The sequence below is a fragment of the Abrus precatorius genome, unplaced genomic scaffold (assembly GCF_003935025.1).
Source record: "Abrus precatorius isolate BTA unplaced genomic scaffold, Abrus_2018 Scaffold8, whole genome shotgun sequence".
NCBI classification, from domain to species: domain Eukaryota; kingdom Viridiplantae; phylum Streptophyta; class Magnoliopsida; order Fabales; family Fabaceae; genus Abrus; species Abrus precatorius.
The window spans coordinates 14,888,066-14,960,154 of record NW_020874428.1 but is presented as its reverse complement, the minus strand read 5'-3'; the positions used below and the strand labels follow the sequence as shown (position 1 = coordinate 14,960,154).

At 36.9% G+C, this 72,089-nt stretch overlaps 2 protein-coding genes across 2 annotated transcripts; both read left to right on the top strand.

Moving 5' to 3' along the window:
* The first annotated feature begins 34,699 nt into the window (after nt 1–34,699).
* On the top strand, nt 34,700–37,670 carry LOC113874287. Its single transcript, XM_027512524.1, has 2 exons — nt 34,700–34,907; nt 37,219–37,670. The coding sequence occupies exons 1-2, from the start codon at nt 34,700–34,702 to the stop codon at nt 37,668–37,670; spliced, it is 660 nt and encodes a 219-aa protein (XP_027368325.1).
* A 16,283-nt stretch (nt 37,671–53,953) lies between these two features.
* LOC113846600 (probable mediator of RNA polymerase II transcription subunit 26b) lies at nt 53,954–57,890 on the top strand. The gene is made up of 9 exons (XM_027475054.1): nt 53,954–55,072; nt 55,342–55,410; nt 55,511–55,593; nt 56,013–56,065; nt 56,175–56,299; nt 56,415–56,442; nt 56,557–56,870; nt 56,945–57,035; nt 57,385–57,890. Exons 1-9 carry the CDS (start codon nt 54,575–54,577, stop codon nt 57,513–57,515), a joined length of 1,392 nt encoding a protein of 463 aa, XP_027330855.1. The 5' UTR covers nt 53,954–54,574; the 3' UTR covers nt 57,516–57,890.
* Nucleotides 57,891–72,089: the final 14,199 nt, after the last annotated feature.

The window sequence follows — 72,089 nt, the reverse complement described above, 5'->3', positions numbered from 1 at the left end:
ATAGCTCTTGAATCGTAATTACTTTCTAGTTCCGACTTGCTAGTATCGGAATAATTAGATAGATGCTGATTTTTATTTTTAAAGGATATTGATTTATTTCTGAGTTTGGCATTTTAGGGTAACTGCATGCAATATATTTGGTTTCAATATCGTCCAAGAATTTCTCTAATTATGTTCAGCTGTACTGTCTAAAATACCCCTAAGAGTTTTATCCGAAAAGTTAATTTTTGTCTTACTTAAATAATTGTCAAATCATAAGTATCTGTTTCGAAAAACGTGAGATTTAGTAATCATTGCACTAGATTCTTAATCATTTCTTAGCCGTCAAAATTATTGCACGGAATCTCACGAAATCTAGTAATCATTACTTCTAAGATTTCCAAATCTAGCATCGGCCACTAGATTTTCATGCAACGAAACCTTGTCCCCCAATTTGCAAACATCGTGATTATCCGAATCTTCCGAAATCTAGTATCGGCCACTAAAATTTCATGCAAGAAGATTTTTTCTCCCGATTTGCAAACATAATCATTTTAGAACATTCTTTTCTTGTCTTCCAAAATGTCGACACCATGATTACTTTAATCAATTACTTTTCTTGAATTTCGCACCACATCAAATGTCTCGTCCACATGTCAACCTAGTTATGTCGCATTCTTTTCCGGCCAATCAAATTTCATGCAAATGCTGCCCAAAATCTTGTCTTTGGAACTTTGTGCCAAATTTTGGGAATTTGGGATATCCAAACCGTGTGCATGCAGCCCTAAACTATTCCATGCATTTTGCTTGCCAAAATGTACTAACTTTGCTTGCAAGCTTCCCTAAAAATTCACTATTCCTACACAAAAAACCGTAACACCCTTTTCTTGCACCAGTTGTACCAATTTCACTTCAATTTTGCACCAATTAAGCCATGTGCAGTTTTTAAAATTTTGGAACCTTGCCAAGTAAGCCAAACCGTAAGTGTTTGGTGGCAATTGGCCAATCTAAACTTAAACCCTCCATATAAATTGGCAAACTAAACCATTTACTCACTTTACTACCCAAAATCCGAAAACTCTCTCTCATTCTCTCCACTTGCTTTCTCATTTCTCATTCTCCACTCTCTCAAAACCCCTCACACACTCTCTAACTCTCTCAAGAAAACCGAGAGGCTCCAACCCACAAACCACACAAATTCCTCATCCAAACCATCAAAACACACCACCTTTACCTCACTACCATCTTCCTCCATCTTTCCTCCAATTTTCGTGTGGAATAAGCTCTTTTGGAGGAGAAATTTGAAGATCCTTGTTGTTGTTTTTCAGTCCAGCAAGCTCCCTTTGGAGATCCACCATTTTCGGCCCTTTCTTCTACCATTTCACGCCCAAAACTCAGGCAAGGGGGAGTTCTCACCTTTATGCCTTTCATTTATTTTCCCTTGGTTGAAATTGTGTAAAATCTTGGAAAGATCTCATTTTTATCTTCAATAATTTTGAACAAGTTCATTGTACCATTTGCATGTTGAGTTCCACTTGATTTCTTCACTTTTATTGCCTCTAAGTTTGTGATTTTATGTGTGAATGAGGTAATCCCCTTGAAAGCTTGCATTTTTTACAATTGCATGTTGTTTCCTCCTTATGCATGTCTCGATTTTACACTTATTTTTCTGGATTTCTTGTTCAAATGATGATCTACCCTTGTAACCATGGAACCATGAGCTTGGATGACAATTCCCTTTAGTTGCATGTTGAATTTTGACCTTGTAAATCATGTAACACGTTAAATTTAATTTCAATTAAATAATGACTTCACAAATCGGATAACCAAATTTTTATAAAAGATTTCGAAATAAGTGAAGGGTTACAACTTAATATCAAATAACTGCTACAAGACTAGTTCAATTACAATGTTTTCAAAATAAATTCTAAGTCCTATAGCAATCCATCCGTCCCTTCACTGAGCCGGTGCTGATCGTCTTGGTTACCTGAAAAATGAATGTAAGGGTGAGTACTCTACACTACCCAAAACACACAATAAACATAGAGTCTCATCTACAGAACATTCCAATACATTAAACAAACACAATCACAAGCAGCATTTCACATCCATAAGTACAAAACACAAATCCATGCATACGCATACCAGCCACACTCACTATAGTACTATGATCACAGATTTACACCATGAATGGTCGCTGGTTACCCTCGCCTCACGGATACCGCGTGGGCATTCACAGGTCGCTCAGCAAAGATAGCGGTCAGAGGTCTAGTCAGGAAGAGAGTGTGTGGCCCGCGGTGCACCCGTTCCATAGTCGGTGTCACCACCACTCCCTCTTCCCCCAAGGTATTTCTACCGTCCTCATCTCCGACATCCCCAGTGTATCGCTGAACTATTCATAGCACATTACAGCGGCGCTACTACGTCCCAGTCACACACATTTCAATATATGGCACATAGCCCACATTTAACAGTACACGGCACTAGGCCCATATTTGTTCAACTATACGGCACTAGGCCCATATTTCATTTTCACAGCACACACAGCACATAGTCCCACAATTCATTCATGCCACATGGCCCCTAGCCTATTTCCATTCATATTACACAGCCCTCAGGCCCACATTTTTACAATGTTCATTCAGATATACACACATGTATAAATGGCACAAGTGCCCACATCACATATCTTAGTAATTTCCTACCCTCTACTCAGCCACATCACAATATCACACAAAATATCAGCAAATCACACATAAAGGAGTGGGGGAGAGTCCCCCCTTACCTTGGATTGAAGACCCACATCCGAACTCAACTACGAAAATGCTCCCCACACGACTTTCGGCCTAAACACATGGAAGAATTTCATGAGAACCCCAAAAATCACCAAGAACAGAGAAAGGGAAGGAAAACAAAAACCCTAACCATTTAAAACTCACCTCTAAGTGTTCCCCATACAAATTCGAGTTCCAATCTCGCTCCCGAACGACTTTGGAGGCAATTAATTGGTGGAATAGATCTTTGGGAACGAGAGGATCAAAGGAATTTCGAAGGGAGAGGGAGAAATAACTCTCCCCGAACCCTAACCCCCTTTAAATCCTTTTCTGGTCATGACACTCTCGCTACAGCAAAATATTCTCGCAGCAACACGCCCTCTCGCTACAGCGAAAAAACCAGAGAAAATTGCACTCTAGTTTCTGCAGAATCTCGCTACAGCGAGACTACACCCAGAAATGCACCCCAAACTATCGCTCTGGCGCTACAGCGAGACGTCTTTCACTATAGTGAGAAGGCGACAGTTCTGGTCCTTCCTCCCAGGGCCCTCTTGCTACAGTGAGAATCCTCTCGCTGCAGTGAGAACAGCCTAGTATCTCGCCCTGTAATGAGGCACTTAGCCCATTTCAGCCCAACCAGTCATGCATACATACACATACATATTCACAACATATATCTAAAAATACACACATGAATATACATTTAAATTTATATAATTATCAATAATTAATATTACAAAATTTGGGGCGTTACAACTTCCCTCACTCACTACAAGAAAAAACAAATTTAGCTATGAAAATTAGCTATAGAATTATTCCATAGCAAATCCCTAGCTAATTGCAAAAATAAGTGGCGCCTTATGGCGGGAAAATAATTGCTTCGATTTAGCTACAGATTAGCTATAGGCTTTTGTGTAGCTAAGAAATTTTTAATTTAGCTACAGATTAGCTAGAAAAAATTTTCGTACCAAAATTAATTTATGGTGGAAATAAGTGGCGCCTTATGGTGGGAAAAATTTGCCTGGGATTCGCTACGGATTAGCTACAAACTTTTGCGTAGCTAAATTCTTTTAATTTAGCTACGAATTAGCTACAAAAATTGTTCGTACCAAAATAAACTTATGGTGGAAATAAGTGGCCTCATATAGTGGAAAAAATTTGCTTGGGATTAGCTACAAACTTTTGCGTAGCTAAATTTTTTTTAATTTAGCTACGAATTAGCTACAAAAACTTTTCATAGCAAAATTAACTTATGGTGGGAATAAGTAGCGCCTTATGGCGGGAAAGATTTGCTTCGAATTAGCTACAGACTTTTGCGTAGCTAATTTTTTTTTTAATTTAGCTACGAATTAGCTACAAAAATTTTTCATAGCAAAATAAACTGATGGTGAAAATAAGTGGCGCCTTATGACGAGAAAAATTTACTTGGGATTAGCTACAGATTAGGTACATACTTTTGTGTAGCTAAAATTTTTTTAATGTAGCTACGGATTAGCTACAGAATTTTTTTGTAGCAAAATAAACTTATAGTGGGAATAAATGGCGCCATATGGCAGAAAAAATTGGTTTCAATTAGCTACAGATTAACAACAAATGTTTGTGTAGCTAAAAATTTCTTAATTTAGCTACAGAATAGCTACACAAAATTTTCATAACAAAAGTTATCTACAAAATATTCTTAGTGTAGCTACGGAATAGCTATAGAATGATTTGGTAGCAAAATTTACATTTAAAAAATCTTAAGTTAGCTACAAATTAGTTTTAAAGCTTGTTTGATTTATGGTTTTAAAAATAATATTTTAAAACAATTTTATAAAATTATTTAAAGAAAATAAAGTAAAATTTATTTGATATTTTAATTTTCAAAACTGATTTTAAGATGAGAAAATAAAAAAATTGTTTGATATATTTGTTTTAAAAAATAAGTTTTAAAAACTAAAAAAATATATTTGTTTTTTAAGTTAATATTTTAAATTAGATGAATATATATTTGATATTTAATTTTAATATTTTTTTATTTAAATATATTTTTGTATGAAAAATAAAATATTTGATTAAAATATTTTAAACCATTAAAGTTTAAAATAATATATGAAAATAATTAATATTAAATTAGACAATAATTTTTAATTTTAATATTAGAATAATTTTTAATAAAAATATAAATGGTAAAAATTTAACGAAATATAAAATAATCTGAATTATTAACCCATATATATAAAACACTCTAAAATCTATATAAATTAGATAACCTGCATTCATTATTAAAAAAATCAAATAAATAAATAAAATTAAAACTCATTAAAAGTTATTTTTGTTTTTATTGATATCATTTATTAACCAAATCATTTTAAACCATAAACAGGACTAATTAGAGTTAAATAACAATATAAAATTATTATAATAAGATAATATTTTAATAAATTATGAGGTTAAATTTAATTTTTTTTGTCTTGAAATTAAATGGAACACGTTTTTTTTTTTTTGAATTTTTTAGCATGCTAGTTACGTGCTTCGGTGAATTTATTTTCTTATGACTGAGAAAGATAGATACAACAGAGTAAAAGATAAACCACGCTTAGCTAGTTAAATAATTTATTAACTTACGTTAAATTCAATTAAATTTTTTTCTCTTAACATTAACTAAAATTTTTAATATATTTAAGCATAATTTGTTAATATATTTAAATAAAAATATTATTCTTAATTTTTTCTTAAAAATTAATTATTACTATTTTTAATTTTTAATTTATTTAAATTTTAAAGTATTTGCAAAATATATAATATATTTTATGACAAATACATTATTTCATTAAGTACAATACGGGTACACAAAAAAATCAAATTATAAAAGTCCATACATTATATTATTTCTACTCCAAGTATAAACATTACTACTTATAAACTATATATTCAATTTAAAACTAATTTAACTTGTTGAAATTTGTTGAAATTATAGATTTTCAATTAACTTGTTGTTAAAAGTAATTATGATGAATTTGTGGAAAATATGGACTCTTGAGTTAGTAGTTTTAAACAAATATTGAAAATATATTTCTGTAGTCATGTTCACTAGATAAATTTTTAAATATTATCTTTATTTTTTTAAATAAAATAACAACAATAATAATAATTTCACACTTAAAACTATCCTAAAGAAGTTGTATTTATTTTTTGAAAAAAAAGTTCTTAAAAAAACATACAAGAATGACCATTGTCTTTAAAAAGATAACAATAAAAATATTGTTATTAACTAATATTTAATTTGATTATTTTTTTTTACAAACAGCAAATATTAATATCAATAAAAACTAATATTAATTTTCCACATTTACCGATGTAGACCTAAACCATTTTTTATATATTTCTAATAAAAAAACTTAACAAACAACAAAGAGAAACATAAAGTAATAAATTCATATAGAAATTAATTAAAAGTGTAATTAAGTATTTTTTTTAACTAATTGATTGGGATTAAGAATGTTAAGTTGCTCTATTTTGTGATAGGTTGGTAGGTGATCCGCTTAAATAATGAAAATAAAAATTCATAAAAAATAAAAGTAATAAAAATATAGTTTTTTAATAAATTAAAAAAAGAATCAGAATTAAAATTCAATTAGAAAAGAAAATTTAAGTTAGACTTTAGAGTATGTAAAGCTTGAAAATAGGAAATAAATATGAGATAAATTAAAAAAATTATAATCTAATAAGTTAATCTGTTATGTCAAACTTAAGTAATTTTTAATTAGTTTGAAATATGTAATTCCAACCACTTACATTACTTTATAAATTAATTTTTTCTATAAATTATAAAATTTATACATATGATCAAATATTATTGATGAAAACCCTACATGTCTTACAAGTTGATGGGTTCAATTCAAATATGTACTCTAATAAATAAAAATTGGTGGTGTTAGTTGCTATTTGTGTATTCATATCTTCCTTATTTTATGATACATATTTTACGAGTTTTTATATTAAATTAAACTACAAATTATTTCTTTTTAATTAGTTATTCACTTTGAGAAAATTTTAATTTCCTTAATCATCCTAATTAATATTAAAATTTTATTAATCAATTGTTAATATACTAAAATATTATTGTTTCATTATTAAAACAATATTTTATTGATTAAATTATCTTATTTTAAAAAACAAAATTTTTAAATGCCTACATTTTTATTTTTAACCTATATTTTTTTCATCACCAATAAAATAATTTAAAAAATTTATTTACTTTTTAAAAGGACCATCTTTATCACTTAACAATTTCTTTTCCCGCTACATAGACTTCTTTCTCTTTTCTTCTCATTCTGCGCAACCAAATGTTTGAACTTCCCTTGTCCTTCCCAAGTTTTTCTCTTATCTGCATGATCTACACACGACATTTTCTTTTTCCACTTTCTCTATCACGTGAGTTACTGAGGTAAGTCCAATCCCTAATTTAGTCCCAAATTTTCTACTTTATAAAATCTAAAATTGCTTATTTTGCTTACGAATTTTTATTCTTCAGAATTCAAAAACCATAGCTGTTCTGACACATTTGTTGTCGAGGTTCCATTCTTGGCCCTCACCATCTTAGGGGGTTTTCAATTTCATCCTAAGTATTCGTAGTTACGTACCCGATTCGTCATGTTATGGACAATAAGTGATTTTCCCAGTTATAGAATACTGAGTGGGTGGAGCACGCATGATAAACTTGCTTGTCCTTATTGCATGGAGCATAGCAAGTCATTTGTATTGAAGAATGGAAGGAAATGTTGTTGGTTTGATTGTCACCGTCAATACTTGCCATTAGAACATACATTTGGCCGCGACCGATACTCTTTTAGGAAGTCAACAATTGAAAAGGCATTGCCACCAAGCCGATTGAGTGGGGAGGATATCTTAAATAAAGTGACATGACTTGAGAATGTAAGATTTGGCTTGAAGTCTGGCAAACAAAAACAACCTGGCTTTGGTCAATATCACAATTAGGTGAAGAAGAGCATATTATGGGATTTGCCTTATTGGTCAACTAATTTGATACGACATGATTTGGATGTCATGCATGTTGAGAAGAATGCGTTTGATAATATTTTTAACACAGTCATGGATATAAAGGGCAAGACCAAAGATAATGCAGTTGCAAGAGAAGATTTGAAATTGATATGTAAACGCCCTACATTAGAGTTGATACATGACAATGGTAAAATGAGGAAACCAAAGGCAACATATGTTTTGAATATGAATCAAAAGAGAATGGTCTGTGAGTGGATAAAACAGTTGAAATTTTCTGATGGTTATTGTTGTTCGCAATCTAACACTAGCAAGTGCACTAGGATTGCAGCAAGTAATGAGTAAATTTAAGATCCAAATATCGTCTCCACAGGGAATTTAGGTTTCAAATACCACTTTATAGAATTATAACCATTTAAGATTTTTCAAAATTTGAAGGAGAGTAGTAACATGTAATAACAGCAAACCAAAACAATTAAAGTAAAATGAACTTGCAGAAAACAGAACAATGAACAAACAATTATGTGATAACAGAGAAAGAAACCATAGCTAGGGAATTGCTTCACCAAAACTTCAATGTTTAATCAATAAAGTTCTGAATTAACAAGCATTTGGAAAGAAAGACAATCAATTTCACGTTCTATTGTTCAGAGGTTAATTCCTTAACTTAGTGAACCTAACATTCAATTAAAACATTCTAATTCCTTAGATCTGATTTAATTCAACATTGCTTTAAGTATAAGAAACCAAAAGATTGCAAGATCAAAGTTCCTTATCCCTAAGAAAACTATAATCTTGGTGATTGGTTCAGATCTGAAGAACAAATTCAATTTCCATTGACAAGAGTTCCTCTAAAATTAGTTAATCAAATTTCCATTCAATTCCTACGTAAAGTGCAGAATCAATCACTCAATCTATTCCAAAGCTTGAAATCTAGATCCAAAATCAATTCAACATATTCGTTTCAGATCTACAATCCCTAGCTATGAACAAATTACACAGCCACGGCAGCAGAGAAAAGAAAAGAAAGAGAAGAAGAGAAGGAGAAAATCAGAATCGCCATGGAAGCTTGCTCCACTCCAATTCCTCTTCGTGAAGTTCCGAGATTCGAATCCCCACTCCTCTCTCTCACTTCCTCTAACAAGAATCTAATTAAAAAAACTGAAAATGAACAGAATCCTTTCTTTTCGGATCGTTTCATGATATTTATAGAATTTCCCAGATTTTTACGTCATCACTTTTATGAGAAATAGTAGTTACGCAGAGGGTTTATGGTTGCGTGTTAACACTTTTCCCAGTAATAGTGGCCACGCGCAACTTCCTGATATTGAGAGCTCTCTGGAACTATCACTCTTGCTAATAAAAGTGACAACGCAGAGCCAAAGTAGTTGCGTGTTATCACTCTTACAGATAAAAGTGACTACACGCAACTCGCCAAGTTGAAGACTCTCTGAAACGATCACTTTTGATGACAATAGTGGTTACGCAGAGCTTTCCTGATATTTTGCCTCTCTAAAACTATCACTTTTAATGATAAAAGTGGTAACGCCCAGGCTTCAGTTCTTCTTTGAGCTCTGAAGTGATCACTTTCACTGACAATAGTGATCACGCCCAGTCTGCATTTTCTTATTCTTGTGTTTTTGGAGTCCAGACTTGCTTCTTTCCTCTTCCTTGTCATCAAACCTCCATGGATATGATCCTTGCTCAATTTCACAAGATTAAAAACTTAATTCCTAAGCAAAAATTTCACAATTGCTAAAATAACTACAAATTTAAACAAAACTTCAATTCCTTCTCTTTTTCTGAGTTTTTCTGCTTTCTTTATATATTTTTCTTATCAAATGTGTTAGAATTATGCTAAAATATCAGTCAAAATATAGATTCATCAGTTATGCATCAAACATTACACATTGTGTTAATATTGATGAAGGTAAGATATACGGAATGAAAAGTCATCACTGCCATATTTTTATGCAGCGATTAATTCCTATAGTATTTCATGATGTAATACCGAGGCCTATTTGGGAGTCAATAACAGAACTTAGTTGCTTGTTTAGAATGATTTGCACAACTGAAATTCGTGCTTCAGTTATGGAGAATCTTAAAGTTTCCGTGATTGAAATAATGTGCAAGTTAGAGAAGATTTTTCCACCATCCTTCTTTGATGTAATGGAACATCTCATTGTGCACTTGCCTTATGAAGCTAAGGTTGGAGGACCTGTGCAGTATAGGTGGATGTATCCATTTGAGAGATGCATGTTGTACTTGAAAAGAAAGGTTCGGAATAAGGCGAGAGCCGAGGGATCTATTTCTGAAGCATATATATTAGAAAAAATTTCAAATTTTGCATCAATATATTTTGATCCATAAATACAAACAAGGCGCACTAAAGTTCAACGGAATGATGATGGTGGGGAGTTATTTAAAGACAAATGTCTCTATTTTTCAACATCTATGTCGCCCTATTGGAAGAGGTCATAAGAAATTCTTGATTGATAAAGAACATGAAATTGCAGAGACATATGTGCTTGTAAATTGTACTGAAGTGGAACCTATCTTCAGTAAGTCCTCTCAATTATTAGTTTGTAAGAAGTTTTTTTATTTATATATATATATATATATATATATATATTTACTAACTATTGCTCTAATTATTAGACAATTTGAGGAGTCATTAAGGGAAATAAATCCCAATATCACCGATGATGAAATTTTAAAAGTTCGGGATAAGGAATTCTGTGGATGGTTAAAAGAACTTGTGAGTACTTCATGTATATGTCATTTTTATAAAGGCATCAATAATGTTCTTTCTATTAAAATTTCTATTTCTTTTTTATTCTAAGGTACAATCTGGTGGTGTTGAAGACCCAATGATTCGACAGTTTATTTATGGTCTTTCTAAGGTTGTGACATCGTATAATGGCTTAATAGTTAATGGGTATAAATTTCAGACTAAGGAATATGGAGAAAATAAAGCTACCATAAATAGTGGAGTATGTGTTAGAGATAGTATATATGGTGAGAATGACCTAGACTACTATGGAATCCTTGAAGATGTATTGGAGTTTTCATATTTAGGATATGAGAACAAACTCTTTCTTTTACAATGTCATTGGTTTGATCCAATTGATGGAGTTAAGGTTGATGAAAGATATGGACTGGTTGATGTTAATTGTAGATTACTGCTTCTGTAACACCTAATTTCTACGAAAACCCTATATACTAATAATATGACTTAAGATTCTACAATATGGCACACCTAAATTAGACGAGTGAGAGAACTCAATCAAACAGTATTCATATTCCAACTCAAATATTCAATTTATCAGAATAGCTCGAATTAACTAGAAGAGAACGATCATAACAATATACTTGCATCGAGTTCACTCATCATAATTTAATAATTTTATTTATCTCACATCTCAACAGCATACAAGTCATTTATGTTAATTACCCCAATTATTCGCAGGATGACTTTAAAATGACGATACCATTAGAGATAAATTTTTTTTGGAAATATAATAAAGAGAATGTTGGTGAAAGAAAAGTGTATATATATATATATATATATATATATATATATTAAAAACCATTCAACAAAAGTGTCCAAGGTAAACAAAAATCAAAGCCAAATAACCCCAAAGTTCAGTGTTTCAAAATAATATAAACAACCCAAGTCCTATGAGCAGTATTAATCCATGATAGAATAAAATAACTACAAATAAAACTCTGTCGGAGTCGTGAGAGTCGTTCACTGGTTGAGGACGAGGAGAAGGCGGCAGGTCATCCGAGTCACTATCAATCCAACCGATAGTGGGTGGGGGCGATCGAGAAGTAGGTGGTGGTGGTGAAGGGCATCGGACAGAGGGTCCAGCTTCGTCGGGAGGAGATGCTCAAATCTGTGGGAGGTGGCGAGATGCTGGCCTGATGGAGGACTCGATAACCTCGACGTCTTTTAACTCGGGAGCAAGGGTAGGACTGGGAGGAGGGGTAGGCTCGGGGTCAAGATCAATAACGGTCTTACCTTTGTCAATAAAAATTTTAAGACGTTTGGCTGGGGGTTCTTGTGGTGGAGAAGAAGGGGGTGAGTGGATTATAATACTCCGTTCTAAAGGTAGAGGTACGGAGACGTCTGCAAAAAGGTGGTCACTCCAGCTAGGCTTCCAGTCACCTTCAGTGAGAGGCCCCATGGTCAGGGAGACCATCCCCTGGTATACGAGACGATGCTTGGCCTGGTCGTATCTCCATACTGCTTTCTTGTCGGAGTCCTCTCCCCATATCATTGCTCGCTGAGGGTCCATCTGTCATACAGTCATGCAATACACACAAATACACAACAATGGAACACGAACAGAAAGGGTGAGCTCCAATACAATCAGTCATCAGATATTGAGTAAGGAAGAAAATCAGAGTAGTATCAAGCACTTACTAAGTCACATTTCAGTATACACACAGTCATAACAAAATGCCCAATAAACAGTTACAAAATGCAGGCTGAGCCACAGAGATTCGTCGCAACATAATTTTAACACTAACGCTTAAAATGTCACTACTTCCTCAGTTTGTTCCCACCATTCCTCCAGTCAAGGTGATTGGAGGCCCTCGTTCCCTACAAGCACACATTGTACGAAATCCATCAGGAATATTCTTCCATTTGACCATTCCGGTCCCTCAGGAACGAGTCCTTCCACGATCCTCGGTAATGCTTGCTCGTGTCAGGATTAGTGGAGGTTTCGATGGCGACGTGTCTCGGCCGCGGTGAGCTATTTCGCACCATTGGGGCAACCCCCCTCCACTATCCCCAAGGTCCTTCCCTCGAACCTGAACACTCACATCCCTCAGCTGTGCTAAACTGTGACCTTGACTCTCCATCTTCCATATCATGCACATAAGAGTTTTCGTAACTGCATTCTCACTTCACCGTTTTTGAACGCACATTAAATTTCGTTTAAATATCATAGTCGAAATGTACCTTCGCAAACAAAATAATCATCAAAGAATCATGGAAATAACCGCAAGTTTAATCACACATGCAACTCATTTCTACCACAATTTTTTTGTAAAATAGTGATTAGGTGGTAGGAGAATTCTTTCATGGTTAAGAAAAAGCGTTCCTTGGTCATTCAGAATCAAACCAAGAGAAAAAGGTGAGTAGTTCCTCAGTTAAAACAAAAGGATGGAGGGTAGTCGATGAAAACCGAAAAGAACACAAGGATTCATATAGTTACTTTAACATGCAATCGGATATTCATCAAAGTTACCAACTTTATTCAATAATAAAGGTAAACAACCGAGACTCATACAAGGATTTCAATATTATCAACATGCAAAACTATTTCAACCTCAATCAAGTTCATGCAAGTTACAAAACATGGATTTTTTTTAAGACACCAACCAAATAGAATCACACGAGATGAAGAAAAATGATTTGCATGTAAATTTCATTGATGAAGATCGGAGACGAAAACAAGAAGAAGAGAGTGCATGCAGAGTTTACAAGTTAACGAACAACCACATGCATTCAAGCGCAAACAAGAGCTCCCCTAACCTTGTTTGGTTTGAGAAAGAGAGATAGAGTGGAAGGCTTGGTCTTGGTACTAGCAGAATCTTGATCACAACTTGAATCCTTGGTGTTTTGTCGCCTCCTTGAGGTTGGTGATGAAGTGTGTTGTCCACCAGAGAAAAAAGTGAGTAGAGGTTTTGTGAGAGGGTGAGAATGTGTCGAGAGAGAAGAGAAGTAGTGAGGTTGAGAGTGTTTTTGAAAATAAGGGAAAAAGGGCGCATGAGGATTAGAAGGTGTTCTTATATAGTGTGGCTTAAAGCTTTGCCCATTCGTCTTCCAAAGGCTGGCGGTGAGGAGTTGCACAAGAAGAGTTTTAGGGCTAGGTTAGGCGAAGTGACACACCCTTTCGTCTTCTTAATTGAATAGTCATGTCTCATGGTGTCCAGGTGTAGGTGATGCGCCTTGTTAAGAGCATTCAATGCACAGAGTGCAAAAGAAGCAAACCGTTGGTGATCTACACGTCTCCACATGCCATTCATCATGATGGAGTAACCGAATGGGGGTTTGACCTAGGTAAGAGTGGGTAATTAATGCACGTTGGCGGCTAGGGTTTGTTGTGGAGGGAAACGGGTTCAAACCCTTCGTGTCCCACAAATTGAAAAGGGTGATGTTATTTTGAGTGGTTAGTGAAAGGTGGCGCCTTTCTCTTTGCCTTGGACATGTGGCCAGTGTCATAAAACAGGAAATAATTGCATACGATTAATGGAGCATAATTTCTAGAATAAATGTTGCTAAGTTTTTGGTTGTACATTAAGTGCAGGCTGGCAGCTAGGTCAACTCCAGAAGGAAGTTGAGTAGGTTTTTCCTTTGTTTCTATCGTGAGGTTAAATGCGGTTAAGAGGTAAATTAGGTAACTTGAATGATGGTTTAAATGAGGCAAGAGAGGCCCCTCGGTTTTAAGCAATTAAAATGTGGTTATTAGAAAAAAAAAATATGAATGCTTGATTGTTTTCGGTAATGCCATGCAATTAATGCAAGGTAATTAAGGAAGGAATATATATATGGTTGATGTCAGGCACGGTTCTGGGGAATTAATTGCCCCAGGTGGAACATTTCAAGCTGATTGGCACGCCCACTAAATGCAGGTAACCGATTGGATTAATGTGGAGGGAATCAAGCAGGCGCCTCTTCACTCCCCTATGGTATTTAATGTAGGTGGGTAATTAAGGGAGTTTAATGGCGGTTAAATGAGGAAATAGGGGGTTTCTTCGAGTAAATGGAAAGGCAAGGGTATCCTCTCTAATTAACTACAAGATTCTTGCTAATTTATGATTAATGACCTACCTTAATTAAATGTGCATGAGAACTTGAAAGGTTCATAATTAAAGAAAGGAATAAAACTCCATCCTCGGCTACACCTAATTAGAGTAACTAGGGAATTGATAATCGTATTAAGTACAATTATTTAGGCTCAGAATCTAGGTCATTATGGCCGATGCCTTTCTCTTTCCTACCTCAGGCATTAAATGAAAATTGACTGCTCTAATTAAGAGAGGCATATTGGATAAAATCCTAATTAAATGTACAAGAATATGGAAAGTCTGTACTCAAGGAAAGAATTGAAGTCCTATTTCTCAGTTGCACCATATATGAAAATTTTTCAAATGATGGTCAATCAAAGTGTAATGGTTCAAAAGGTGGCGGTTGTATTTATTTAGGGTAACTAGGAACAATGGAATTGTATTAAGTATAATTAATTTAGGCTAGAATCCTAGGCTATCAAATTCGATTCTCCCCCCCTTGGACATGAATGACTTTTCGGTTACTAGCATTAAATGAGGAAAGATTGAAACTTGCCCCTTGGATCCTTTGTAGTACACGTGAGTCCTAGGGTAAAAAAAAAAGATGGTGGCTCTCATTAATGGTCTAACTTAGTGTGCATGGTACCAGAATAAATGCAAGACTTAAGTACTTCCACTATTAGAACCTACTGAACATTCAATATAAATAAAGAAAGTTACACATGCAGTTCCACTTAAATTTAAGAAAGCATATCACACAATCAAATAATAAGAATTAAAAGAACTATGTAATATTAATAACAATAATCAGGGGGTAAAAGAAGTGGGGTCCATTCATATGACTCAAAAGACCATCTCGCCCCAGGTTAATCTCACTGACCTTGGGTTAAGTCAAGGTAGCTTCATCACATAATCATATAGACATACACATACGAAATTAACTCAACATGCCCTGGGAGAAATGATTATGCACACAGGGAACATAATATGATTAAACAGTTGTAATCAAGAACCGAACTGGAGTACTAAAAAAAATCAAACAAAAGAGTTACTAATTAATAATCAACACTCTCTGCCATGTAGGCCAAAATTTGGGATGTTACAGCTTCAATCAAATGAACCATTCATATTAGCTGAGCAAGCACAACAAGTATACTATATGAAATACCCAGTAAGTGGAAGTAGAGTTAATGGCCAATGGTGGGCAGCTTGTAAGGTTAGAGCAAAACTCTTCATGGATGAGTCATTTAAGTCTCTTGGTGAAGTATCTCATGAGTTATCTACTTTTGATTATTACCAAGATGATGAATCTCTAGGAGTACATAATATCACTTTAGACAATGAAGTGATTAGCTTACTTGATGCACATGATCCCATGGAAGAAGTGAATGTAGATGAGCTATCTAATTTGAATCATACTCCGTTTGCTGAATAGTTTATTGATGAGAATGAAGAAACCGACCATAATGAGTTGTTGGATTCAGACGATGAACTACTTGATTCAGACTCAAGTAGTAACTCTTGAACGTTTGATTTTTCTTGCAAATGGTACTTTATATAATTATTTAATTATTTTAAAGTCATCTTTATTATCATTTTGTGTTTTACCTTATATAATGCATTGTATAGATATTTATGCTGATTCGAGGTAGAGGCAATCGACGAGCCTGAGGCAGAACTCAGTCTTCTCAGCCTGTTCATGCTATATCTTATTATACATCGAATAATTAATTCTATATTTCTTTCCACTTAAATGTACTGCATAATATTTTTAATTCTTTTGTAATAAACATGTCAACTGTTGCCCCACCAACTGCTACCATATTAGCTGTTTGATAACCATGTCGCAATGGTATCAAATAAACTAGATTTTCTTAACAATTTTGCAATAGAAGGAGTAAACCTAGGTCATCTCACAAGGACATAAAATGCATTTTGTTTCTGGTTCCATCATATAATTTTAGATTAGCTTAGGGAATGATTGTTTTGAATTAAACTATAAACAACAGAAAAGAAAAGAACAAAGAATAATTCCAACAAAATATGAAGTTCAACCAATTCAAGATCTCAATTACTACAACGCAATTCTCATTGTTACACGAATACAATTCCAACGAATTTCCAATCAACACTAATTCAATATGACATTAACAATCCGAAATCTAAATCTAGATTATGAATTCCATCAAAACAAGAACTGCAATCGCAAATCCAATGCTCTAACGAAATTCAGAACAATTGATTGATTGAATTAGGTGAATTCCTTTATTTCAAATCTGAAATTCTCATTCTCTGTTTAGAATGCAAACGAAAATTCAATATCATGAAAAACATAATTATCCTAATCAGAAAAGAGGAGGAAAAGAGAGAACTCGATAGAACCTAATCCGAAACTCAAATGCAATGTAGATCTTGAAACTCAAATGCTTGCTTCGGCCAAAACTAGAAAATACGAAAATATGAAAGGTAGAGAGACAAAAATAAAAGAGAGGAGAAGAAATAATTTAAAATAGAGACTTTTTGAATCCTAAAAAAAATTGTGGGAAAAGAAAAACAAGGATTCGTACATGGAGTCATAACCTCTATTTAAAGATAAAATAATTAGGCTTAATTAAGGCCCAATTCCCTAATGACGTTCCTAAACACCTAACTGAGTAAAATCAACAATAAAATCAAATTCTAAAAATTTTAGTGCAGAGCCGCAACATTGTGACGCAATTTTGGACCTGAAGATGCTTGAATTGAGCTTTTCTCCCAATAGAGAAGTTGTAGATCTCTGTCTTATATTTCCAAGGACACCAATTTTGTCCAATTCCGAGTAGTGTAGCTCCAGATATGGTCTTTGTAACAAACTGTGTCAAAATAAGAAATTATGGCGGGAATTAAGAAAGATTTATATTTAAATCCTAAATTACTTACTAACACAAATCTAAACTAACACATCAAAATAATGCACTAATGAAGCTCAATTAAACCAAAAACATGGAGAGAAAGATGTACTAAAATATGACCCTTACTGTTGCCCCACCAACTATCCCATCAGATGTTGTCCGGCTGTGTGATTCTAGCCCATGTGATTCTACTACTTCTGTTACTATTTCTCCATCTCCAGAATTGTAGATTGCAAGCACCCACATACCTGACTCAACGGGTGGCCCAACTTCAATAGGTTCAACTGAGCCTTGTGTAACAAATAGGAGGAAAGTTATATCTGTGGAGGCCATTTCTAATCCGTAAGTAATAGTAATAGTTATAGTAATATTATAATTTTAATTATGTATCATATTGTTGTTTCCTTATATTTCACAACTTATAGGAGACGGTTTGTCTCTCAGGAGGTGACTCGTGGCATTACGTCCTCTGTGCTAGTGAGGATGCCCAGCCCAGCAGAAAGGTGGAAAGACTATCCCACTGATATGAGAGATGCATTATTTCAAGAGTTTATCATAATATCTTAATTGAGTTCTTTATATATGCTTTAAAAATGAAAGAGATATTAACTCATTCCTTTATTATTGTAGGAAAGATATCAATTTGCATCAGAATATGATCGCAATATGGCAAGACATGTAGGTGAGATGACATGCAATGATTGCTATCCAGACATGTTGAAAAAGGCAAGGGCTAAAGCACTAGTGGTTGCAAACTCTAGAAATTTGACTGATGCAAAGGGTCATGGGCCTAAGGGGATGAAAACTGAAGTTTGGGATGGATTAGTTGACATTTGGTTGTCCCCACAATGGCAAAGGAAGTCAGAAGTTGCTCGGAGGAATAGAGCCTCCATGCTAGATGTAATGTTGCACACAGGAGGATCCATTAGTTTTCGTGAACACAAAAAGAAGATGGTATAATAAATTTGATTCAGTAATTATATTTTTTTATGTATTCTATCTAATTGAATGTTGATTATAGGAGATAGAGAAAAACTAGCAAGTTTCTTATCGAGATGTGTACCATAAAACACATAAGAACAAGGCTAGAGCATTTGTATCTGAGCACTCTAAGCAATTTGTTGTATGTGGCTTAAACCTAATTTTTTATACTGTTAGTTGTTTTATACTATTTGCTATATAAGAACATATGATATTGTTGTACATTATCATTAGTTGCCCATGTCTTTGATTTTGTTATTTCTCTTGTATAGATATCTTCTTGATACTGTATAGATAAAGTATATTTGTAGAGTTGGTAAATATTTTGCTTGTAATATATGCAGGACAACCTTGATAATGCAATGTCACAAAAGTATGGTGAAGAATCATCTTACCTGAGATTGACCCAGATTTGTGGTTAGAGGTTGCGGGTCCCACCAAAAAGGGACAGGTTCATGGCTTGGGTCACGGCTTAGAGTTGTCAACTGATGGATCATCAACATCTACAACCCCAGCACGTGCTACTTCCTCTTCTGTGTCTACTCCCTCACAAGTAGCCATAGATGCAGCTGTAAATGCAGTAATGACATCTTTTGTTAGTACTCGGTTGGCATCGATGTTGGAGGGAATTTTATCCCGATACACTAGCCTTCAAGCTCCAAATTTAACTCCAGTACCAGCCCCTCAAGGTGAAGAACCATTAGATCAAGTTGCTAAGGCAGAAGATGATGACAATGATTTAGGATTAGACTGATTACTATCTTTATGTTTGTATCTCTTGAATTTAAACTTTGTTTCTATATTAACGATAGAATATTTAATACACTTTTCTTGTATTTACAGTCTTTAGATATTTAATATAGTGGTCTTTAAATTATTTATTTTGTGGTTAGAAGTTAATTTTGAATTATAAATAAGATGTTGGATTGAAATTAGCTATGGAATCGCTATAAATTAAGATAGAAACTTTAGCTACAGATTAGCTACGGATTAGCTATAGAATAGTTAGAGACTTTAGCTACCAATTAGCTACAGATTAGCTACAGAACAGGTAGAGACTTTAGTTACTGATTAGCTACAGAATGGATACAGACTAAAATAGAAACTTTAGCTACAGACTTGCTAAAGAATACCTACAAAATAATTGAAGACATTAGCTACCGATTAGCTATGAAATAGTTAGAGACTTTAGCTACAGATTAGCTATTGAATTGCTATGGACTAAAATAGAACTTTAGCTGCAGATTTACTAAGGAATAGCTACAGAATAATGAAGACATTAGCTACAGATTAGCTATGGATTAGCTACGGAATAGTTAGAAACTTTAGCTACAGATCAGCTATATAATAGCTACAGACTAAAATAAAACTTTAGTTGCAGATTTGCTATGGAATAATTGAAGACATTAGTTACAGATTAGCAACGGATTTGCTAGGCATAGTTAGAGAGTTTAGAGATGGATTAGCTATGAAATAGCTACAGAATAGTTTGCGACTTCTGCTACAGAATAGCTATGAAATAGCTACGAAATAGTTAGTGACTTTTGCTATGGAATAAGCTATGGATAATCCCTAGCTAATTAGCTACGGACTTGTTATTTTGTTTATTGAAAATTAGTTAGGGATTAGCTATGGATTAGCTGCGGACCTAAAAATTAAGAGCTACAGAATAGCTACGGATAAAGCTACGGATAATTCCTAGCTAATTAGTTACGGACTTGTTATTTTGTTCACTGAATAATCAGCTATGGATTAGCTATAGATTTCGTAGCTAATCCGTAGCTAATTAGCAACCTGTTTTACGCTACGGACGATTCCGTAGCTAATCTGTAGCTAAATTTATTAGCTACGGATTAGCTAGAAAATTGTTTGTAGCTAAATCTGTTTTTTCTTATAGTGACTTCTAAAGTCTCGATTTCTATTTTGCATGAAGAAATGTTTTAGAAAGTTGAGTTTTTGACCCTTGCATGTGGTATTCTTCCTTTGCACAAAATTTTGAGCTTGAAATGTGTTGGAAATCCCTTGTGCATGTCTCAGTTTTGAGGTTGCCTTGCTAAATCTCTTGAATAAATGATAATCTACCCTTTGAGACCTTAGAATCGTGAGCTTGTATGTCTTGGACATCCTGTTACCAAGCTTGATTTTATAAAAAGAGTTTCTTTCATGATTCTTAGAGTTTGAATGCTAAATTGGCCTTGTGTTGTCTCGGTTTTGTCCTCATAATTATGAACATCTTTTGAAAATAAAAGTTCTGCACTTGGATGATGAAACCTTGTGTTTGCATGTTGATTTTTCCCTATTTTGCTTATTTTGAACTTGACAAAAAATGTGTTTTAAAAAGCTGGACAGTTTTGATTATTATGAGGAAAAAGGTTGAAATTTATATATTTTGAAACCTTGGAATATTTGGAAAGGATTGGTATGATTCATTGAAATTAATTTCATAGAAAGAAAAAGGGAAAATTGCTTGGATGGTCTCAATTTTGACATTTAAAGTGTTGCAAAAAATTAGAAAATATCTTGTATGCCTTGTCTTGTTAGGAAGGAAAAATGAAATTGAAAGTGTCTTGCCATGACTTGATTTGATTGAACCATGCTGAAATTACTTGGAAATTCATGAAATTTACTTGAGTGAATTGCTGGAAAAATGTGAATGATGTGGGGTATGTACTATTCATCCTTGATAATTGTGTTTGGAAAACTTTGAGGTATGTTTGAAGTGATGCTTGGCTGAAAACTTGGATTGCTTACTATCCATTATGAATCATGCTATGGAATTACTATTTGAGAGCATCACATGCATCATTTGCATTTCACTCTAAAAGAATTTATGAATTATATTAAGGTGCAGCGAAAATGATTATATAATGTTGTGATCTTGATGATCTAGTGCCCTTGAGGGCTGTTTGATGGAAATGGACCATGAATATGATTGGGATTATTAGAAGTGCTATGATCTAATTGTTTTGTGATATTGAGAACAAAAAATCAGCAAGTGACAATGCAAGAAAAGAGTGAAAAACTGAGAGGTAATACCCTTGGACTATTGTGAATTAACTTGTTTAATTGATGGTTTAGAGAGGAATTAAGTTTGATGATTTGTTCTTTTATGGAGAGGAAAATCGAGAGGAAGAAATCAAGAGACCAAGAGTTTGAGTGGAATGATTTATGGTTTATAAGGTGTTATAGATTGATGGAAATAAATGTAAAGGTTAGGATGTACTTGAGTGGCAAGTTTACAAAGATTGAGGAATGGGATTATGCTAAATTGAAAGAGAGATTGGACTTGAAATGTGAAAGAAAGAGTAAATTGAGAAAAAGGAAATGAATTATGAAGGCTTGAATGATTTGCCTAAGTTGTGGTCCAATATATTATGTGCTGCACTAAAAATTATCCATGAGTGTGAAATTATAAAATTATGAGACTATGAAATTATGATGAGAAATCTATGTTATGCTCTGAGTTCCTGAAAATATATCATCTTGAAATTATTATGAACTCAGTGAGATTTATTTTGAAACTCATGGAATCTATCTATCCATGCTAAGGCATGTGACTAATGGAGATTATCTATCGATGTTGCTAAGTCTATGATGACTTCTAGCTCTATGCTATATGCTATGATTCTAAGTCCATGGTGACTTCTATTAATACTGTGCAATAGCCCCAAGTGGCTGAATGAAATGAGTTGAGAAAACTATCACAAGAAAACTGAAAATGCTACTTCATGCATTATATTATCTTGTGAAATGACTTGATGGCATTACAGAGGCACAGCTATGGATATTGCAAGTTCGGTCCAAAGTAGACCTTCTGGGGGTGGTGAAAGGGGGAACATCCGACCTAAGTGGCACATGGCAGCTGAGCTCCCTGTAGCCGGGTCGTGACCCGCTTGCAAGACCTTAGCCAAACCTGACGTGAACTCCATAACACTATGGTCATCGAGGTCTATTCCTGAACGTGCCAGATGGCACTACACATCAATGATGTGCTATTATTCTATTTTCTATCTATGATTATCACTGTGCAAAGTAGGGAATGGAGTCCTCCGATTGTCATACGACTTGAATCTATCTATCTATCTCTATACTAAAAGCTTGGCAAGTCGCCAGTCATAGAGGAATGGGATCCCCATGCATCATTTGCATGCTATTAACACATGAGTGACTTTATGGGTGAGATCGAAACCTGTATTCATGCATCATGTGCATTACTATTAGGGATGATTGACTGCTTGTGAGATTGGCCATGATTGTGATTATATTTATAACCCTATTATATGATTGCACCTTTGATGATGCTGAATGAGGATTGTTAGATCGAATTGTGACTGTGACGCCCCCTTCCTTGGGGTATGGCTTATGATTGATGTTTGTGTTTAGAGAACTCACCCCTTTGTTTGTGTTGTCTTGTATTGTTCTTCTTTTATTTATATAGATGGACAGGAACAAGGTGAAGGTGTGGATCCTTCCTTCTGAGAAGGATATGTGGGTGTTTGACTCCGCAGCTCAGCAGAGCATCTTCCGTGGTTCGTGGATCACCCAGTATACTGCTGACACCCCTATTGAGATTGTCTTTTCTGTCCCTCTTGGTGACACTCAATTACCTTATCTTGCCTTGTTCGCTTCCCCAACACTATCCTTGTACTCCTACTGCTAGGCCAGCTCCTGCGCCTATGCCATTTCCTTTGATGACTCCTACTTCCCCACCCGTGCCAATGGAGAGGGATATCCATGTGGTGGAATCCTCCATTAGGTGCACTACTATACCATCCTACATGCACCTTGCATACCCATCTACCTTTGTCCCACCTACTGATACCCGTTCACCTCCTCGCACTGCTGGATGGATAGAGGAGAATGATGGAGACTCTATTGCTGCTACTTCCTCTAGTTCTGCTTCCACGACATCTTCTGAGGAGTCTGATCCCATTGAGGATTACTCGCCCTATGATTGATGTCTGTTTATTTACTTATGTCTTAGGGGAACTGCTTTTAGGAAGTCTGGCTTATTTATGTTATGTTTTGTTGTATTTGGATTATGCTGACCATTCTATTTAATTAAGTACTTGACTATTTCACTGAATTAAAGTTTAATATATTTGACGTATTTTCAAATATTGAGTTGTGATGATCTCATGTTATTATATCATTGAAATTGAGTTATGGAATGATGAGATTAAGAAGTTATATGCATGTTAACTCTTTCTCAGAGAAAGGGAGTTATACTTGTAAACTGTATGAAGGAAGAAAAAAAATATTACCAGATTTTGGTGTTTTCTAAACTATTATGTTATAAAGTTGGTATCAGTGTTTTAGTGAATTTGGGTCACTACAGTCCTCTTGTGAACATTGGGTATGGAACCTTACATCAAACATGTTATGAGCACCAAGTCAAGAAAATAAACAAGGGGAAGGGTGTTTGTTGTTTTCAAATTCAAAAGCATTCAAGCATGGAATTAATTTGAGAAACTCAATTAATGGAATGTATTAACCCCTAGTTTGTTCATATTAGTTCCATCATAAATCCTCTTAGAATTATTAAATACTTCAACATTTCCCAGAATTAGGCTAATTGGAACAATTGTCAATCAACCCTAAATTCCCATGCAAAAATAAGCAAATCACATAGATCTCCAATCCTTAACCCTTAGGATTAAGCAACCTTAAGATTAAATCCATAATTAAGCAAACTAAGTTTTGAACCCTTGTCAAAAATGAAATTGAGTTTGATTAAGCAACAACCTCAATTTAATCTTTAACTTAGTTTCAAGAGATAGAGGAAGATGAAATTCATGAAAGGAATTTATATTAACATTAAACCCAAGATTTCAAGAACTCATATGAACTTCACTAGGGATTAATAGCAAAATTTAGCCCTCCATAAGGATGGGTTTCAAACATTGCAAGAGATAAAATTCAATGAAACTCAAGGAAATCAAAGCAATAATAAAGAAGAAAGCAAGAAGAAGTAGAAATAAACCCTAATTTGGAACCCTTGGTTGTCCACCCAAGGTCTGACCTAAGCTCTGCAAAATGTATCTAAAATGAAAAGGGTACAAAAATGGTAAAAAAAGATTCCTACCCTAAAAGTTAAAATCCTATTTATAGTAAAATTAAAGCTTCCCAAAGTGATTACTATCACCATTGAAGGTGTTTACGCGTAGCTCCATGGTAAGTTCTCCTTTTGTAGTGTTCATTATCACTAATGAAAGTGATTATGCATAGCTTCGTTGGCCTAATCATGCATGTGCATGTTTACTATGACTACCGATAGTAAACATGCGCAGCTTTGTGGTTCTGGATATCAATGCGCGTGTTTACTATAACTAGCAATAGTAAACACACGTAACCTTCGTGCACTAGGAACTCTCTATAGTGTTCACTATCATCAGAGATAGTGAACACGCGTAACTCTGCACCATAATTCTAGCTCTGTAGTGATCATTTTTTCTACTGAACGTAATTACTTTCATCTGTCCCTTGGAATTGGCTTGTTGTAGTGGTTACTTTGGACACTGAAAGTAGTTACTTTCACTCCAATTTTTCCAAAGAGCCTAATATCTGTAGAATTTGTCTAGATATTCCTGCACAATTATTCAAGTGAGTAAAATTGCAAAAGATATTTACAAAAATTAGTGTAAATTGAATAAAAAGTTAAGAAAGCTATAATAATTGACATAAATGAGGTTTTTATGGTATTTATAATTTCTAAGTTCATTTTTTGATTAATAATATATGAAAAAGGTATGCAAAATATTAAAAAAATGTGGATTAATCAGAATGTCATGAAATAACATGCTAAAATAAATCTCGGACCTAAAAGATATAGCCTTCGTATTTTGCTCTGAGCAGCTACACTCCTCCAAATTACGAGCTTTTTCGGGCAACGTTTACTATTTCACTGATATCTCGAGTTACGGGGTCGAGTTTTGGGATAATTCTTTTTTTGTTCCAAAGCTATTTTTTGGCGCTTTAGTCTTGTGTGTGGTTTTGCGACAAGTAAAGCCTACAGATGAAAGATATGGCCTTCACAACTTGTTCTACACAACTGCACTTTCAGGCCCAATTTACTAATTCGACGATATCTAAAGCTATAGGCCGTGTGTGGAGACGATTTCGATTCATTTCATAGCTCTTTTTTGGGGCATCAATCTGCTGTCTGATTTAGATGAAAAGGGATCTCAAACTTGTAAGATATGGCCTTCGTAGTTTGTTCCGAGCGGTTGCACTGCTCCAGATTCTAAGCATTTTTGGGAAACGTTTACTATTTCGACGATATCTAAAGCTATAGGTTGAGTTATGAGACGATTCTTCTTTTGTTTCAAAGCTTTTTTTTTGGAGCTTCAGTCTCGTGTCCAATTTTACAAGAAATGGAGCCTACAGATGAATGATATGGCCCTCATAACTTGTTTCGTATGCTTGCACATTTAGCCCGATTTTACTATTTTAGAGATATCTTGAGTTGCGGTCCATGTCTAGAGGCGATTCTTGATTCATTTCAAAGATCTCTTGTAAATTTTTAGTCTAGTGTCCAATTTTGTAGAAAATAGGTTTTAGACATAAAAGATATGGCCTTTGCTATTATTTGTTTAAGCAGCTACACCCCTCCAGATTCTGAGCCCGTAGAGGAATGATATAGCCATCGTAACTTGCTACGCACGGTTGCATTTCAACCTCATTTTACTGTTTTAGCGATATCTTGAGTTGCAGGCCGTGTCTAAAGGTGATTTCTTATTCATTTTGAATCTCTTCTCTCTAGATTTAGTTTAGTGTCTGATTTTATAGAAAACGAATCTCAGACCTGAAGATATTACCTTCACAGTTGTTCCAAGCAGCTACACCCCTCTTGTTTCTTAGTGTTTCTAGGCAACGTTTACTTTTTTGAAGATATCTCGAGCTACGGGTTAAGTTTCGAGATGATTTTTTTAAGCTATTTTTTGGAGTTTCCATCTAGTGTTTAGTTTTTCAAAAAATAGAGCTCACAGACGATTAATGGATGCTCCTAAATCAAGCATAGCATTATCAAATTTGTTACTGCCTATAGTGCAGAGAATGGTGAATCTTTACACTTCTCAGGAATGCTTGTTTTTGGTTTTTCAAACAAGCCTGACACATTCCTTCCCATATTTATTCTCTCGTTGCCCTTCAACACATCTCCTGTGGGTACACAAGTCCTTTAGAAATTTAGCTTATCTTGGAATATGTTTAATGGCTTCTAGAAAAGGTATGTTGACCTCTACTTTTCTAAATGTTTCCAAGATTTCCTTATCCGTTTCTTCCATTTTTCTGCTATGCTGGACTATTCTCTAGGGGAAAGAGAGAGGAACAAATTTTTTTTAGTTTTCTGCTACACTTGTGGAAGTAGAATGATGAATAGGTGCAAGTTCTACAGCTATTGGGATGCTTTCTTCTCTGTTTTCATCTACTGGAGCAATGGTATTGGTATTGTCCACTTTTGCTTTCTACTATTCAGGTCCTTGAATACTTTTACCTAACCTCAAGGTGATAGCACTTACATTTTTTGGATTCATAACTATTTGTGCAAGTAATTTGTCAGACCTTGAGATTGAATTTGATTCAAAGAAGAAGCTAGTTATCCCATTTGATTTTCCAAGGTTTTGATGCTAGCTTCTGTTCTCTACTAGAAATTCCTAGTGTTCATAGCCATTTGCCTCATGAGTTTTTCCGAAGATGGTTCATTTTTTGAAGGTGCAACAACTTGTGATAAGGACTGTTGATGTTGTTGTTGTTGCACATGTTGTGGCTAATATGGCTTGTTTATTCCAACAGTGTGAGATTGATAGGGAACGTTGGGTTGTTGATGTTTTGCAAAATTTTCCTACCTCAAATTTGGATAATTCCTCCAACCTGGATTGTATCTATTGGATGATAAATCCTAACTTTGTTGCTACTTTTGCTGAAAAAGAAACTTATTAGTATAAATATTAGTAACATATGCTTGAGGATTACCTTCTGAGGTGTTTGTTTCTTGCAATATGGGACAGCTATTTGTGTAATGATCTGTTGAAGAACAGATTCCACAAGGCATTGTTGGGGTTTGTAAAGTTGTAGCTTTTTGCATTTAAGCAAGTTGCATAACCATGGATGTAAGTTCATCAATTTTGTTCTCCAACTTGTTTTGGTCTACAGTTTGAACTTCATTAACCCCTCTAATTATAACTAAATTCTGCTTAGTAACAAACTGTTGAGAATTAGCAGCCATGTTTTCAATTAAATTCCTTACTGCCGCCAGGGTTTTGTTTACTAGAACACCTCCACTAGCTACATCGATCATACTCCTATCCATTTGATGCAATCCATATAAGTACTAGATAAGGAGCTACTCGCTAATTTGATGGTGAGGACAGCTAGCACAGAGTCTTTTAAATCTTTTCCAATATTCATAAAGAGTCTTTCTCTCTCTAGCTGTCTTATATTACAAATCTCCTTCCTTATTGATGCAGCTCTAGATGCAGGGAAGAATTTCTCCAGGAAGAGTCTTTTAAGGTTGTCCCAACTTGTGATAGATTCAACTAAAAGGTAGTATAGCTAATCCTTTGCTGTATCCATAAAAGAAAAAGTAAAAGCTTCAACTTCACATGCTCTTCTAAAATACCCTAGGGCCTCAAAGTTGAGCACACAATGTGGAATTCTTTTAGATGTTTGTGAGGATCCTCACTTGTAAGACCATCAAATCTGTAGCAAATGAATTAGACCAACTTGTAAAACAAATGGAGCTTCTACATCAAGCTACTGAAAGCATAAGGTTTAGTATGTGACATCTGGTGCAGTAAACTCTTTAAGAGTTCTTTCATTATTTGTCATTTCTTCAAGATCAGAATGCAAAGAGTTTGTAGAAGAATGAATAGATGTAGGTGAAGTGTGTGACACCCTAACGTCACAAGCTTCAAATCCAGTAAATGTGTATCTAAGGACATGATACTTGATCGTAATGTCACACACATAATTGCGTAAATATAGAAGTTAACGTACTAACCAAATATTTGTTTAAATTACTCGTATAAGTATTTTAAATGTGCATTATCAGTAATATTCATTTCATTTTTTATGTAATCAATCTAAGTATAATTTAAAGACTAAACTAAATCGTTAAGCGAAATTTGAAATTAACTAATTCACAATACGTAGTCACAAACATAGTTCATTTGGAGATTAAAGGAAAATAAAAGAGATCTCAACACATTTCACGCCCCTGGGAGAACATAACTATACATTATCCAAAGCATTCAAAAAGTAACAACCAATCCCCATATCAATTCTCCCAAAATTCCCATCATGCAAAAAGAAAGAGGCATACAAACACGAATATGCATAACACTAAGTCAATCCAGAGGAGTATACTCCTCTGAGAGATCAGAGTTAGGCAAAGTGGAGAGGTAGCATCCGGGTCGAAAGGCAGACTAGGCAGGTCCTCATCTACATCTTCCACCCAACCAGGAGTAGGTGGGGGTATGTAAGAGTATGGAGAGGATAGGGGTGGTGAGGGACTATGGTGTGAGCGTCCGGCCTCATCAATGGGTGGCAGTCGACAGGTTGGAGTAGGAGGGCGAGGTCTAATGGATGACTCAATCACCTAAACATCAACACAGTTAGGCTTAATGGGAGGAGGAGAAGAGGGTCAAGGTACATGAGAGTCAGGGGTATGGTTAGGTACAGGTGGAGGGATAGGGACATCAGTGTCCATGGGAGCAGGGGCGGTCCTAGGAGTAATGAGAGGAAAAGGTATGGGGGTAGCATACAGAAGTAAGGGAAAAACAATCTCAACGGGCAAGTCTGTAATACAACAGGTTTCCCAACCCGCCTCAGTAAATGATCTAAGAGACATACGAGAAAAACCCTGGTAAATGGTTTGCTGGGTGGCATCGTCATATATCCATAGGTCGTCCGCTATCGGGATAACCGTCATCTTGACCATCTCGGATCCCATCTGCACACAATAGGTACAATACACCAAATAAGCAAACACACACCACAAAAGAAGAAGACAGAGGAGAAAAAAAAAGGGTGAGTCCATAACTTCAAATCAAGTTCATGTAAGAGAAATATTGTATTAAATATAAGTATATTAAAGCATCGTTACTATATTTGAAATAAGACAAAAGAATTTCATAAGTATTCATAAATGAGATGATGCATGATGCACGTAAATTATGGAAATCTTTTTAGTTAACAATCATGTTTATGAAATGCATAGGGATCCCATATTCCTCTTTTCTGATGTATCAATTCAATCTTAAGGCGATCGGAGGACTTTATTCCCTACTATCACATCCAGCATATTACATCTCATGACGTTAATTAATCTCATTTCTTTATGATTATGATGTATGATAATGGCATAATTTCTAATTAATCTCATTTCTTTATTCTCATAAACTTTGACTTCTACTTTCTCCCGGTACACCAAAACAAGTTTTCATACAAGATTATTTCAAATTAAATCCTATGTCATTACTACTGTACACTAGATAACACTAGATTTTACGAGGTATAAGGTCGGATTTCTTATGATTAGGGCATTTATTTAATTTCTATTATCTTTCTCCTTTTTTTTAGTTTATTATCATTCTCTTATTTTTAATGTTATTATTCACGAACTACAATAACTTTTCTTAATTCATTATTCACAGCTTTTGGAGCATATCTATAAGTATAATAAAATTTTATTTTCTCTTATTACAAGCACTTTTACCTATATTACTCACTACAGTTTCTCGTTGGATTAAATGTATATTTGGTTCAATTATTTATTTAAGGGTACCACCTAATTATATTTGTCAAGTTCAGGAGATTTATTATTGGGTCTCCACCTCTCGGTCTAACCCCTCTTTAATTATTCTTACCCTAAGTGTCTCTTATATGCTCATTATTTTGTTGTGTACTCTGCAGTGATTTTTATTTTTTCTCTGTAAATATGGGGAAACTATTCAGAATGGTCAAACTATTCTCATAGTCTCATTCCTATAAAACTCCAAGGGTGAAATTTTATCTCATACCAAAATAAACACTTTGCCATTCAACATGTTGATTTCAATCATGTATAATTCACTTGCAACCTTTAATATTTATGTTCCCAATGCTCTTCGTTAATCATCGCTTGTTTAAAGCAAGAGAGGCTAGGCTCCAGAAGTAGAGAGCATCACTTGTTTCGGAAGGAAGTTTTCAAAACCTGTAACCATGTTTTCTTGTCGACTTCATCGAAGTCCTCACGGATGTATAACAAGGCTCCAAAAATCACACCTACATGTGAGAATTTGGTAAAATAGAAAATCTGAAGGAAAGGGGGGTAGTGTTAGTTTGACACGTGGGTCGGTTATGTTTCTGTTTTTGAGAAATTGGTTAGCTAGTCGGTGGGAGAGTGGCTATATAAGGCCAATTGTAAATAGCTATCGAGGGGAATTATGAATTGAAAGTCTTCTTTGTACTCATTTTATTCTTATTGAATAAGAATTCTTGGATCGGAATTCCTTCTCTTTTTTTTTCGTGAATTCTCTTCTTTTCCTTGATGTTCTTCGATTGTTTTTGCATTCCTAGTTCATCCTTATCAAGTGGTATCAAAGAGCCAGGACCTTCCTTCAAGAATACATGGCTGATAATACCAGGAACCAGACAATAATTCGCGAGGTGGAAGATTGTATCAATGCAAACATTGATGCACGATTTCAGCAGCTGGATGCGAGGTTTCTTGTGCAAGATGACAAATTAAATGTGAAATTTATGGATTTCGCTGCAAACCTCAACAATTCTCTTCACGAAATGTTTTAGCAACACTCTTTGAAGAATTCTTCAACGCAGAATCATGGCAATCAGCATCAGGGTGACAAATCTTCTTCCTACTCTTGTAATACTCGTTCAGCCCATTTAGATTTTCCAAGATTCAGGGGTGAAGGAATAAAACAGTGGTTGATTCAATGTGAAACATTTTTTTTATTTATAATACTCCTGAGGATTATAAAGTGAAATTAGGGGTTGTACATTTTGAGGGGAAGGCACTTCAGTGGTATTCTGCATACGTCAAATTGGTGGGGATAGGAAATTTACCTTCTTTGCTAGAGTTTACTCAGATTTTGTTAGATAGATTTGGTTAAGTCTGTGAAGATCCTATGGCTAAACTGGTGAAATTAAGACATAAAGGGACTGTGTTAGAGTATCATGAAGCTTTTGATGTGATAGTTTTCAAGGTGGAATTGTCTCAAGAACATCAATTGCGTTGTTTTCTTGGAGGGTTGAAACAAGAGGTGCAAATGGTGGTTCGGATATTCCAACCAGATACAGTTAGAAAAGCATTTTCCCTTGCAAAAATGTATAAGTCTTCCTCTATGAATGAGGCCCAATCCAAACCTTTTGTTAAGCCACAAAAATCAACTTTCACTGCCAAACCACCCCTTCTACCTAACCCACCCAAACAACCTAATAACCCCTCCTTTAACCCTTTACCCAAAACACCAACCACTAGATATTTGACATCGGAATATATGGCTGACAGAAGATAGTAGGGTTGTGTTATTTCTGTGATGAACCCTTCACACCTGAACACAGTTTGAAACACAAGAAACTTCAAATTCATGTGCTAGAAGTAAATGAAGATGCAGCTTTACAGCATTCAAAAAATCTTGTTAGTGAAGAAGAAGGGGATCATCAGTTTGAACTATTAATATTTGTCTACGCTCTGACTGGAGTGGCTAATTTCAAAACAATAAAGGTGACTAGACAACACAACAAAAGAGCCTTGCACATCTTAATAGATAGTGGGAGCACACATAACTTCCTGGATGAGACATCAGTTAAGAAGTTGGGATGTAAATTGGAGGCAATACAACCTGTAATTGTTACTGTTACTGATGGAAATAAAGTTCAAATTTTTACTAAAGTAAAGAATTTCAGATGGTCCATCCAAAACATAACTTTTGTTTCTGACATGATGATCTTACCTTGGGCTGTTGTGATTTAGTATTAGGAATCGAATGGCTGGTGACTTTGGGAGATATAACCTGGAATTTTAATAAACTGACAATGGAATTTTATGTACAAGGAAGAAGGCATATCTTGATGGGAACTACAAGTGCAGGGCTACAAACAATTCGGAAGCAACAGATGCATAAGACCTTGTTTTCTGGTGTTCTTTTCTCCATGATAAGCCTTGCTAAGTCTGACACAGATTCCTTGCTGCATTCCTTGACTACTCACGCCACCCAATCATCCCTGCACCCTGACATTCAGAAACTACTTGATGACTACAATGATGTGTTTGAAATACCTACAGAGTTACCCCTAGCAAACCTAGTCATGATCATAAAATTCCTTTAACACAAGGAGTCAACTCTGTCAATAAGAGGCCATACAGATATGCTGTGACCCTGTCAATAAGAGGCCTAAACAACAAAAAGGATATTATTGACGAACTAGTGCAAGAATACCTTAAAACTAGAGTGATTCAACATAGCAACAGTCCTTATGCAAGCCCTGTTATTTTGGTTGGAAAGAAGGATGGAACTTGGAGACTTTGTGTGGATTATAGAGAGTTAAATAAGGGCATTGTTAAGAACAAATTTCTAATTCCATTGGTGGAAGATTTGATGGATGAATTGCATGGATCAACCATCTTCTCTAAGATTGATCTCTAATTTGGTTATAACCAAGTACGAATGAATGAAGCTGACATCTATAAGACTGCATTCAAGACACATGGAGGCCATTATGAATATTTAGTTATGCCCTTTGGGCTTATAAATGCTCTCGTAACCTTTTAGGGCTTAATGAACTCAATTTTTCAGGGTTTATTAAGAAAGTTTTTACTTGTTTTTTTTAATGATATATTGATCTACAGCAAGAGTCTCCCTGCTTATATCACTCATCTTCATCAGGTTTTAGAAACAATGAGATTAAACAGTTTATTTACCAAGCAGTCTAAATGTTACTTTGGTGTGGATAGAGTGGAATATTTAGGTCATTTCATCTCTAGAGATGGTATTGCTACAGACCCTGCAAATATTGAGGCAGTGCAGTTGTGGCCTTCTCCTCAAACTGTAAAGCAACTGAGAAGTTTTTTGGGTTTGGCTGGGTACTATAGACGGTTTGTTTACAGGTATGGTTCCATTGCTAAGCCATTGATAGAAATGTTGAAGAAGGATAATTTCTCTTGGACTCCTCAAGCCAAGGAAGCATTTCAACAACTTAAGCAGCAATTGATTAATGCCCCAGTTTTAGCAATGCTTGACTTTTCTCAACTGTTTGTGGTTGGAGTGGATGCATCTGGCCAACGGTTAGGAGCTGTTTTAGTGCAGCATAAGCATCCAATTGCTTATATAAGTAGGAATTTAAACAAGCAACAATAGTCTCTATCCACTTATGAGAAGGAGCTTTTGGCTATTGTATTTGCAGTTCAAAAGTGGAGACACTACTTACTCAACCAAAGATTTCTCATCAAGACAAATTATAGGAGTCTAAGGTACATCCTGGACCAAAGACTGAGTACTGCACTTCAACAAAGGTGGTTGGTGAAACTTATGGAGTTTGATTTTGATATTGAATATCAACAAGGTCATGAGAATGTTATAGCTGATGCTTTATCAAGAAGGGAGTTGGTGGAATGCAATACCATAGTGAGAATGGTGGTACGAACCAATTGCCCAATGGCCAAAGTTTTTAGGAAGCCGGAATTAGCTGGTCGACTAGTAGCATGGACAATTAAGCTATTCCAGCATGATATCCACTTTGAAAACTGACGCCTTCTCAAAGCTCAAGTACTTGCAGACTTCCTGAATGAATTTACTGCCCAGAAACATACCACAACCGACATGTGGAACCTGCACGTGGATGGATCCTCCAACCGAAAGGGTAATAGGGCAGGAATCATACTAAAGGGACCAAATACTATAATTATTGAACAATCCATTCAGTTTGGATTCAAGGCATCTAATAATCAAGCTGAATACAAAGTGCTCCTCGCCGGTCTCAGATTGGCAAAAGAAATAGGAGTAAAATGCATCATTTGCTGGACTGATTCGAAGAAAGTGGCCGAACAGGTTAATGAGACATATCAGGTGAAAGACTCGGTCATGCTCAAGTATTATCAAGAATTCAAGAAGATGGAGAATGATTTTGACAAGGTACAGGTTCAGCAAACACCGAGGATAATGAATGAACAAGTTGATAAGCTTGGTAGATTAGCTAGTCAAAGGAAGCTGGGGGCAAGAGATTCCTAAACCTAGCATCTATAAGCGAGAGTGTATGGACATAGGGAATATGCCTCAAAATTGGATGACCCCAATTATCCAATACCTCACCTACAAAATCCTACCAAATGATCAAGCCTCGGCCAAGAAAGTAAGAATGCAGGCAGCAAAGTACATCCTCCTCGGCAACGAGCTGTATAAGAGAGAAATTTCAACACCCATGTTGAAATGTCTTGACGAGGATCAGGCTAGCTATGTCATAAGGAAAATTCACGAAGGTATTTGTGGTACCCATTCGGGCGGATGAACTATGGCAGCTAAGATCCTTAGAGCTGGATACTTCTGGCCAACACTGTAACACCTTATATTTCTTTCCTCAATATATGATAAATTTTCATAAAAATTAATATGGTAAAGTAAATTTTCCTTCAAAACTTTCTAATAAGGAAAAGACATTGAAATGATATAAGGTTCATAGAGTAAAATTTCATTAATTCATAAGTACTTTAGGAAAACAAAGATTCTAAAGTTTTCATCAGCAATAAAGAGGAATAGTAGTTTTACAACTGTTTCAAAAGAATGCTATGGAACTGAAAATATTCATTACATAACTCAAAATAACTAAGTCCTATAGCAGTTCTCATCCATCCATGCACTGTGAGCCTGGTACTATTCAACCTGGTTTCCTGAAAAATGTTGTGTAAGGGTGAGTCTCTACCCTACCACTCATACATAACATATACATTCTTCACAAAACACATCTTATCACGATTAACGAAAACATCATGGCATTACATATCACAAGGTTATATAAAGCATATTCTCATCTCAACGCGCATTACATTACACAGATTCACAATTTCTTTTACTTTTATCAGCGCTTACCGCACCCTGTGGCCACAGTTATCCGATGCCTCTATCTCGAGGTCTTACACATTCATGTAAATAGTCGCCGGATGGCCCAATGCAATACAGATACAACGCATGCAATAGACGGCCCCTTAGCAAAGGTAATGGTCAGGAGTCAAGTCGAGAAATGAGTGTGTGGCCATGTGGTGCATTCGAACACAATATTCCGTGCACAATCCCGAATGTCACTCACCACCCTGTATTTCCCCAAGATATCCCATATCGTCTCCATCTTCCACTTCCCCAGTGTATCTCTGTAACTATTTACATCATATCTTTTTCCATCTCATACTCTTTTGAGCATATTCACATGTTCACATATGCCATTTATCATGTTTACACATATTTTTCATTATATTTCCACATACTTTTCATCATATACATCAAACCATGGCACATTCACAATACACATCATTTTTACATAAAACACAATATATTCAAACATGAAACATCCATCTCTTCGTATATTTTATATCACAAAATCATAAAATCATATCAACCATCCTCAATATACCTTATCATGCCCTATTTGAACATAATATCCCAATTTCACCATGTACTCATCATAAAATCACATAAACAACTAATTATTCTCACTTTTCACCGATTATTTCTCATAAAACAGGGATTATTTCACATATAATTACATACATGACAAGATCTATGAGAATACAAGTAATAAACATAACGAAATGATAAAGTAGAGCCCCCCTTACCTCAAAACAGAGCTTTTACAAGGATTTAACCGAAGGTTTAACTCTAGAACGGAGGTTTTCCTAAGAACATCATGAACATCTATAAGAAGAAGAGAAACGAACGGTAAATCTACTTCAAACTTAGAAAAACTTACTTGTAATCCTTTAGATCGAACGTAGAATCACAGATCTGAAGAAAAATCTAAGTTTAGGAGGTTTAGTATGGGAGAAAATGGCGAGATATGACCTTAGAACCTTTGAGAACCTTGGATAGGAGTGAAGAAATGAAAATTTTGTCTGCAACCCCCTTTTTATAGAAAATTTTCGAATTTACTGTTCACCGCCGGAAACACTGTTCACGCCGGAAACACTGTTCGCGGTAACTGTTCACGCCGGAAACACTGTGCACACGTATTGTACACGGATTGTACGCATACTGTACGCGGATGTGACGTCATCCATGACGTCATGCTGATGCCATTGATGACGTCATCGTCACTGTACAAAGGCGGTTCACTGTTCATACGCGTTTTACTGTTCATAGACACTGTTCATAGGCAGTTTTACTGTTCACTTTTTTTTTTTATTTTTATTTTAAATTCTATCCAAATCTATTCCAATTATACTTTAACAAACCTCATTTTATTTAAATCAAAATATAGGATGTTACAAACACTCTCCCAAGACTGTCATATATTTGTACAGAAGTGCATCCCTTGTCAAAAGCATAGTCCTCAGTTGCACCAACATGCTAACACCCTTCACCCCATCAGTTCTCCTTGGCCCTTTTCCATTTGGGGAATGGACCTTCTCGGTCCTTTTCCCTTGGCAAAAGGGTAGTGCAAATTCCTGATCATCATCGTAAATTACTTTACTAAGTGGATTGAAGCTGAGTCACTCGCCACCATAACAGCCAACAATGTACAAAAGTTTACTTGGAAAAATATCATCACACGTTTTGGTCTCCCTAATGCCTTAATTACAGACAACGGGTTGCAGTTCACAGACTGCCGGTTTAATGAATTCTTGGAAGGGCTTCACATCAAGCATAGGGTTACATCCGTTGAACATCCTCAGACTAATGTTCAAGCCGAGGCTGCCAACAAGGTCATCTTACATGAACTAAGAAGAAGATTGGGATCTGCAAAGGGAGAATGGGTAAAAAGGTTGCCCGAGATCTTATGGGCGCAGTGTACGCCACAAACAGCTACAAAGGAGACACCCTTTCGGTTGACATACGGTACTGATGCCATGGTGCCAGTTGAGATTGGTGAGCCATTGTTTCAGAGACAAAACTTCCAGGAATCGACCAATGATGAATCCCTAGCCGTCAACCTTGATTTACTGGAGGAAGTACGCGGTCAAGCGGCAATAGTGGCCGAGGCTAGTAAAAGAATAATGTCGAGGAAGTTCAATTCTAAAATTAAACCAAGATAATTCTACGTGAACGACTTGGTGTAGCGGGTAACCAGAGAAGCACGCCGAGACTGATGCGAAGGGAAATTGGCAGCCAACTTGGAAGGACCTTTTCGGGTAGCAGCGAGACTAGACAATGGAGTATACAAGTTGGAGACGTTAGAAGGAAAGCTTATACCGAGAACTTGGAACGCCACGCACTTGAAACATTATTTTAGTTAAATGCATGCAACTTGTAATTTGTGCACTCTTTTTCTCGCCCAGGTTTTGTCCTCTTAAAAGAACGTGAAAAGGGGTTTTCCTAGGAAGGTTTTTAACGAGGCACCTTATCAATGAAATACTTCTTCTCAGCTATTCAGTTTTTATCTGTCAATAAAATCTCTCCAGCACTTGATTAAAACTGAAATAATTAATTCCCTCCCGAGTACCCCTACTCGGACAAGGATGAATCATTATTAAAATTCCCTCCCAAGTACTCCTACTTGACTAAGGTTGAATCAATTAATTCCCGCCCGAGTACTCTTACTCGGACAAGGATGAATCCATTATTAAAATTCCCTCCCAGGTACTCCTACTTGGCTAAGATTGAATCAATTAATTCCCTCCCGAGTCCCTTACTCGGCCAAGGATGAATCTATTATTAAAATTCCCTCCCAAGTACTCCTACTTGGCTAAGGTTGAATCAATTAAATTCCCTTCCGAGTACCCCTACTCGGCCAATAATGACAAACAAGTATTCACTGTTGAAGAAATTTCATTTATTGGTTATAACCGTTCGGTTTGGTTGTTTTTGTATATAAAAGTACACAAAACATAACAAGAAAAGAATTGAACCTGTATTCATAGTTGGAACTTCGATTACAAAATTTGGGCGCTATCGGCCCATGAATACAAAGAAAATCAAAAACCTAGTTCTAAATTCCCTCCTCTCCGGCATTAGGACCGGGTGCGTCAGGACTGGGGCCCTCGGTACCGAGAGCATTGTTATTAACTTCTATTTGGCAGGGAACTTCAGTGTCAGGCTCTACATTATCATCCACTTCATTATATGGTAAGAACTTGCCACCGAAGAAGTCTTTGGTAAGATCAAAACAGAAGTCAGCTGACACTTGGCAGAAACCATAGCATTGACGAACTGCATGGTTAAAGCCTGACTCATGTTCGATAGCTACTTGGACTGAACACTTGTCAGAAAAGGCCTTCAGCTCAGCATCAACCTTTTGTCTCTCAAGACTCACTGCCTCTTCCTTTTCAACAGATTTGACCCTTAAAGCCTCCTCCATTCCCAAAAACTTCACCCTGAAAGCCTTCATTTCTTCCTCTTTAGCCCGTAGGGCTTGCATAGTAGCCTGGAGCCGATTCTCCACTATATGATAATGTTCCTTGTATTGAACAACCTCGGCCTCCAAAGCTTTATTGGTCTTAGCAAGATTTAGCCGAATTTTTTCATTATCTGTTAAAGCTTGCTGAGAGGTAGAGTACTCATTTTACACCCTCCTCATCTCCAGTGTGGGCTCCAGTGCTAGTCTTCAAAGCATCATTATGGATCGAATTTGAAACTCCGCATAGCATCGCCACAGAGACTCGAGGACCAGGTTGCTGACTGCTTCCTTTCCTGCATCTGAAAGTAAGTTAGGCGCAACCACTTGTCCAGCATGTACTCCTGGGATGAGGAAGGTGTCGGATAAGAAAGCTGGAGGAATAACAGAGTTTGAAGAGCTGCTAGTCCTAACCATCAAGTCACCTTGGGCTTGACTTCGTGCCCCCTCTGAACCACTCGATCTACCCGAGTAGGAATGCTTCCTCTTTTTCTCCCTCTCGGCCTTTTTTTCTTTGCTTTTCTCCTTTTCCTTCTCCTTTTCTCTACGCCTCTTGGGCTGATTCTCTGCAATGACAAGGTCTCGGGGAGGAGGACGAGGCCTGGTTACCTTTGGTATATGGTCGATTTGAGGGTTTCGGTGCTCCTCAATGGGTGTTTTTTTAGGAGCCCTAGTCTTCAAGGTCTGACGATAGGTTGGTACTTAATACCACGTTGAGCCATCAGACCTACAATAAAAATAAAGAGTCAAATCAATACAAATTAATTCAAAAAACTAAACCATAGGGATGAAACACACCATCCATGTCCAGGCGAGGATGAGGAGATTTTCACACTAAGAGTATGTGTCGGGCAAGAAGCTCTCGGGGAAGAGATTTCAAATAATCAAAGGCCGATAACTCTCTAGCCGACAACAGGTCCTCTGAAATCCAGTCGTACCGGCGAGGCACTCGGGTCCAGTGGAAGGGAAAGAGGGGATTATTTTCACTATCAAAGAAAAAATTTCTACCTACAGGATGGACGGTTACTTTAAAGTAGTCGGTCTTAAAACCCTTAAAAGAAGAAGCGTAAGGCTTGAATAGTGGCAATTCCGGTTGCCTTATTAAAGATACCCACCTTGCTAAATCTGAAGGACGAGTACAAAAGAAATGAAGAAATAAACCTACACTAGGTTCTATGTAATGAAATTTACATAAGACTCTAAAAGCTTGGATAGTTGCCCATCCATTCGGATGGAGTTGTGTCGGCGCTACATTTAAAACCCTTAACACTCCCATTTGGATGTCGTCTAAAGGTAGCTTTATACCTAATTCTCTAAACATATACTCATACATAAAGAAGTTGTTGGCCATCCCGGCACCCCCTAAAAAAACAAAATTCGAGTTTCCGATTTCCTCTACTAGGCAAGGGTTAATGGATGTGGGGTAGGGATCAGAAGGTTCCTATAAGGAAATGTCAATATGGTCAACAAAGGATTGAAGACTCTTATTTTTTCTAAATCGGGAGAAGTAGGCGGCTACTTCACCGTGCACCCACTTGTATCCAGGAAGTACACAAGAAGGGAATACTGGTTTTTCCTTAGGGGGCTTATGCTCGGTAGGGGCTCACAAAAATCAGAAGTAGCGAACTCAGACGATTCGACCACGTCATTGCGTTCTCTTATCTCTACTTCATTTACCCCACTCAATCTTGAAGAAATTTCCAACCCCCTTCGGTTCTGTCAGCATTCTGACCATCGACACTAGTCGGTCTAGATGAATCTGACAGCGAGTCCTCCCATTCCAAGGATTCAGCCATGATAAAATAAGGAAGGGAAAAAGAAAACTAAATGTACCTCACAGGTAGTCGGTTCGGAAGAAAGAGAGGAAATTTGAATACCCTTCGATTTGGAGCAACAGTATATACTTCTCGGCTCAGAGAAAAAGTGAAGAACAAAAAACCTGGACCACCATGTACTTATAGGGTTTAGGGTCCTCGGATATGTGAAGGGTCGCACCCCTTCCAGACCGACAGATCTCTTTTAGATCAAACGGTTGAGATCGAGCACCCTTTCGTTTCATATGCGCATATCGAGGAAACCCTAAAAACCTGAAGTTCTAGAATGATCTTTTTTCTTTATTATTTATTTTTATTTTTATTTGTATGATTTTTCATTTTTTTCTTCTTTAGTCTACGACACTTTTTTGAAAAATCGAATACTCCTTTGATATGCACTCTCGCCCACTAAATATGACTTCATATACCTTAAACGAATACCCTATTCGGCCTACTTACATTCCTAAGACCGAATACCCCCTCGGTATTTCTGCCCTCCCTATAAACCGAGTACGCCCTCATCTACATGTGCCTAATACTTGTCTATTTTCAAGTCCTTACCTCGTACCTCTTCAGGCTTGGGGGCTAGTGTACTGAATAGGGAACTGCTCGGTTCTACATTTAGGAAAAGGAAACTGAATACCTATTCGGCCCAGTTTGGTCGAATACCTTATTGTTAGGATTAAAAGGTAATTAACCCAATTAAGGGTAATAATCAAAGCATTATCTACTTTAAGTAAAGGGCCATAATCAAGGCTGACTCAGCAGGCCCATTGGCTCATAAACAATGCCTATAAAAAGAAGGTAGGAAGTATAGGTAAATGGTTGACTTCTCATTATAAAATAACATTTATTACTCAGAACCGATTCCTGACTTCAGTATCAGAGTGCCTTTTGTAGATATCCTCCCCACGTCAGTGACAGTCAGGAGGACGTCATCGTTTCAGAACAGAGACTGGAAGACTAGTGTTTCCCTAGTAGGAACAAGGCCAATCGTAAATAGCTATCTAGGGCAATTGTGAATTGAAAGTCTTCTTTGTACTCATTTCATTCTTATTAAATAAGAATTCTTGGATCGTCCTTCTTCTTTTTTTTTTTCTGTGAATTCCCTTCTTTTCCTTGATGTTCTTTGATTGTTTTTGCATTCCTAGTTCATCCTTATCAAAATCAATTTCATAAAATGCTAATGTTATAGCAATAAATTGAAAAAGGTTGTATCAGTTAATACCTGTATCATAGCCAAATAGAAGATCTCCCATGCCAACAAATAAAGCAAGGCGCATAATGTAAGGTGAACCAGTTGCTCTGTGACAACATTATGTGAATTCGGCTTTGCTTGCACTTTGGGGACCCCCTTTCCATACTTACACGTTAGCTAGCGACTGTGAAAAAGGTATTGATTGGTTAATGCAGCTTCAATCATTCACAGGGAAGTGTTTGTGCAAAAATCAATCCCAAACCAAATCAATGTCCCTCACTGCTATTAAAATTATGAAACATGTCACCTTGATTTTCTCTTTCCTTTACCTGCATTCCTCGCTTTTCCCCTTTCGAGAAATCAGATCCGCTATAAGTTGCAGTGTGTGTATGTGCAGTTCTGAATTCTACCATTGAAATCAGTTCCAAATTCCCGTTTCATAAAATTGATGGAATTTTTAATAGTGGATCAAAAAATTACATTTGAATGTGTTCAGCGATAAATATTAAAGGCTGCACCAGAGTCCCCAATAGAGACGACAAAATCTCAAATCCTGTAGTTTCGCTTGAAATTGGGCGAATTTAACTACTTATCGTTGTCTCACAATTTCGTGACGAATTTAGTGTATTTCATCTCTTTGTTATACGATATTATATAAATATATGTGTTGAGTTTTATAGTATTTTGTCTCTGTTTTAGATGAATTAAATAAATACAAAATATTAATTTCATTTATGTTAAATATGAAATACATGCCTATGTGATAAAAATTTACCTTAGATAAAGAATTAATTTAATTTTTAATTTATTTTAATAATTATTTTTTAAAATAATATTATTTAAATCATTAAGCCGCTATTGTATCTTAAAATTGCTTCTTCTTCTCTTGACATGTAATAAAAAAAATAAAATTAACAACTCGAGAGCAATAGAAAAATCTATATTTCAAAAATATTAATTGAATAACTGTTTTATATCATTTAAATGTTAAATCAATTAGAAATTTTGAAAATTCACATAATAACACGTTACTTATTAAAATAAATTTAAATTTTGCTCAAAACGTGTCTGGAACCGTAATATTATTTATTTGGACGCTGAAATTCTAGTAGTATTATAAAATTAGAAAAAAAACAAAAAACAAAGACAGACATCTTGAATCACTGACCCGTGACATTGGTACATCACGACCACCACTGATGTCTACGTGTCTCCAAAGCTATCCACGCTCTACCTCAAAAACCTTGACACCACCAATCTTTTTTATTTCTATATTATAAATTTTCAATAACAATTTATTTGCATATTATAATTTTCAGCTTTTATTTTTTACAGGAGATAATTTTGATACTATTTAATCCTCTTCATATAATCTGTTTTGTTTATTTTATGAAACAGGTTTTACGAAATTTTATGCTAAATTAATTATTTCTTTAATATAGGCATTTAATATTCTTAAATTATGTAATTAGGATATAAATTTTTATCAATATTATATTAATGAAGTATCTATAATCTTCGTCAAAATATATTTTATTAATTAAATTATTTTTATTTTAAAAAAAACTTGCCCATATTTATTTTAGTTTAATTTTAATTATCATAAAATAATATTTAAAATATTTATAAATTCATATGTTTATATTTCATATATATTTATAAATAATATAATATCATATATTACAGGAGATAATTTGTTAGGAGCGATGGCCAAAAATAATAATTGGGGAGAGATATTTATGAAAGCAAATATCAGCAGTGAAGAGTAATTAAATGAAGAGAGAGAGCATGAAAAAACAATTTAATGTAATGTTTAAGAGTGGAAGAAAAACGATAATGTAAAAATGGAAATTCCCTACCTCCACCGAGTTCAGGGCCCCACCTAACTCGGTCCTCAGCACCGGGCTCTTGTTTCTATCTACCCATGTCTCACCACATTCAGTACCTACTTTTATTATTATTTCACGCTCCTCTTTTTCATTTTAATCATACAAATTTAAATAATCAATAAATTATTAGGAAAATAAGTAGAACGAAGACACACTCTTCCTCTTTTCTCCATTGTTTTCTGTTCTTTCCTGGAAAACAACTGTCTTCAAACCTCTGGTCAGGCGTCCTTCTTGTTGATTTGCTGATAAGGAGAATACCTGCAAAAGGCACTCCGATGATAAAGTCAGGATTCGGTTCTGAGCAATAAATGTTATTTAATGATGGGAAGTCAACCACTTACCTGTATTTCTTACCTTCTTTTTATAGACATTCTATTGGGCTAATGGGCCTGAGTCAGTTTTTATATTGAGGCCCATAGTATTTTGATTATCTTTAATTGGATTATTTACCTTTTGATCCTGACGAGGGGTACCCGGTTTAGTATGCCGAGCAGTATGCCGAGTAGGTATTCGGTTTCTTTTTCCTGAGAGTGGAACCGAGTTGGTTCCTTTCCTAGTACACTAGCCCCACAAGCCCGGCGAGTTGCGAAGCAAGGGCTTAAAAATGGAAATGGTAATATTAGAATAGGTATTCGGTTGAAGTGCTTATTACTGTACCGAGAGGGTCATTTGGTTAGGGTGAATTACAATGCATTGTGGGGGGTGTCCGGTCTCGAGTGATGGTAACGTTTGATGTATTGAGTTTTACACTGAGGAGTAATCGGTTTAGTAACAACACGATATAGGCCGAGATTATAATATAAATAATAATTTTGCGAAAGAATTTTCTAGAATGTTGGTTTTGAGGATTTGTTAGAGGGTATGTGAAACGAAAGGGTGCTCCATCTCCTTCGTTGATCTGAAAAGGATCTGATGGTTCGAAACGAAAGGGCGTCTTTTCATTTGCCCGACATCAGTCCCTTATAAATATGTGGTGGTCCCTGCATCCCTTTCTTACTCTTTTGCTCTGTGCCGACCCCTGCATATCTTTGCTCCAAACTGACGAGTGTTCAAAGATTTTAGGCTTTTCTTCCCTACCGACTGCTCGTAAGGTGCGTTTCATTTTTTCTTTACTTCTTTTCTATCATGGCTGATCGTATTGAGTGGGAGGATTCCCTATCGAACGCCTCAGGGCCGAGTACCCTTGAGGTTGATATTATAAATGGAACCGAGGGGAGTGGCGAAGTTTCGTCTATTTCAAACCGGAGGGTTGAAGAGGCACAGGTCGGCGAAGGTAGTAGCGAAACCGAGACATCATCGTCAAGTGATACTGACGCTCCTGAACCCCTTCCTAGTACTAGTCCTCCTCGGGAAAGGCAGGTGTTTCCTCCTTGTACGGCGCCTGGTTATGAGTGGGTGCATAGTGAGGTGGCTGCCTACTTTTCTCGTTTCAAAAGAAATAAAAGTCTTCAATTCTTTGTAGATAACTGTGATATTTCTTTATGGGAGGCTTGTGACCCGTCTATACACCTTGACCCCTGTAAAGGGGACGAGGGCGAGAACCCACATTTTGTTTTCCTGGGAGGTGTCGGAATGGCCGACACCTTCTTTATGTATGAGTACATGTTTAGGGAATTAGGTATCAGGCTACCCTTTGACGATTTCCAAACGGGGGTTTTGAGAGTATTGAATGTAGCGCCAACACAACTACACCCGAACGGGTGGGCGGCAATTCAAGCCTTTAGGATACTTTGCAAGTTCCATTATATAGAGCCTAGTGTAGGTCTTTTTCTTCATTTTTTTTGTACATGTCCATCTGACCTGGCGAGGTGGGTATCTTTAATAAGACAACCCGAGTTGCCCTTATTTAAGCCATATGCGTCGTCTTTTAAGGGTTTCAAGACCGGTTTCTTCAAGGTAACCGTGGACCCTGTAGGTAAAAATTATTTTTTTTATAGCGAGGACAATCCTCTATTCCCTTTTCACTGGACTCGGGTGCCGCGCCGATACGACACATTCCCTGAGGATATGTTATCGGCTAGAGAGCTGTCGGATTTGCAATTCTTGAAGTCCCTTCCCCGGGACATTCCTGCCCGACATGTAGTCCTCGTCCTCAAGTCTCCGCGTCCTTGGTGGGATATGGAGGGTATGTGTTATTTCGTTTCTGACTTGTATTTGGAATTGAGTTATATTGATTTGACTTGCTATTGTTAATGCAGGTTTAATGGCTCAGCGAGGTGTGGATGTGCCGACCTTCCGACGCACTCTGAAGCAGAGAATGCCAGAGGGAACGCCCGTTGAGGAGCATCGCCATCCTCAAATTGACCAACTGCCCGAGGTGCCAGAACCTCGCCCTCCTCCTCAAGATTTTGTTCCAGCCAAAGGCCCCTCCAAGAAACGCAAGGACAAGGGCAAAGGCAAGGAGCCCGAAAGGGAAAGGAAGAGACGGCATGCCCACTCGGGTGAGCCTGGCGGCGTTCAAGGGGCTCGGAGTCAAACCCGAGTGGTAGCTGCTGGGGAGGGAAGCAGTTCTTCCCCTGTAGTTCCCTTGGACATGCTGGCCGAGGGCTTCCTGGTGAACGGGACACATGCCGGTCTGCTTGCTGCTCCAAACCTGTTATCTAATGCAGGGAAAGAACTGGTCGGCGGTCTGGACTACGAGTCGCTGTGGCGCTACTACGCAGAACTTCATGTTCGGTCCACCGCAATGCTCCGAAGGCTAGTTGTGGATCCTATTCTCGAAGTTAAGAAGTTAAAGGCTGCCTATTCGGCTTCTGAAGAGGCTTTGGCCGAGAGTAGAGAGATTCAAGCCAGTCTGGACGAGACCGTTTAATCCCTGCAGGGTCAGGTTAACCAATACAAAGAGCACTTTCAAATAATGGAGGACCGAGTACACGCAGCCGAGGAGGTGGCGAAGGTCAGGGGGGAGGAGATGGAGGCGTTAAAGGCAAAGTCCTGTCAAATGGAGGAGGCTTTCCGGGCCAAATCTACCGAGATGGAAGAAGCCTTGGCTCTGGAGAGGCAAAAGGCTGAAACCGAGATGAGGAATTTTGCCGAGAAGTGTTCTCAGCAAGAATCCTACGAGCATGAAGCCGGTTTTAACCATGCTATTCGCCAGTGTCATGGGTTCTGCCAAGTACCGGTAGACTTCCATTTTGACATTACAAAGGAATTTTTTGGCGGGAGGTTCATTCCTTACACCGAGGTTGAGGACGATGTAGAACCTGACGTCGAAGTGCCGAGACGCCTCCCTGAGGATTCTGCCAACCCTGCGGCAACTGCTCCCGAGGCAGCGGAAAGGATAGAAAGTTAAATTATTCGCCTTGTGTATTCATGGGTCATTAGTGCCCACATTTTGTAACTTGTTATTTTGAAATAGAATTTTATCCTTCTTTCTCATGCTTTGTATCTTGTCACACAACTTGCACTAATATAGGATATGTTTAATATACCCATCCTTAGCCGAATAGGGGACGAGGGAGATGATTTCGTTTTAAAAATTCAGCCTTAACGAAATGATAACTAAGAGGAACTCGTAGTTCGTTAATTTTGACCGAGTGGGAGTATTCAGGATTGAGATATTTCGACCTTTGGCCAAGTGAAACTTGGGAGAGAAATATAATTGTTTCATCCTTGACCAAGTGGGGGTATTCGAGAGGGGAATATAGTTGTTTCATCCTTGACCGAGTGGGGGTACTCGGGAGGGGAATATAGTTGTTTCATTCTTGACCGAGTGGGGGTACTCGGGAGGGAAATATAGTTTCATCCTTGACCGAGTGGGGGTACTCGGGAGGGAAATATAGTTTCATCCTTGAACGAGTGGGGGTACTCGGGAGGGAAATATAATTGTTTCATCCTTGACCGAGTGGGGCTACTCGGGAGGGAAATAATTCAACCTTGGCCAAGTGAAACTTGGGGGGGGGAATGGTGCTGGAGAGATGTTTAGTGCATAAAAAACCGTATAGGTGAAGAAAGAAAATTTTATTGATTAGGTGCCTTGTTAAAAACCTTCTCAGGAAAATCCCTTTTCACTTTCTTTTAAGAGGATAAAACCTGGGATAGGAAAAGAGTACACCTGTGCACGTATTACAAGGTTTTAGCTATAATAATGCTTTAAATGAGTGACATTCCAGGTTCTCGGTATTAATTTTCCTGCCAAGGTTTCCAACTTGTATGCTCCGTTATTTAATCTTGCCGTTACCCGAAAGGGGCCTTCCCAGTTAGCTGCCAACTTCCCTTCTTGTCGATCTTTGCGCGCGTCCCCGGTTACTCTCCATACCAGGTCGTTTTTGTAGAATTGTCGTGGACTGATTTTGGAGTTGAATTTTCTAGCCATCATTCTTTTACTAGCCTCGGTCATAATGGCAGCGTGGTCACGTATTTCATCTATCAAGTCCAGGTTGACTACCAGAGCCTCTTCATTGGCCGATTCTTTGAAATTTTCTCTCCTGAATGAGGGCTCTCCAATTTCTACCGGTACCATGGCATCAGTACTATAGGTAAGCCGAAAGGGGGTTTCTTTTGTTGTGGTCTGCGGCGTGCACCGATAGGCCCATAATATCTCAGGCATCTTCTCTACCCATTCTCCCTTTGCCGAACCCAACCTCCTTTTTAATTCATGTAAGATTACTTTGTTTGCAGCCTCGGCTTGGCCATTCGTCTGTGGATGTTCAACAGATGTAACTCGGTGTTTGATATGCAGGCCTGCCAAGAACTCGTTGAATCGACGGTTTGCAAACTGAAGCCCATTATCTGTAATGAGTGCATGAGGGAGACCGAACCGTGTTATGATGTTTTTCCAAGTGAATTTTTGTACGTTGTGGGCCGTGATCGATGCTAGGGGTTCGGCCTCAATCCATTTGGTAAAGTAGTCTACGGCAACGAGGAGGAATTTACATTGCCCTTTTGCTAAGGGAAAAAGACCGAGGAGGTCTATTCCCCAAATAGCAAAGGGCCAAGGAGAGCTAATGTGCCGAAGGGTATCGGCGTGTTGGCGCAGGTGAGGGCCGTGTTGTTGACAGGGAATGCATTTTTTTACAAACAACTGACAGTCTTGAGTTATTGTTGGCCAGTAATATCCAGCTCTGAGCACTTTGGCTGCCATAGTTCGTCCGCCCGAATGGGTTCCACAAATACCTTCATGGATTTCTCTCATCACGTATTTAGCTTGATCGTCTTCTAGGCATTTAAGCATGGGGGTGGAAATTCCTCTTCGATACAATTCTTTGCCGAGAAGAAGGTATTTGGCTGCATGTGCTTTAATTTTCTTAGTTGCTGCTGCGTCCTGTGGGAGACTGCCATCAGTGAGGTATCGGACGAGAGGGGTCATCCAATTATGAGATGAATTTTCTATGTCCATGCATTCTTGTTTGGTGACACTAGGTTGGGGGATTTGTTGGTGAACCATGCTCTGCAGTTGCCCTGGTTTCCGTTGGCTTGCCAGCCTAGCTAGCCTGTCAGCTCGTGCGTTCATATTTCGGGGTGTGTACCAAATACATACCTCCTCAAACTCGGCTTTTATTTTCTTAACCTCCTGGTAATATTTAAGCATGACCGAGTCCCTGATCTGATAGGTATCGTTAACTTGTTCTGTTACGATTTTTGAATCGCTCTAAGCAGTAATGAGTTTAACCCCCATTTCCCTTGCTAGCCTGAGACCGGCGAGTAAAGCTTCATATTCGGCTTGATTGTTGGATGCCTTAAATCCGAACCAGATAGACTGTTCAATGGCGAACGCATTCGGTCCCTCAAGAATGACACCCGCTCCACTTTCTGTTTAATTTGATGACCCATCAACGTGCAGATTCCACATGTCTGAAATGGTATTATGTTGTGTAGTAAACTCGTTGATGAAGTCGGCTAACAGCTGGGCTTTAAGGGGGCGTCGGTTCTCGAAATGAATGTCATATTGAGATAATTCAATTGTCCATGCCACCAACCGACCAGCCAATTCTGGTTTCCTCAAAATTTTGGCCATCGGACAATCTGTACGTACTACCATTCGATGGCTCTGAAAGTAGTGTCTTAACCGACAAGCTGTGTGGACTAAGGCAAGTACCATTTTCTCCATTAACTGGTACCGAGATTCAGGACCTTGAAGTGTCCTGCTAACAAAATATACGGGGTTCGGTTCGGGTGTTTCTTGAAGTAAAACCGAACTGACGGCGTGATCAGACACGGCCAAATAAACAATCATTTCCTGATTTGGTGTTGGTTTAATCAACACAGGCGGTGCTGCCAACACATGCTTGTATTGTACAAAAGCGTCCTCACATTCATTGGACCACGCAAATTTTTGCGATTTCTTCAACAATTCAATGAAAGGCCGAGACCTTTCTGCCATTACTGGCAAGAATCTAGCCAGGGCTGCAATCCGCCCGGTCAGTCGTTGCACGTCCTTGACATTGCGGGGGCTGGCCATGTCGATGATGGCTTTACATTTGTCAGGATTTGCCTCAATCCCCCTTTCGGACAACATGAAGCCCAAGAATTTACCGCCAGCTACACCAAATGTACATTTTTCAGGATTGAACCTCATACCATGTTTTCTGGCTTCTCCGAATACCTCCTCTAAGTGGTCAAGATGTTGCTTCAATGCAAGGGATTTAATTACCATGTCGTCTACATACACCTCCATGCATTTACCCACTTGTTTTTCAAAAATTTTGTTCATGAGTCACTGGTATGTTGCTCCTGCGTTCTTCAAACCAAACGGCATCACCCGATAACAAAAATTTGCAGAATTTGTGATGAATGCTGTTTTTTCCTCATCCGGGGGGTACATTCGTATTTGATTATACCCAGAATAAGCATCCAAAAAGCTCAGTATTTTGTGACCAGCAGCACCATCGACCAAGGTGTCAATGTTTGGTAGGGGGTATGCATCCTTTGGGCATGCTTTATTGAGGTCCGTGAAGTCCGTGCACATTCGCCATTTGCCATTGGCTTTTTTGACCATGACAATGTTGGCTAACCATGTTGAATACCGGACCTCTCGGATGAAGCCAGCCTGTATTAGTTTGTTGGTTTCTTCTCTTACCGCTTTTGCTCTATCACCACCAATTTTTCTCCTCTTTTGAGCTACCGGCTTGGCTCCTTTATAGACCAACAAGTGGTGACATAGAAATGCTGGATCAATGCCAGGCATATCCGAGGCTGTCCAAGCAAACAAATCGGAATTATCTACTAGTATCTTTTGGAGAACGGCTTTCTCTTGTTCGTTCAAACCGATCCCTAAATACGCAACTTGTTCTGGCTTTGCTCCTAGTTGGAAAGATTGCTTGTTTTCATTGGGCTCGACTCGATATTCCTCATCCACCCTAGGATCGAGTTCAACATCCAACTCTTCTTCCAACCGAGGGGATACAATATTGACATCCCGGGTATTCCCCTGAAAGAGCTTAAGGCATAAACTTGCGAAGTAACATTCCCTGGCTGTTTTTTGATCGGCATGGACGGTAACAATTCGGCCTCCTTCAGATGGGAATTTCATGGCCAAGTGCGGAGTGGAAACTACGGCCTTCAATTTGTTCAGGGATGGTCTACCGAGTAGTATATTATAAGATGTGTTCGCGTGTACTACAAGATAAGTGACTCTTATGCGTTTGCCCTCATGCTCTGATCCAAACGAGGTATACAAGTCGATACACCCCTTGGTCTCTACTCGTTCCCCGGAAAAACTGACCAATGGCTGATGATATTCCTTGAGTTCTTGTTCTGAGATGCCTAATTGCTTGAATGTATTCCAGTATAGGATATCAGCTGAGCTCCCTTGGTCAATTAGTGTTTTTCGAACAATGCAGTTAAAAATGTCTACACTAATTACCATGGGATCATCCTGTACCGGATCGACTCCCTGAAAGTCGTCGTCAGTGAACGTAATAGGCGAGATCCGGATTTTGCTACCCAATGAAACATTATTAACAGAACGGACATGCCGAAGATGCCTCTTTCTAGCCGAATGGGTAGGTCCTCCACCAGCGAACCCTCCGGCTATGGTGTTAATGACCCGTTTCGGATACTTGTCTTGTTCAAATCTTCTAGGTAGGGGCTCCCTAGACCTGCTCCTGTGCCGTTCAAATTTTTTGTCGTCGGATCTCTTTGGTGAATCAGGGTGGCGGTCTCTTCCTTTGTTGGGTTGCCTTATGGGATCTGTCTGTACAAAATTTTTCAGGTGTCCACCTTTAATCAATTCTTCAATTTTATCTCTTAGCGCCGTACACTCCTCAGTAGTGTGACCCCTGTTCTGATGGTATCGGCAAGACTTACTTTTATCTGCCCGAGGAGGAGTGTTAGCGTGTCTAGGCATTCTCAATATTTCTGTGGCCAACGCTTGATCAAGTATTCTGGACTGATTAGAGTTGAGCGTCGTGTAGGAAGGATACTTCGGTCCTCGAAGTGGTCGCTCAAGTTCTTTTCCTCTATCGTTCCCCCGCCTTGTTTTAAAGGTCTCCCTTCTTTCTTCATTTTTTGAGTTAGATCCTTGCTCCATCCGTACCTGGCTCCAGTATTCGGATAATTCTTCCATTTGCATATATTTCGCAGCCCGGCTCCTTAACACATCTAGGTCGATCGGGGGTTTTTTGCAGAGGCTATTAACGAAGGGTCCCGGCTTCAATGCTGTTGTTAGGTGGTGCATAGCCACTGCTGGTTCCAAGTTATGAATTGAAAGAGTCACTTTGCCAAAGCGTTCCATGAACGCTCTAAGTGATTCTCCTTTCTCTTGGCGAATATTGACTAGGGCCAAGGATGTTAGCGGATAAGGTCGGCTTGTGGCGAACTGCAAGTTGAAACGTCTTGTGAGAGTTACGAACGAGTCGATGGAGAGGGGGGGAGTCGGGTGAACCAACTAAGCGCAGGTCCTCAAAGTGAAGTAGGAAAGATTCTGCACCATAAGGCATCGTTTTCTGTGTACAGACCGACCTGCATTGTAAAGATGTCCACATGTTCTCCGGGGTCGGATGTGCCATCGTATTTGTCTATTGCCAACCCTCTCCAATTATCGGGCAGCTTAGCTTCTAGAATGCGATGAATGAACGGGCTCCGGTTCACATGTTCGTCTCGGTCGTTTCCGGTTACCGATTGATATACCTGTCTTGACTTTTCTTGCAGCGCTGAGGATTCTCCTTGATCTTGGACGACGGGAGTAGTAAGGGAGGGGACATGTGTCCTTATTTCTTCCCTGAGGCCGGCATTTTCCCTTCTTAGGGCTGAGAGTTCCAGTGCATCTCTTTCGCGATCCTTCTTCATCTCCACCATTTCTGCCCTTAGCTGCCTCAGTACAGCTAGAATGCTTTCTTCCGTTCCTCCCTGTATCACCACTTCCGGTACTGGTTCCTCTGACGTGACGCCCTCCATTTGTTGCCTAGAAGTTCCTTCCTGCTGGCTTCTCGTCATTACCATGCTTAATCTTGAGTGATGAAGCTAATCGGGCCCCACGGTGGGCGCCAAAATGTTCCTTCCTGGAAAACAACTGTCTTCAAACCTCTGGTCAGGCGTCCTTCTTGTTAATTTGCTGATAAGGAGAATACCTGCAAAAGGCACTCCGATGATAAAGTCAGGATTCGATTCTGAGCAATAAATGTTATTTAATGATGGGAAGTCAACCACTTACCTGTATTTCTTACCTTCTTTTTATAAACATTCTATTGGGCTAATGGGCCTGAGTCAGTTTTTATATTGAGACCCATAGTATTTTGATTATCTTTAATTGGATTATTTACCTTTTGATCCTGACGAGGGGTACCCGGTTTAGTATGCCGAGCAGTATACCGAGTAGGTATTCGATTTCTTTTTCCTGAGGGTGGAACCGAGTTGGTTCCTTTCCCAGTACATTTTCTAATATTTCTTTTCCAACCAAAGTGTTGGATCAAGTCAAAACCGAGCCAAAATTCAGAACCCTCTTCCAAAAAGCAACCCAACAACCCATAGTTTGTTTTTCTCCATCGTTGTCTTTTTCAAAGGGCGGTTTCGGAGAACACCAAATTTTATTTTTTTTTATGAATTTTAATTTTTTTTCCTATAGTTTTCTTGCAACACTGAATTGTTAGTTTGTTTAAACACACGGTAGAAGAACATTACACAGAAGAAGCTAGATAAGTACATAGAATATCAACTGAAATTCCTAGTTTGTTTTTAGGCACCCAAATTCCCGTTATTAGTTAATAGCACCCATATTTCGTTAGCGTTTTCTGTTCTGTTTTAATTTTTTCTTTTTCTTTTTTTCCTTTGAGAAAAACAAGGACACGGTGGTGTTTCCTCCCTCGGGGGAGGTTTCTACTTTAACGCCAGAATCTGAAACGACAACAACATTCGACGTTTATTGTACGTGTCTGTTTCTGATTTTCTGTTGTTACCGTACTCCTCCATCCTCCCAATCCAACGTTTATCCATTGCCCATACTTGCATCAAAATCCAACTTTTGTCAAAAACGCAACACCAAAAATATGATTTTTTTAAACCCAAAAAATATATAGAAGAAAAAAAAAAACCTTAATGGATAACTGATGATCGACCTCCACAATTGAACCCCTTTATTCCGTTGTCTTCCTAAGGGCAAGGACAACAATCTGGTACTCCCAATTTCTAGATTTCATCGAAACCTCGGTTGTTTTGCATTGATTAGTGAAAATTGGCATGAAAAAAAATCGATTTTAATTGGTGGGTGGTTGGTGGATTCGGTTTTTCCTCGATCTATTGATCTGGGGTCGTGGCTTTCTTAGTTTTGATGATGACCATGAATAAAGGGTCACTTGATTACTGGAGGAACTACTTTAGAGCTTCAAACTCAGACATATTTGACATCATTGGCCATGCGATCATGGTGGCTGCTTCTGATTGCCCAAAGGAGTTCAGGTTGAGGAGAGATGGGATAGCAGAGAGGTTGTTCTCTTGCAGGTTGAGTCGCTGTTTGGGGTGTGATAGAGTGGAGTTGTCTGTGTCAATGGATGATGAAGATGGTGATGATGAAGGTGGTAGTGGTGGTGGTGGTGGTCGCAAGAGTGACTTTGATGGGGATGGTGCTGAGTTTGAGTTTGAAGCAGGTGCAAGTAAGGAGAGCAAGGTCAATAGTAGTAGAGATGATCATGGAGAGATGAACCTGAATCAAGTTAGCAATTACAGCTATGGGGAAGCTGAGGCATTGACTGATGAGATTGAAGAAGAGTCTAAGCATGTTGAGGAGGTGTTCAGGATCAAGGAGATTTTGCTTAACTATGAAGAAGAGGTATAATATGTGCTTTGATATATGTGATTCAGTTGTGTAACAGTTCTTGCTTCTTTGTGTAGCAATTTTACTTGCAATTTTTTTTTTTAATGATATTTAATGATGAATGGGTTTTTGACCTTATGAGATAGGTACAGGTTAGTGATAATTAGAATGCACAAGGTCTTTTATTGGATGGCACTGGAGTTTTTGTATGAAGATTAAATTGGTTTGTGTCTTGTAGAGTTGTAGTCCTCTGATTCATGGTGCTTTTTTTCATGTTACAACAGTCTGATTCAGTGCTATTGGATTCATTGAGGAGGCTTAAGCTAATGGAACTCACTGTGGATCTTCTGAAGGTTTGAATTGAGTCATCCGTTGCTCATTTAAAAAACCTGCCATTTTTCTCTCCTGCTTTAGTAAATCCTTTAGTTGTCTGAAAATATTATACTTTGCCAGGCAACTGAGATTGGGAAGGCTGTCAATCCTCTGCGAAAGCATGGATCAAGGGACATTTGTCAACTAGCACGGACTCTTATAGAGTATGAATTTTATTTTTTTCTGAACACTTGTTTTTCACGTGTACATCTTCAATGTCGTGTCATAAAAAGAAAATCAGTGTGTTTATCTTCAACATGGATTAAAAGAACAGGCTTGTAACCAGTTTTATTACTTGCCAATTAGTGGTTTGCTATTCTTGTGTGATATTGTTTTTGAACTTGAGTCTGTAATCATAGTCATTAGTTAGTACCTTCATTTGGCTTGAACTTGTACTTGTACAGGCTACTTAGTCAATCAAGTCTCCTTCGTGCTTAAATGTAACGCATATTTTAATTTAATGAGGATCTAAATATAGTTTCGTGACTCGTGATCGTGACTAATTTGAGTTCCATTTATTGTTCATATTAGTGTAGTACTTTTCCATATGAGAAACAAACTAAACTTTTCTATTGAATTGTAGTGGTTGGAAGGAAATGGTGGATGCATGGGTCAAGGCTACCCCACCTATTACAGGTATATACATTTTGTTTCCCTTCATGTGGTACATCAATAAAATCTGCTCTTTCATCCAGTTTTAAAATTAATTCAGGTTTAGAAGTTCTTTATTATTAAATATTTGTAGGCTCAGAAGGTACACCAGATTCAGTAAATCCATCTGTTGTTGATGATGAAGAAGGGCTTCCATCACCTCCTATGGATGAAGGGGCTTTATTTGCTGCTCCAACTGGTTCAATGGAACTCTCACAGGTACTTAAATGTCCTCTCCTCTCTCCCTACCCTTCTTTTATTTACTTTTGGGAGAGTTTGTTTGTTAGGAACTAACTTCCACTTCTCGTGGTTTGCACTTTTGGATGATGCAAAGTTCTTTGATGGCATGGATGATGACGGAAGTGAGTTACTTCGCATATTCTTATGCTTACTCTTGCTAGATTTTGTTCTACGGTTCTCTATTCGAATCCCCCACTTCTTAGATTGATGATTGTGAATGGGGATTTCTGCTTCAGATCCTCAACAGAGTGGGGAATTCATCAAGAACCGTGAAGATGGCAGAAGACCATCTCTCAGCAGTCACAATACAATGAACAGGAAACCTCAAGCTTCAAATGAGACAAACATCATTGCTAAGGACAGTAAGGGTCAAAAAACAAAGAAAAGTGAGGCGGCTATGAATCTAAATAAACCAGTATTTACTGATTCTGGCCCTGGCAGACCGCCAAATTCAACCATACAGAAAAAAGTCAATACTGAAGCCAAGATGCAACAAAATACAGTGAAGAGTGCTGTCCCCAAAAAGCCTCCTCATGTTCGTCAGCTAGATGTAAGGAAAAGTTCTCTTGTTGCATCAAATTTGTAGATTTGAATTATGTTTGAACTTCATTTCTTGTCTATCAGAAACTCAAGTGTTCCGATGATGCTGCAGTCCAAGTGAAGTTAGAAGCCACTAAGAGGAAACTTCAAGAGCGGTATCAACAAGCTGAAAATGGTTTGTCATTCCTTTACCAAAATCAGTGTTTGTTTTCTTTCTAATTTTAAATATAAAATTCAAACAGTCCAATAAATTTCACGTTTCCTGAGTTATACTAAAGTTAAAACGGGCAACCCAATGCACGAGGCTCTTACCAAATCCAGATTACAAGGCAATAACCTTACTCTTGGACTAGACTCTCCTTCCAAGATAATGGCCTAAAATGATGGATTTGGAAATCAAGCTTTCAGAATTTTAGAGCTTGGGTTTTGACTTGATTTGGAAGCATAAGTGCTTAACACATGATTTGGTGTATCTAAAGTTCATAACTAAATTGATGAACCTGATTTTCGATTCTCGCTTGCAGCTAAGAGGCAGAGGACAGTACAGGTTATGGAGTTGCATGATCTGCCCAGGCAAGGGACTGGCCACAGAAATCCACACGCTAAACCTGGAAATCACAAGAGGCAATGGGCGCACGCGCTTGGACGAAGATAGAGCTGCTTATTGTTACCCATTATTGAAGCTTCATCCATCCACTTGACCATACTGAATAACAAGTCAGTTCACCATTCTTACCTGTATAGAGCTGTTCTGAATCTCTGATTGAGAAGGAAGTAAACTCTGAAACACTGTTTATTTCCAAGTTAAAAATGTTGAGTATATATATAGAAATTTTGTTAATCTAAGATTGGATTTGGAAGAGGGTCCTTTAGCACTCAACTGCTTATGTGGTTTTTCTGTTGAAATTTCCATTTTTTCCACCCTCATGAATCATGTTTCATCATTTAACTTTGACAATTTTGTTGTCATATAAAACTTGGACTAGGGTGTCAACATTTCAGCTCTCTTTGAAGCAGCTTTCTCACAAATTCAAAGCATTCAGCATTTGAATTTGGCTTAGAAGAAATGCTGTGTGCTTAGTAGTGTCACATGACATGGCAAGTTTTCATGTTCATAAACAAGGATTCAAATCTACAATATAAGGATGAATTGAGTACTCTTAGATCAAGTAGATCAAATATAATCTTTTGAAACAAAAAAATATATTTATCCATAAATCTCTGCAACGATCCAACTTTTTAAATATTTACTCTTGAATTATGCGATATTAGTGAGTAAGAAAAGACTTAAATAATAAATAAAAAAGAAAGTGAATAAAGAGTATGTATGCATATGTATGATGTATCATTGTTTTAATTACTACTTTATACAGCAATAATGTTAACTTTTATGTTTGCAAAATTTGCATGTTGCACCCAAATCAGATCATTTGGTAATATTTTCTTTAGTACAATGGTAACGATAAATTTAATATTTTTAGTTTTGTGTAAATTTGATAAGGTAAGGATTCTAAAATTTAAATTATGTATTGAATTGGCTCAATTGAGCAGAAATTACAGCAATGAAAAGCGAGCTCTCAAGTGGCTCAACACCCTAAGTCTGAAATAATTTTTTCGATCCCCATTCCCCTCTGTAATCCCCTTATTTAAGATGTTGTTTCCTAAAATCATGCTCCTAGCTACTGTAACATAAAATAACAAAGGTAACAGAAAACAATAACCAAAGAAAATCCTAAAATAGAAAATAACAAAAGGTAACAGAAAACAATAATAAAAGGAAATCCTAAACTACTCAAAACAGAACATAACAACTTATTTCCTAATTTCTCTCCTATAGTTTTGCCGCTTGTAAACTTTCAAGCTTTCAGGAAACTTGTCTCTAACAATACTCCTTTCTTGAACAATCACCTTGTCCTCGAGGTGGAATTCAGGAAATTCTATTTGGATATCTTCTGCCATCTCCCAAGTACTCTCATGATTTGGTAACCCCTTCCATTTGATCAACAACTCTGTCTCCTTGGTTGGTAGTTCGCACAGCTAGGACTTCTGCGGGTTGAACCATCAATTCCCAGTTCTCATTCAAGCTGGTTGGTAGAGGTTGACTCTGCACGTTTGCTGCCACACATTTTTTTAGCAGGGAGACATGGAAGGCAGGGTGTATTCTCGCTTCTGTTGGTAGCTCTATCTTATAAGCAACCTCGCTTATTCTCTCCAACACCTTGTAGGGACCATAATATCTAGGACTGAGTTTTTGATTAGTTTTCATAGCTAGTGACTTCATCCGATTAGGCTGAATTCGTAAGTAAACCATCTCCCCCACTGATAGTTCTAATTCTCTCCTTCTCTTATTAGCTTGTGCCCTCATTCGGTCTTGGGCTCTATGCAGCTGCCCTTTTAATTCTTTAAGTATTTGATCTCTTTTCGCTAAGGCAATATTGACCTCTTCGACTGCTGATGCGCCTTCCTCTCCTCGGATAATAGCCAGTGGTTCTCTCCCATATAACGCCTTGAAAGGCGTAGTTCCCGTCAATCTATGGAATGTGGTATTAAACCACAGCTCAGCCCAGCTCAACCACTTAGCCCACTGTTTAGGTTTAGTGCTTGAAAAACATCTCAGATACGTTTCCAAGCATCTATTAATTACTTCGGTTTGATCGTCAGTTTTGGGATGGTAAGCTGTACTAAACCTTAGTTGGGTTCCTGCTGCTTTAAATGATTCTTTCCAGAATGAGCTCATGAACACTCTATCTCTATCTGAGACGATTGAAGCGGGAAACCTGTGCAACTTTACAATTTCTTTGACGAACACTTCAGCCACTTCCTTGGCTGTGTAAGGATGAGTTAGGCCAATGAAATGACTGTACTTGGTTAACCTATCGACCACCACTAGGATGGTATCCCAGCCTTGTGACTTAGGTAACCCTCCAATGAAATCCATGGAAATATCGTCCCAAACTCGTTGAGGGATTAGTAAGGGCTGTAATGAACTTGCCGGCCTCTAGGTCTGGTACTTGTTTCGATTGCAAGTATCACAAGCAGCCACATATTCTCAAACAGCCTTCTGCATTCCTTCCCACCACACTAAACCGGCAATTCGCTTGTATGTTCTGAAAAATCCTGAGTGGCCGCCAATGGTTGAGTCATGAAATTCTCGGAGTACTAAAGGAATCAGGGGAGAATCCTTAGGGAGAACTAGCTTCCCCTTGTAAAAGAGCCGCCCATGTTTAAGCTCATAGTTGCTAATTGAGGTCTCACCTTGTATAATTTTCTGGATTACACCAGCCAACTTCTCATCGCGGTGAATCTCTTCTTCTATTCCCACCCATTCGGAGAAGGTAACCGTGGAGAGGGCTGTTAATTAAAACTTACGAGAGAGAGCATCTACGACCCTATTTTCCTTCCCCGCTTTGTATTTAATTTCAAAATCAAAGCCCATGAGTTTGGATATCCATCCTTGCTGCCCTTCCCCCAGAACTCGTTGGTCGATTAAGAACTTGAGAGATTTTTGATTCGTATGAACCATGAATTTTCTCCCCAGTAAGTAGTGCCTCTATCTCTGAACTGCAAGGGCAATTGCCATTAATTCTCATAAACAGATTTAGATTAGTTCTGATTGGAAAGAGTATGACTCCAAAAGGCAATAGGCCTTCCTACTTGCATCAAAACAGCCCCCAATCCTGTCCCAGATGCATCAGTTTCCAACACAAATTCCTTGTCAAAATTGGGGGTTCTAGCACCGGTAAAGAGGTCATGGCCTTCTTCAAGGTTTCAAAAGCTGTTTGGGCTTCTAAGTTCCAGGAAAAATTGTCCTTCTTCAACAATTGTGTGAGAGGCCATGTTGTCTTTCCATAATCCCTCACAAATCTTCTATAGTACCCTGTTAACCCCAGAAATCTCCTCAACCCTTTAACATCCCGTGGTGTCGACCAGTTAATTACTGCTTCAATCTTCTTGGGATCAGCCTCAACGCCCTCCTTTGAAATAATATGCCCCAAATACTCTAGTTTGGCGACCATAAAACATTTCTTTTTGTTGATGTACAATTGATTCTACCTTAAAAGCTCCAGCACATCCCTTACTTGCCTCAAATGTTCGTCCTCTGTTCGGCTGTACATCAAAATGTCATCGAAAAAGACCAAGGTAAATCTTCTTAAGAAGGGTTTGAGCACCTGATTCATAAGCGATTGAAATGTGGAATGAGCATTGGTTAACCCGAAGGGCATTACCAAAAATTCATAATGTCCCTCGTGTGTTTGAAATGTTGTTTTTTCGATGTCATCTTTCCGCATCCTAATCTGGTGATACCCAGATTTTAGGTCCAGCTTAATAAGCACCCATGCTCCGGCCAGTTCATCCAAAAGTTCCTCAATGACTAGAATGAGAAACTTGTCTGGTCTGGTGATTTTGTTCAGGGCTCGGTAGTCAACGTAGAATCTCCATCCTCCATCCTTCTTCTTCACCAGCAATACGGGCTTGAACATGGGCTAATACTAGGCCTGAGATGCCAGCTTCTAGCATCTCATCCACTAATTTTTCAATCTCATTCTTCTACGAGTGAGGATAACGGTAGGGCCTGATATGTGGCATGACTGCTCCTTTCTTAAGGATTATAGCATGGTTGCATGTCCTCACAGGAATAGCCCCTTGGTATTGTGCCAATATCTTCAAACTCTTCCAATAACTTGCGCATGACGTCTGGTATCTCTGATGGAGCCTCCACCTCTGGTCCTATTGCAGCCACCAAAATCCCCTCGCCTTTCTCCTTTAATGCTTTTAAAGTTGTATTGAGTGTAGCACCTTTTCTGCCTAGGGATGGGTCCCCTCGTATCATCCAACTTTCAGCTCCCTCTTGCCATTTAATGTACAGCTGAGAGAAATTTGCTGTAATCGTTCCCAAGCTTTGTAGGCACTCCATCCCCAGTACTATATCCACACTACCTAACTTGATGAGATAGAATGTTTGTACAATTGCCACCCCTTGTACATCAAGTTTGACTCCCTCGCACACCCTTTTGCTTCGGAGTTGTGTCCCTGCACCGAGTTCAACCCGATAGGGGAGGGTCTCGGTTATCATCATCTTAAGCTTCTCCACTAGTGTCGTGTGTAGGAAATTGCCTTCTGCCCCACAATCCACCAGGATCATGACGTCCTGTCCTCAGAGAGTTCCTTTCACCGTGAAGGATTTTTTGTTAGTGAGCCCTTCAGGCTTTGCAGGGAAATCTTCAGCACACGTAGACCGGTCTCTAGAGAGGGTCCATCTTCTTCCTCCGAAGCCTCGTCGTGCCCTTCCTTTACTTCCTCTCCTTCGTTTCCTTCAACTAGTTCAAGCCCGAAGTGCCGGAACTTGCAGATGTGCTCCTTGTTCCATGGGTCCCTACACTTAAAGCATAACCCTCTGCGACTCCGTTCTTGAATCTCTGCTTGGGACAGTCGGGGTCGTGTTTGATTCAGCTGGGATGGATCTCTCTTGAGTTGGAAGTCCTTAGTCGTTGTTGTTTTATTGGGCCCTGTTATCACCTGCGAGGAGAAAGAGTTATTGGACTTAGTATTATGTAAATGAGGTGTATTATGGGCCTTATTGTTCACAGCCCCTTGAGCCCAAGGAAAAACATGGTTTCTTTTCCAAGCCTGATTTCTTTCTTCCAACAAAATAGCTTTATCCTTCATCTTCATTAATGAGTCAAGTTCTAGGCTCCTCAATTCTGTGCCGATTTCTTCCTTTAACCCATTTAGGAAAACCCCAATCTGCATCACCATGTCAAGGTGTTTCAGGGGCCATGAGAGTTTCTTGAAGTCTTCAATGAAGTCGCGAGCCAAAATAATGCGCCGAAAGGGTCCTTACTTGTGCTTGGTTGGTAGCGACGCAACAAGGCATTTTTGAACTGGCGCCATGAGGGAACTAATGCCTGCTTTTTCCAGGCGTAGAACCAATTCAGCGCCGCTCCCTCTACGGCGAGGAGCACCACCTCTAGCCGTTCGTCTCCCTTAATCCATTGAAGGGTAAAATATCTTTCAATCTTCACCAACCAACTGACGGGATCTTCGCCGGAAAAGATAGGGAGTTCTATTCTCCGATCGCGGTCCGCTAGCGGTGAGTGATCTCGGCATCGATCTCGAAACGGGGAGTGGTAGCGCTGACGCCTGGATGTGTCTCTATAGTAATCGCGGTCGCGAGGAGTCACTGAAGGTTGCCCCTCTTCGTGCTCCGGTGAGGCGGATGCCTCTGATTTAGAGGTGGATTTCCATTGTCCCGCACAGCGGCAGTTAGGGGTCCTCGGTGGTGACCTGTTGCGGCGACCTGATCAGCCCCAGACTGCCATTTGTTGCATCAGTTCTTCCAGTGTCTTTTCCACACGTTCTAAACGTTCAGAGTCCATCGTTTCAAGAGGAAATCCAAGCACCAGGAAAGTGCTTTGATACCATTTGATAAGGTAAGGATTCTAAAATTTAAATTATGTATTGAATTGGTTCAGTTGAGCAGAAATTATAGCAATGGAACATGAGCTCTCAAGTGGCTCAACACCCTAAGTCTGAAATAATTTTTCCAATCCCTATTTCCCTCTGTAATCCTCTTATTTAAGCTGTTATATTTCCTAAAATCATACTCCTAGCTACTGTAACAGAAAATAACAAAGGTAACAGAGAACAATAACCAAAGGAAATCCTAAAACAGAAAATAACAAAAGGTAACAGAAAACAATAACAAAAGAAAATCCTAAACTACTCAAAACAGAACATAACAACTTATTTCCTAATTCCTTTCCTATAGTTTTGCCGCTTGTAAACTTTCAAGCCTTCAGAAAACTTGTCTCTAACAAAATTACTTAAATGATAAACTATTAGTTCAATCTTAATTAATTTTTATAATATTATTAACTGTGAGTGAGCGAGCATTTATGAAACATCGACTCTGACATAGACATGTAGGCAGACTGATGTCTAAAATATAAGATATTAGCACATTGCTTATATAAGTGAGAGATGAAAGACAATAATAATAATTGGTAAAAGGGAAGAAAGAAGATAGTGGAGTGGAGTAGAAATATCAAATCTAAATTTTTTATTTTAATTTAATGGCTATTAGCAATATATCTTACTTTTTATAATAACAAACTCTTCTTACTTGAAATCTCTTTATATATATATATTGAGGTAAAAAAATTTTACACTAGTATAAGTCTAAAAATTCTTACACTTATTTGAGTTTTTCATTTAACTTATATTTATTGGGTTTAATTTATTACTTCACTAATCGTTAGATATAAATTAAATGAAAGGTTTAGATTGAGTATAAGAATTTTTAAAGTTGTGCAAATGTGAGAAGATTTTGTCATATATATATATATATAATGATCTTTTTACACTAGTGTATGTCTAAAAACTCTAACATCCAATATGAATCTTTCATTTAACTTATATCTAACAGCTAGTGAAGTAATAAATTATAACACGTTAGATGTAAATTAAATAAAATATTCAGATTGAATGTAAGAATTTTTAGACTTATATCAGTATAAAAAGATTATATATATATATATATATATATATATATATATAATCTTTTTATATATATATATATATATATATATATATAAAAGACAACATCATTCATTAGAATAAAAAGGAAAAGAGAGTTTTTGAGGTTAAACATAAACATATTGAAGAAATATTTTTTTAAATATAATTTCTATTGTCGAAATCGTCTGAACACGCTAGAGTTGTGTCTCAGCATGTTAAGTCGTGTGCGATGTGTGTCTAAGCTATCAAGAAATATATTTTTTTTTGTTTCTTATTCAATTTAATCTAGATTTAACATTGATCTCAAATATAAATGTGATAGATGAATCTACTTTTAAAGATTTTTTTACATAAAAACTCGAATTTAGAATCTTTATTAGGTAATTTTGAGCCTTTCGGCATTAGTACTGACATCCGTTGATTCAACTGCATAACAAATATTTGACACATTTAAACCGTAGCACATCAGTGTCAAACACTCGAAGACTGCAATGTATAGATGTGCACGTGCTTCGTAGGTGAGCATATGTAAAAGTTGAAGAAAATTCTCTAGTGTCCGTCTTAACATTCTGTTTTCTTTTCCAATTTTCCTTGTTGCTTTCGCTTTAAGAGACTATTAAATCCTTCATCGATGACAAACTCAACCCACATATTCATTGAATGAAGAGAAATGTTATCTCATTCATTTACTCTATAATTTCATTTTATTTACATAAAAATAAAACTTTTTAAAAGATTGAAAAAAATTAATATTTTCAAAACATATATATAAGTTGAAATAATAATAAATAAATATTAACTAATATTAAGAGTATTAATTAACAAAATAAAAATAATTTTTTGGTCAAATATAACAAATACACATGCTTTAGAAATTTTAATCCATTTTAATATATATTAAATAAAAAAGACATTATTTTTAATTTTTAATGGATTTTAAGATACTGGTAGTGGTATGGGAAAAAAATTGCATTTTTCTTGACTGAATTACGTCAATACCAAGCAGTACATTTTGAGCACTTCATTAAGAACCTCTCTCTTTTCACTCTGCCACATCCTCTGCCATACTGCCGCACAAATTTGTTATGAGTATTCTTTTCTTCTGTGCTACAATTTTAATGGTGTATTCGTATCTCTGATCTGCTTGATATTTTTCCAAGATTATGCGCTTAAACTTGACTATAATTAATGATGGGATATTTTCCTTATCTTTTAAAATTCTTCCACTAATAATAACAAATCAAAACAGTATTAATACAATAATTATAACTTAAAGTAAAAGCAATTAAAAATATAACTTAAATATTCTTATTTTAATATACATTTTAAAAGTATATATGATGTTAATTTTAAAGTATGTAAAAGAATTATATTAATATAAAATTTTATAAAGAAAAGTTATACCATAGAAACTTTTAATTCAACAGTTAATTTTAAAATAAAATTATTTAATAAAGTTTTATGAAAATGATATAAAAGTGAAAAAAAAAAGATACCAATATAAGCGAATTCATCCTCTGAGATTTTATACATTTTCATTAAAATATTTTCTTAAGAAAATGTAAGTATTGTCACTATTGAATATGTTAATTTAATAAAGCTTGGTGTACCCTACTTATCTAAGTAAAATACAATCACTATTTGGGGTGTGACACCTCAGCTGAAGAGGCCAAGAGTGTTCCATTTTGTGAAGTGGGCTGCCACATATTGTTTGGGCAACGAGGATTTGGAAAGTCCTCTCCACTATGACAGAAACTCTTCCATTGCATGAACGGTGAACTCCTATTTCAAGAAAAGGAACAGAAACAAAAGTCACCTCTTTACTCCAATTCGAATCCATTTAATTTGGATTTGGCACTTGGCTGGCATTCAAGTGACGGATCATTATGTGACACCGCATTCCAAATATGTTATGTGATCTTATCCTTTAACCACTAACAAATACAACAAATAAATAAATGCCTGCTTTCTATAGCATTGCATTTGGAGTATTTTATCCACCACAACCCATAATTGCACTACGACGTTGCTGCTACCACTTTAAATGTTTAAATTAATTTTTTTAATAAAATATTATTATTATTTTTTATTTAGATTTATTTGTAAAAGTTGACAATTATTTTCCTTTAATAAGAAAAACAAAGTTTCTTTTCTTTCCCTATGGTGGATAGAGACTTCACCTTGTGACGGCAAGACATACCTAATTAGGCTTCCATTTGCAATTGCCACCTAATTGAGGATCATGATGCCACTTAGAGCTTTCTTGTTTGTGTTGTGTTTACTTATGAGCTGTTTACCTTCTAAGTTTGCTATGTAAACCTTGAATTCCTCGGTGGAGATAGAAAAAATGGCCTCGTTGAATAGTGGATTTACAGTCACACCATAATTCATTTTTTAATATATAAACTGTAATAACACATATATATATATATATATATATATATATATATATATATATATTTCAAGATACAGTATTCCAATAATAACCCATATTATTTAAGATCAGTTTAGTATATCTTTAAAATTAACTTAAGCAAAAAGTTTATAGATAAATTAAAAATATGTCAAAATTTGTGTGAGAAAATCAAGTTTAAATTATTTCCGCGACACACGTACACATATAATGATAAGACTTTTTTAATATGAAAAGTGAGGTAAAATTATATATAAACAGTCAAAATTAAAAGTTATTTAATGGTCACATAATTATTTTAAAAATCATATGTGATGGTATTTTAATTTAAACTGTTTATAACTATATATAATAATCAAAATTCACACATTTCACTCTCATATCTTCACATGATTATTTGATAAGAAAACTTCATAAAATAGTTATCATTACTTATATTTTTTATCGCTATAAACGTTCATTTTGTAATAAATTCTTAAAAAAAATTTTGTTAAGATTTAATCCTAGTAAAATTAAAAAATTAGAATTTAGTCCTTACCATTAATTATCTCTTTGTTAAGTGCTGAGCTGGTTCTCTATCAGCCAGCTCAGCACTCCACATTGAGTCACGTGGCATGGCACGTCATCTTTATTATTCAAAATTAAAATTTGCAAATAAGTCTCTAAACCTATTTTATATAATTACATAAAAATTATTTTCTCTTCCTCTTCTCATTGTCTTTCTCTACACCCTTTTTCTGGCACCTGTCTTTTACCCCTACCCCTACCCTTTTCCCCACCTCCACTCCCTCCCTTTCTCCTTTCTCCTTTCTCCCTTCTCCCTCCTCACTCCTCCCCTTCTCCCTACACCTTCTTCCCTTTCCCTCACCTTCACTCCCTTCCCTTCTCCCTTCTCACACCCTTACCCCTACCCTTTTCTCCATCCTAATTCCTGATGTGAAGTATCACAATACACCTCAAATGATTGACTAGTATCAGGAAGAATCAACACTGGCAAGAAAGTTAGTCGCTGCTTCAATTCATTAAAACTTTGCTTACATTCCTCAATCCATACAAATGGTTGATCACAGCGAGTTGTAACGCCTTGAATTCTCTTTGTAATAATATTTTAATATGTTAATATAAGTGTATATGTATTTTCATGTGTTGTGTATTTGATGTATACGTATATATATATATATATATATATATATATATATCTGTGTGTGTGTGTGCGTGCGGTGTAATGAGAATATAAATATGATGATGTGTGTAACACCTTCAATTTATTTATTTAAATAAACAAACTTTTATGTGAATAGAAAATAATTTACTTAGTTTCACTCTCAAACTCCGTAGTAACATAATAACAAAATTTACAAATTTCTTCTTGTGAAAGAGTCATATTATTCCAAGGGTAAAATTTTGAAACTTGAGACAATTAGATAAAATTTAACTCTTTTTTAACAAAACATGTATCTCACTACGAATACATATAAAATTAGAATTTTTGCTAAGGACGATAATGAAATAATTTCAATGAAATTGACCCAAGTACTGTAAATTCTAAATTCGGCCTTTAAAATCCTTTACACAATTTAGTTATCACAAATTACAATTTGAATAAAATAGTACAATTTCTCAAACATTTCTAATCTCTACAGAGCAGCCTTCCCTTTAATACCCATGGACTATGATTCTAGGACGGGCAAACACCTTTCTCTCTTGACATCCATCATCACCTGAAAATATTAGTAAGGGTGAGTATCTCCCGCCCCACTAAATCTCCGGTTTAACATAAATAAACTCATATGCATAGACCGTACTTAATAACACCAATCAACAGGGATTTATTCACAATGACACTCAAATCACACGTCTTACTATCATCATAGAATAATACAGCAAGATAAACAACCAATCATATTCACTAACTTTCATGACATGCATCTGCTTACTATTATGCACGTGACAATACATGTTTTACACCATGTCAATTGACATGTCACCACACATGTGTCCCAATCGCACTCGTTGATGTATTACAACACATATATCGCGACAACATCAACCAACATGACACAATGCATATATTCCAACTGCACCATTTCTATACTATCTCATGCACATCACCCTTTCACATTCTTTTCACATTTACATTCAATGCCCTTGGTTAATTGACAATCAGTTTCATATATTAATAGTCAAAGGTTAGTCCCTTAACTCATTGACTTTAACAATAAACTAAACCACCCTAATCCCTTTGGTGAAATTCAATTTCAAGTTGCATTAAGAATCAGAACCATAGGACTGCAGAATTATGTTCGCTTATCCCTAAGGAATCCTTAATTCTAGTAGTTAACTCAGATCTGAGAATCAATTCCAATTTCCATTGGTAAAAGTTCCTCTGTTATTAATCAATTGAATTTCCATTCAAAGATCACATAGAAAGCAGAATTAACTACTCAATTAATCCAATAACTCAAAGTTCAGAGTCAAGAATCGAATCAATACATCTATTCCAGATCCATAAACTCCTAACTACGAAGAATTAAGCAAACATTGTAACAAAGAAAGAGAAAGAAGGAGTAGAAGAGCAAGAATGAAGAAGAGCCATCTTCAGCGATCCCCTATCCAATTCCTTTTCTTGGAGCTCAATGTTCTTCCCCAATACTCTCCCTAACTCTCTTTGAACGAAGAAAAGAATTAAAAAATGACAAATGAGAAAAAGATCCTAAGATCTGAGCTTGCTCTAGTATTTATAAGAATTCCCGCCTCTGCGCGTTATCACTTTGCTTCACAAGAGTGGCCACGGAGAGGCTTATATAGTTTCTGGAAGAATGGAACATTCACTTTTGTTTATAAAAGTGACAACGCAGGAGGTCAAGCAGTGCATGTGTTCACTTTCATGAGCAAGAGTGACCACGCCCAACTTGCCTTGATACACTTCTCTCTAGAACATCCACTTTCATCAGCAAGAGTAACCACGCGCTACTCACTATGTGCGAAGCTTCCTGGAACGCTCACTTTCGCCAGCGAGAGTGGTCACACACAAGTTTGCTGAGATTGAAGTCCTCTGGAACGCTCACTTTCGCCAACAAGAGTCGTAACGCCCATTGTGTTCTTCTGAGAAACTCTCTGGAACACTCACTTTTGCTGATAAGAGTGACCACGCCTAGACTATATTCCTCATTTATGCTCTGGAACGATCACTTTCACTAACAATAGTGATCACGCCCAGCTTTCTTTCTATAAATCTTGTTCTTTGAGTCCAAAATTGCCACTTTTCTTCTATCATTCCATTGATCTTCCATCTTTCATGTACTTGGCTCAGATTTTCCTACAAAAACATGATAAAATTCTTAAATTCTGCACAGAAAATTCACAAATGCTAAAACAACTATGTATTTAAAAAAAATCTTCAATCATTATATTTTTATGAGTTTTTCTGCTTTTTCTAACATATTTTCCTTATTAAATGGGTTAAAACTATATTAAAATACTAGTAAAATATGGGTTCATCATTACCCCAAACTTGAATTTTTGCCTGTCCTCAAGCAAATCAAATTAAACCAAGGGTAAGTTCCTCCATTTTCAAATTTAATTAACAAATTGCTTTTCTCAGATTTTCCAATTTCTAATTCTGTGTTTTTCTGCAAAATTTTCAATCAAGTTGTTCATCTAATTACTCATCATGATAGTCACACTGCATTAATCATACTCTGTGTAAGAATTGCTATCTAAGTTCATATATCTCAACAAAGTTCATGTGAGCAACATTGAAAAGCATGATCACAGCTCACTAGAAGTGTTTCCCTCAGCACTCAATAGTGTTTAGGAACTGTTTTCTCTCAAAATCATCATTTTTACTACACTCTACCATAGGCTTGCATATATTCTCAATCTCCTCTATAAAATGTAACAAATCACATATCAAGAGGACTTTTCAGGTAAAATTAAGGTTAAGGGACATATAGGTGTTCAATCAATTTGGGAAACAATGTAGGTTATGCCAAATAGAAAAGATGCAATTCAGGTAGATGAGATTCAGAATTTAGAACAAGATTGCATTCTTTTTGTCTTCCATTCAATTCTGCACAGCATTTTTTGATTTTTGCAACATTTCAATTGTTTTTCATGTATCAATTTATGCATTCATGCACGAATTTCTTTTCTGTTTTTCACACTTTGTATTTCTTCTTTTCAAACTTTACTTTTCATTTTTCTTTTCAATTACTCAAAACTCAGAGCTTTTGTTGTTTCTTTTCTTTTCAAGTAACTCATACTTTTGCTGTTACCCACCCCAAACTTAAAACTTTGCTTGTCCTCAAGCAATGTCATACAATATCACAACATGCCACCCCAAACTTAATTATGAAAATCATCTTTGGTTAAACTCAAATTGCCTCTTCCTTATTTGGATAGGTCTAATGGTTTTTCAGTAGGGCCTGTAGTGAAGTTTACCAAAAGAAAGGTTAAAGGTTCAAAAGGGTGAACTAGGATTTTTAGCACAAGGGAGGTTTGTTTAGGCTCTACGCATATACAAAGAAGGCCTCCATCATATATGTGAATTGTACCTATTACAGATTTAATCAAGAAACAATGCAAGTTCTAGAGATGCAGCAAAATATGAATCAATCAACACACAGCAAGAAATGCATAAGGTTTAAGTCTCACTAAGGATATTTAAGTGAACATGTTAATCAATGAAGCTCACAATCCACTTTTCAGAATTATATGCACACAGTGGCAAGACTACCTCATTTTGAAAATTACAAGTGTGATCCCATTTTGAGAATGGGAAAAACAACTTAAAAGGAAAAATTAAATCAGAATTCACAGAATTATTGAAAGGAAATGTAATTGTTTCACAGAAAGTAGTTCAATATCTATACTAATATTTTTATATTTTTCTGAAATGTTTCAGTGTATTATGAAGCTAACACATGAACAAGAGGTAAAGATTTAAGGTAGCTTGTGTAAGTGTCAACATCCATGTGTTTGAGTGCTATGTGATAGTGACAAATTCTGCACAAAACACTAAAATTTTCTCAATTAACAAGTAAAAAGGCAATTAGCTGCAAAACTAGTAGATATTTAAAACAGAAATATTCATAACTAAAATTAAGCCAAAATGTACCAAAATCTAATTACAATCCCAAAAGTTTGAAACTTAATTACAAAAATTTACAAAAATTCTAAATGACAGAAATTAAAAAAAATAAAAATCCTAAGCTGAATATCTGCTTCATGTAACACCTTAACTTTAATTTCAAACAAATAACAATTTCGCAAACTCAAATAATAAATTTCATAAAA

What these genes read in the sequence shown, in the direction of transcription:
- LOC113874287 (XM_027512524.1), top strand. Translation starts at nt 34,700, where the DNA reads ATGCCTCAAAATTGGATGACCCCAATTATCCAATACCTCACCTACAAA. An exon ending in CATAAGGAAAATTCACGAAG is followed by an intron (nt 34,908 to 37,218) that starts GTATTTGTGGTA and finishes CCTTAATTACAG; the next exon opens with ACAACGGGTTGCAGTTCACA.
- LOC113846600 (XM_027475054.1), top strand. Translation starts at nt 54,575, where the DNA reads ATGATGACCATGAATAAAGGGTCACTTGATTACTGGAGGAACTACTTT. An exon ending in CTAGCACGGACTCTTATAGA is followed by an intron (nt 55,594 to 56,012) that starts GTATGAATTTTA and finishes ATTGAATTGTAG; the next exon opens with TGGTTGGAAGGAAATGGTGG. An exon ending in GTATCAACAAGCTGAAAATG is followed by an intron (nt 57,036 to 57,384) that starts GTTTGTCATTCC and finishes TCTCGCTTGCAG; the next exon opens with CTAAGAGGCAGAGGACAGTA.